General features: G+C 43.1%; 1 protein-coding gene across 2 annotated transcripts; it reads right to left on the bottom strand.

Annotated features, from left to right (window-relative positions):
• Nucleotides 1-31,853: 31,853 nt before the first annotated feature.
• On the bottom strand, nt 31,854-46,385 carry Akap4 (A-kinase anchoring protein 4). 2 transcript variants are annotated; one of them, XM_087902841.1, is made up of 6 exons: nt 46,259-46,385; nt 43,097-43,192; nt 37,768-37,818; nt 37,072-37,173; nt 32,701-34,809; nt 31,854-32,200 (listed from the first exon to the last, which is right to left on the bottom strand). In XM_087902841.1, exons 2-6 carry the CDS (start codon nt 43,190-43,192, stop codon nt 32,045-32,047), a joined length of 2,514 nt encoding a protein of 837 aa, XP_087758967.1. In that variant the 5' UTR covers nt 46,259-46,385; the 3' UTR covers nt 31,854-32,044. The 2 variants fall into 2 exon arrangements, with proteins under 2 accessions (XP_087758967.1, XP_087758966.1); XM_087902840.1 differs by lacking the exon at nt 46,259-46,385 and adding an exon at nt 45,566-45,731.
• Nucleotides 46,386-72,089: the final 25,704 nt, after the last annotated feature.

Below are 72,089 nucleotides of genomic sequence, written 5' to 3'. Positions count from 1 at the left end.
CTAGAAACAAGCCAAGCTAAGATCAGGCAATCATAAGTAAGAATAAGTCTCTATGTATTTATTTGAGAGCTAGGTAGCAGGCCCCCAAAGAGCAAAGAGTAAAAATACAAACCAACTACAATCACCCTATCACTTCTTGGCCTTTTGTCCAAGTTCTAGTGTATGAAAAGGATCTGACAGAACTCTCTTAATCTCTTTCTGCCACTTGAAGACATAATGAAGAATTATATATCAACACTCTAGAATAGGTTCATGACAGAACTTGAAAATGCCTAATTTCAGGCTCCTGGACTGTGAGTAGTACTTTCCTACTGTGTATCTTACGTCCACACTGTGATAATTCATTGTAGAAGCCTGAACGGAATGACACACTGTATAGTTAAGTAGAGTTTTTACTATGGAAACTGAAATCCTAAGTGGGTGGTTTTTCATGACTTTGTGCTAACATGTGCCATAACAGAAAACCAATACAGCTTAGAACTCAGGACTTATGATAGCAGGTCTTAATTCTCTTTTCCCAGTTTCTATCTTTTTGCATTCAATATATTCTGATCATGGTTTGCCTATCCCCACCTACTCCCAGACCCTTCTCACTATACTTAGCAGCAAAGTTCAGAAACTGTTCATTTGCTACAAACAATTGTGGTTCAATTTTGTTTAGCTCAGAAAGTATTCCAAGGCATTTTTTATTAACTGCTAACACTTAAACATCAGCAAACTTCCCATTCATTCATAAGATACTATGCAGGCTTCTCGGAGAGCAAAGTAATCAGCAGCCTTAATTGTGAACCCTGTGAGCTACAATAACAACATGGCACACCTTTAATCCCAGCACTCAGGAGGTAGTAGGCAGATCTCTGTGAGTTTGAGGCCAGCCTGTTCTACAAGAGCAAGTTCCAGGACAGATAGGGCTGTTACACACAGAAACCCTGTCTTTAAAAGCCAAAAAAAGGTCATGCACCCCTGGGGAGAACCCACTGTTATTATTTTTGTTAAATGAACATAACTTTGAACTGTTTTCTAAATACTTGCTTTAATACTCATGGATTGGTATGACTGTCACCCTCATCAGACTGGTGGTGGTTAACACAGAGACAACTAATCAAAGTATAGAAAATAACTGGCTGTGGAATGCTCAGCCCCAAATGGAACATCTATATCAAGCTCTTCCTCTAAAGGATCAGGAAACACTGGAAAAGCCAGAAGCCTTGAAAGAGACAGAGATCCGGGAGGACTCTCGTGAAATGGTGTCTTCTAGACACAGAAGGGCTAGCATCCTCATGAGCTCACAGCAGCTGGGGCTGCCCACACAAGACCTGAATAAGTTCAAAACAGTTAACATGCCAGTATGAATGGGGAAGACCCAGTGAGGTCTCAGCCCTACCTGATGATTGACAGTTGGTGGTTGTTGGACATAGGAGAGTCAGTTTTCTTCAGGGAATTGGCACCTATTAGAGTGCCTATGCTCCAGTGGATGACCCTATCTCTACCTATGGGCATACTGGCAACACTAACAGGATTTGGTGGGTTATAAAGAAGATAAAGAATAGATGAGGAGCAGGACACGGGGATGATCTTGAAGGAGTTAAGAGGGTAGTGGTCGTTGGATATGATCAAAATACATTGTACGTATGTATGAAATTCTCCAAGAATACATACATTTTTACAAAATTAAAAATGGCTTCCCTTGACACCCAGGAGAATGAGAAGATCCACCATAGGTGTATATTCCACCTAATAGGAGCTGTCTGGAAGCTGGACATTGAGGTTTATGCCCTCAACCCCAGTTCCTGGAAGACCTTGATTACGTTGACAGGACTGACTGGTGGTAAAGAGCTCTATAGTTGGCCTGGATCAGCTCTATTCGGTGGAGGCTCCCATGCGGCTACAGTGAAATATCTGAGTGCAAATTCTAAGTTCGTCGCTGATTGTCTAGGTTCTCCACGTGCCTTCAGGAAAGCATTTGAGGGCAACTTCTAGGTTTATCACTGATTGTCTTGATTTTGTTTCTGGTGTAGTCCCTGTCTGAAGAAACTCTCAAGAGTGTAAATTTTACCATGGGACCAAATCTGAGCCAGGTTTGGGGTGGGTGGGACATGTACTTTTGTAAAAAGTGTTTTACAATGCACCTGGGTTAGCCTTCTGGCTGATACTAGGACTTCAGAATGCTTTCATTTTGCTAATTCATTGTTTGTAGACTTTTTGGCCCAACATACCGTTGTGGGATCTGGAGAGATGCAAGCAAGAGGACCTGCGTTAGATGCCAAGTACCCACAGAAAAAGCAGGGTAGAGTTGTGCACTTGTAGTCACAGCTCTGGGGAAGTGGAGGCAAAACAGATCCCAGGGCCTCCCTGGGCAGCCATCTTAGACTAATTGGTGGGGCCCGTGCCAATGAAAGGCCCTGTTTATAAAACCAAGGTGAATGGTTTCTGGGAAATGATACTTATGACACTTGAGGTTGATCTCTGGCCTACACACACACACACACACTCACACACACACACACACACACACACACCCCAAAACAATACTATCAGGAAGCCTCTTGGAATGGCTTGGGTTTCCTGAGAAGTGTGTGAAGACATAATTAGAAAATATTTTATTTGTGTATAACTTGTAAACCCTACAAGAATAGAAGACTATTCCTGCTAAGAACTCACGAGGAGAACAAAGATGCAAGCTTTTGATGTCACAGGACCAGCACAGATACTTTAAGTGCCCAAATGTCTTGGTGTGGGATTGTGCGGCTGGAGAGATGGCTCAGTGATTACGAGTAATTGTTGCTCTTGCAGAGGACCCAGGTTCAGACAACACACACACAGGGTGGGGAGGAGGAGAGAAGGGGCAAAGAGAGGATGTTGAATAATTTGGGAGTAAATACCTACCCAGATCAAAAGTTGATACTGTTTTGTCATGAAAGAAGAAAAATGAGTTCAACTTTCAAACAGACCAAAAAGTAAATAAATCCTTTGAAAAGTTTTTCTGAGATTTCCTTTGCTATTAAAATTCTTCTGGGTTTTGCAGTGACGAGTGATGTTTGAAAACTGAGGTAGAGGAAGCCATCTGTGCCAACCCCCTAGCTCCCTCGGAGGAGAAAAGATTAGGATGATAGTGTCAAAAGAATGAAAACAGCAGCAATACAAGGGTTTTATAGATTAAGTTTGGTGGAGACGAGAGTGGCCATTATTTCATTAAGTTTCTTATTAGTGAGCGCTTTCACTAATAAGTGAAAATAGTCTGTGGTCTTTCGAGGGGAACAAAGCAAAGGGAGAAGCATGTTTCATTTTCTCTTCTTTGCTACTGTGAGATGTGGTGGGGGGCAAAGCAAGCTGGGGGGCAGTAGGAAGGAAGACTCTGCTGAGAGAGAGCAGCACGAAACATGAATGATCAGTAAGTTTTTGAAATTGGTAGGAATTGAATTTAAAGCACCTTTAGGAAGGAAGCATACATAGTGCCGACTCTGACAGCCCCTGCTTTTATTTGTACTTTTAAAAGATTTATGTTCAGCTTTCATTTAAATGACTCACATGGATTCAACTTAGCACATGAATTTGGAGCGTAGCTGTAAGGAAGTCATTTAGGAAATCAAAATGAAAATATATTGAATACTGCATACATGTACACATGTGGCTTCAAATGGAACTGCGTGGGGTGTGCATTCACTTTCAGAACTTCTGAGTTCTAGCATTTTTGGAGCCAGGTGGTGGTGGCGCACGCCTTTAATCCCAGCACTCAGGAGGCAGAGGCAGGCGGATCTCTGAGTTCGAGCCCAGCCTGGTCTACAAGAGCTAGTTCCAGGACAGGCTCCAAAGCTACAAAGAAACCCTGTCTTGAAAGACAAAAACAATAACAACAGATGAATTTGTTGGAATACTTCATGACCCATGTTAAGTATCTTAGTATGCTAAGAAGAACACATACAAACTGGGCCTGGTCTGGTAGTGCAGATTTGTAATTCTAGCAACTTTGGAGGCTGGGACCTCTCAAAACTGAGAAGCTTCTATAAAACAAAGGACTTGGCCACCAAGACAAAATGGCAGTCTACGGAATGGGAAAAGATCTTCACCAACCCAACATCGGACAGAGGACTGATCTTCAAAATATATAAAGAACTCAAGAAATTGGTCGTCAAAAAAGCAAATAATCCAATAAAAAATGGGGTACAGACCTAAACAGAGAACTCTCAACAGAGGAATCTAAAAGGGCTGAAAGACACTTAAGGAAATGCTCAACATCCTTAGTCATCAGAGAAATGCAAATCAAAAACAATTCTGAGATTCCATCTTTCACCTGTAAGAATGGTCAAGATCAAAAACACTGATGACAACTTATGCTGGAGAGGTTGTGGGGAAAAGGGAACACTCCTGCATTGCTGGTGGGAGTGCAAGCTGGTATAACCCCTTTGGATGTCAGTGTGGAAATTTCTGAGAAAATTAGGAAACAACCTTCCTCAAGACCCAGTAATACCACTTTTGGGTACATACCCAAAGGATGCTCAATCACACCACAAGGACATGTGCTAAACTATGTTCATAGCAGCTTTGTTTGTCATAGCCAGAACCTGGAAACAACCTAAATGTCCCTCGTCTGAAGAACAGATAAAGAAAATGTGGTACATTTTACATAATGGAGTACTACACACAGAAAAAAATAATGACATCTTGAAACTTGTTGGCAAATGGATGAATCTAGAAGACATCATATTGAGTGAGGTAACCCAGACCCAGAAACACAAATAGCATATGTACTCATTCATAAATGGCTTTTAGGCATAAAGCAAAGAAAAACCAGTTTATAATTCACAATCCCAGAGAACCTAGACAACAATGAGGACCCTAAGAGAGACGTACGTGGATCTAATCTACATGGGAAGTAGAAAAAGACAAGGTCTCCTGAGTAAACGGGAAGCATGGGGATCATGGAGAACGTAGAAGGGAAGGCGGGAGAAAGGGAGCGGAGCGGAGCAGAGAAAAATATACAGCTCAATTTAAAAATGTTTCTATTTTATTTAAATCAATTTGAGTTTTTTGTTCTTTCCAGTTCGAAATAGTTTTTGTTCTCCCAACAATTTGTCTATGTAGCCCACGCTGCTTCAAATTTGTGATCCCCCTGCCCCAGCTTCCTGAGTGTTGGCATTGTGGGTATATGCTAATTACCATGTCTGGCTAATTGTAAGCATCTTGACAACACCCTTTTACTAATATTAATGATCAGGTCCTGTGGCAGATCCTCTGGATTGACTTATTCAATATGGACTTTAACCTTTATTGTGTACCTTCCTACATTTTAGAGAGAAAAGAAGTCATCCTCTATTTTTCACTTTTTTTGCAGCATGGGTGCTAACTGTGACTTACGTTGGAACCAGCGCTAGCTTGTGGTTTGGTTTTGGATGTGAAGTAACTGGGCTAGAAGAAAGTCTTAAGTCTGTTCGGGTAGTGCAGGTCATAGTGGGGATGGTGCAGTCTGTGAATAGGCTACTAGGGTGGTGGTTGCTGCATTTGGCAGGGGTAGCAGCTGTTGAGTGGCATCTTCCAATGGTGTGGATTTGGGAGCATTCCTAAAAGTAGTATCTAGACCACTTTTCTCTGTTTCTACTGATGACTTCAGAAACCATTTAAACACCACAAATTGGGTTTTGTGCTGAAATTAACTAGAGAGGATTTTGTTCTTGAAGTAAACTCTGATCATAGAAAAGTCTCCAAGACTCTGACACTGTGCTCAGGGTCATGAGAGTCAGATTATGTGGCAGAAATAAAGAAGAGGGTTAAAAGTGTGTTTATTTCTAGGTGGTCATAGTTATTTCTATCCCCACCATCTAAAACTAAGACTGCTTTTATCTGACCTGTCTAGACAAGTCCTAATCTAGTCTGGTGGCCAATGAATAGTCTTTGTACAGTTTAATGTCATTATTCTCCTGCTGACATTTCCCTTCAACTCTATCCCCAGTAATAGGCTTCTTGATTGAGGCACATCCATTATTGTTACCAGCAAAGAGAATTATGGAGGTCAGAGGAGTCAGTATGCTGCCTCGGAAATTTGAACATTTCCAAGCATTGATCAGAATCACAAATTTCAGCTCTGTTTGACTAGAAAGATGATACCAAACAGCAATTTCCAGAAAGCATCAATGCAGAAACTCAGTAAATGAGTCACGCAGACCAATTTTTCCCTGCCAGAGATCCAGCATTGGATTATACTTTCAATTTAGCTTCTGCTTCTTGGTACTCCAGGCACAGGTCAGGACATGCAGTGGACAGTCAATAAATATAGCCTAAAGAAATGAATTTTGTACCAGCTGTGCATAGCAGGATGACAGTTATGTTCAGAAAACAAATGTATGAGCTAGACAGAGCCAAGCCCAGGAATTAGTCAACACATCCAGGCTCTAAATGCAGTTGCAAGAAAGAGGCTATGAGAAATGAGCAATTTTGATAGATAGTCCCAATAAAAGCTCATTATTCATTTAGCAAACACTTACCAAATGACAGCCACGAAGTGCTGATGATGCAGAAATGAACAAGGCAATAATCCTTCTTACAAGCTTAGTTCAGTGTTGGCGCACACATACTGCGCATTGAATTCTAATTTATTGTAATCAGCAACTGGAATCACAAAATGCAGAGGGGAGGAAATGACAGATTCGTTGCTTAAGTCAGACATAATGGTTCACGCCTGCAATCCTAGCACTCAGGAGGCTGGAATAGGGAAATGGCCTGTAAGTTTGAGGCCATCCTTGGCTGCATAGAGAGTTCCAGGCTATCCTGAGCCACAAAGTGAGATGCTGTTTTACTATCTGCATCCCTCAAAATAGTTAATTAATTAGCCGATCCTCATTTAACCTCTGAATCTTCCAGTAGGCCCACTTATAATATTTCCTTGTGAAAGTCAGTTTTGGGAAAGAATCCTGCTAAGTCAACTCAGCAGAAATTCTCATCTTCACTTCCCGATTCTCTATCTGTGGGGGTTTGTCATCCTCCACCAACCCCAGACATCCTCTCCTCTACAATTACTCAGATTCTCTTCATACCTCTAATGTCTCTTAGTAATCTTTTTTCCCACTTATTGGTGTGTGTGTGTGTGTGTGTGTGTGTGTGTGTGTGTGTACAGGTGTGTATGTGTGTTCTCTTCTCATAGCTGCCTGTATGAAGGCCATAGAACAACTTGTGGGAGTGAGTTATTTCTCTTCGTGGGGGTTTGTCATCCTCCACCAACCCCAGACATCCTCTCCTCTACAATTACTCAGATTCTCTTCATACCTCTAATGTCTCTTAGTAATCTTTTTTCCCACTTATTGGTGTGTGTGTGTGTGTGTGTGTGTGTGTGTGTACAGGTGTGTATGTGTGTTCTCTTCTCATAGCTGCCTGTATGAAGGCCATAGAACAACTTGTGGGAGTGAGTTATTTCTCTTCTGCCACGTGGATCCTGGGGATCAAATTCAAGTCATCAGGCTTGGCAGTAGCCACCTTTACCCACTGAACAACCTCACCAGCCCCCGTCTTACTAATTTTGTATGCTCTGACACTACATTATTCCTGAGTATGTAGTCTTGTTCATGCTGTATTCACAATTGAACATGGTTTAATTTCTATCAGTGCAAAATTTCAGTTGGTCGTCCCTATCCTTCTAGGGATGGATAAAGTCTACCTTACTCTATCTTACAAGTACATTAAACTTTCTTTAACAAAACTCATAATTCTACCTACAAGAACCAAAGCAGTAGAACATACGGAGTTGAGGTTAAAAAAAATCAGACAATGTAATGTCTGGTAATGGGATGCCAGTCACCTAGGCAATATTGTATTACCTGCATAAATGTCTAAAGCATTAGAAAGATGGGGACACCATGAAAACTAAAATAACTTAAAATTATTCATTTATTCGTTGAGAATTTCATAAATGTATACAATGTATTTTATTACATCCCACCCTCATTCCTCCTTGAACTCTTCCTAGATGCCCCTATAATGCCCCTTCCAATCTTTCTGCCCTATTTCTTAATCAACTGAGCCCAATTAGCACTGCCCACTTGCTTATGGATGTAAGGGTCAACCACTGAAGCACAGGCATCCTAACACGGACCAGAGCCCTGAATAAAAGTGACTTTCCATTCCCTAGCAGCTATCAACTGCCAATAGCTCTTCAGCTGAGGGTGGGACCCCGTGAACACCATCCTTGTCTCTGTGGAATGTTGACTGGCTTAGTTTTATGCAACTCTTGCACAGGTAGTCATATAAACACTTTAAACATATTTTTAGGAAGCTTATAATAATATTAGGTTTCCCTATGGCCTTACCAAACACCCTTAATGTTAACTCTCCTCCACTACCTTCTCTAACCTCTCCATTACTCAAAAGGGAAATCAACTTTATTTGTAAAATACTAGAAAATCTGAAGTTGGTTAGATTTCTTTTTACCATTTATTTTGTAGCTTAGAGTAATTTTTATCTTGAATTACATAGGGAGTATAAATTAGAGGACACATTTTATCTAAAATACATGTACTTTGAAAACTAATATACTTAGATAAGTATGCACAGAATATATGAACAACTAATAGTCATTATAAAGTAAACATCATGAACTACCTCTTTTTTTGCTAAGAATCCTAGGAACAACCTCTTGGATGGTCAAATGTTTTGGTTTGCCTTGGTCTGCTACAAGCATAAAAGGTTTTAACTTCAGGAAATCTGTTTCAGTTTTCTGTGATGGGCGCATAGGATTGAGGAAGGGGAAACCAAACCCACATGGTAACCCTAAACAAAGACTGAAAATTACACAGCTCTTTGTGTGAAGCAAACATGATCTGGATTATATACCTTCTCTATTTCTTTGACTGCCTTTTTCCCTCCTGACTGATGATCTTGGCAAGCATGGCTTCTGGTTTACAAATTGTGAGAATTAGCAGTTCATTTTAAATTACTCAAATAGTTACTAGGAGAACACTTTTTATACTACTCTACTTATAATGTTTCTAACAGTTTAAAGAAATGGTGCAGGAGAATTGTCTGAATTCTGTCAATCATGTTTCAAATAAATGCTGATTGGCCAGGGAGGAAGTATAGGTGGGTCAACCAGACAGGAAGTAGAGGTGGGACAATGAGAACAGGAGTATTTGGGGAAGAAGGAAGCTCTCTCACCAGTCCTGCTCAGATCACCGAAGAAGCAGGATGTAACCTGCCCTGCTGAAAAGGTACTGAGCCATGTGGCTAACATAGATAAGAATAATGGGTTAATATGTTATAAGAGCTAATAAGAAGCCTGAGCTAATGGGCCAATCAGTTTATATCTAATGTAGACTTCTGTGTGAATCTTTGGGGCCTAATGACTGTGGGAACCGGGCAGGACAAAAACCCCAACAAGCAGGACCTCATGTTACACAATTGTGTTATCTTGATGACAGACTACATTTACAAATGGATCAGATAGACAAATAACCCAAACAGAACATAGTACCCAATATAAGGGAACACACTGGGTATTAGGCATGGGAGAGAAGGCTATGTGAAAGCCTCTGTGAAGCCTGAACCTCGCAAGCCCAGGGCGAGATCTGCAGACATTCAGCATCAACCTAAAGCTCCCCTTCCTCAAGATGACAATGCTAGATCAGCATGAGCATACCACACACACCAGCATCACTGAGTTGGTCCCTTGACAGCTCTATGAAATGGATTAAAACCTAAAACTGTATTTCCCAAGTTAGAGGTTATCACTAAGATGTCCTGTAGGGGGAAATCTTGACAACGTTTATGTTGGTTCCTTACAGTGCACAGTGGATTCTGTCAGATTTAACTAGCAATCATACGTTCACATTTTATCAATGGATAGAGTACATTGCAGCAAGAAAAATGTTACTTCTAGCTATTAGGTACTTTGATCTTTAGGAAATAGAGTTTGATATTATATTTTTTAAAAATTCCTACAAAGATATTAAGAAAGTCACAGAAAACATGAAATAATGCAAAGTAGGCTCTCCTTATCTTGTACTCAGCAAACAGTATGATCTAATTTCTGGGTGGTTCTCTTCAGTCTATAAGCTTATTTATTGTTGGGAATATGCATTTTATTCATTTTAGAAGATGAAATAGAATCTGTTAAATGCTACACGTGTATGTTTGTGCACAAATGTATTTGCACACACACACTTATGTTACACACGTACACACACAGTGTACAACTCTGCTAAAAAGTGCTGCTTTATCTGTAAAAATCAAAGCTTTCAAAATGAGAGTTTGAGATTCTTTTTACAGTTTTTTGAAAACATGCAGAAACCTATAAGATTTTAAAATGTCTATCAACATCACCAGTAAAAACAATGTGAATATATTATCCAGTCACTAAAGCATAATTGTAATGTGTTGAAAAAGAAGTATGCCTTTATCTAACTTGGAAAGACATTGAGGATGAAAGAATCATAGTAAGACAAAAATTTATCAGCTGCTCCTAAAATGGAAGACCTTCAAAGAGGCCATGCGCAGCTGGAAAGAGTGGACCTGACTATTTCTGTACTGTTCCATATTATACGCAAGTCACACACAAAAAAACATCATTTGGCAAAGCATGACTCACTATTTGGGAAATAAGACTGCTTTAGAACTAAAGGTCAACCAGTAAAATTCAGCAACATCAGACAGGACTTTCTAAATTTCCACAAAGACTAATGTGTTTGGAATTCAACGTCATATGTATATGTTCAAATCTCCTCTGTTTTTTAGAATTAAACTTGTGGTAATATCCAATTTTCCTAATAGTATTTAAAAATCATCTAAAGATACTGATAATATATATGATAAATTCATAAATGTAATAGGCCTGATTAAAAACATCTGGTATATTAAAACAATTCAGTAAACGCAAAGTGTCTGAACATCCTTAAAAATTTAAAAATCTGCTGTTGCTAGTAAGTAAAGTCCTGTGAATTCAACATTTGTGTTGTTGAGAAGTTAGCTTAATGTCATTCTATCCGACTAGCAGTCATACTAAGTAAAATATGGTCTTATTGAGAGCAGATCTGTAGGACAAAGTGAATTTTACTGTACATGTTTTTGGAGGTAGGGGCCCATGATGAAACTCAAGGTGCACTGTAACTTACTAATCAGGCCAGAGTGCCCTCAAACTTACTGTCCTCTTTCAGCCTTCTAAATGTTGGGATTACAGGTGTGAGCTCCTAGATTGGATTTTTACATTCTATTGCATGAAATTTTACCATTGTGGAAAAAAAACTGCACACAGGTCAATGCATTATCAGAAAAAAAGTGCCAGGTGTAGTGGTGCATTCCTGTAAATCCAGCCTGCTGGAGGCTGAGGCAGGAGAATAACTGTGAATTTGAGGCTTTCCAGTGCTACTTAGTAAGACACTGTCTCAGGAAATAATTAAAGAAAAAAGGAAAGAAAGAAAGAAAGGAAGAAAAAAAGAAAGAAAGAAAGAAAGAAAGAAAGAAAGAAAGAAAGAAAGAAAGAGGGGATGGAGGGAAAGAAAGGAAGGAAGAAAGGAAGGGATGGAGGGAGGAAGGAAGGAAGGAAAGGAAAGGAAAGAAAAGAAGAAAGGAAGAAAAAAGTTCCCGGAATATTGTACTATACCATGGAACAAAAAATAACATTTCATCCTATTTTTAAAAATCAAGTATGAGTAATATCTATTTAATTAGTACTATAATGCTTACATTTGCCATTTAAAGTTTTTATTTGTGCACCAAAAGGACACAGAATAAAAACCTAGTGTCAAGTGGAGGGTATCTTCCCTCAAACTGTTGATGGGCGAGTCACAGAGGCCCCCAAAACAATACAGGCTATTGTCATTGCTTTGGTTGCCTGCCAGAACGTGCTACTAAGAGTTTATTGCTGAAGACGCCACACACTTTGCTCATAGGGAGTGGAGAAAGTAAGATAGTATTAACATGGAAACTCCCTCTCTTCTCGCTAGTTCTCATAGTAGTGGGAGGTGCTATGGAGGGTGTAGGGGGAGAAAAGGCATCAACAGTTTTACCAAGAAGAGAACCTTGTTAGTTACAGTAATAACTGTCCTGGCAAGACATGCCCAGGGGTGCAATCATGTCATGAGTATTATGGGGATCATCAACTGATTGGATTTCAGGCCCACTTCACAGGAGTGCTACTAAGTACTCTTGCCTGATACCACAAACCAGACCAAAGCCTGGGGGCAGGAACATCATATAACTGAGGGGAGACCTTTCTACCATTAGTATGCTTAAGACACAGAGTATCAAGCTGTCTTCTAGATACTTGTCTTTACCCACAGACTAGCGTGATTTCCACCTCATCAGAGAAGCTTTTTTATACAGCAAATGACAGTTAATACAGACATCCACTACTGGTCAAAGTGCAGAGAATAGGTATCTAAGTGAGATGCCTATATCATACCTCCTGCCCCAAGGCTCAGGGAACATTGCAGAAGGAAGGCAGAAAGATTGTAAGAGTCAGAAGCTGGGGAGGATTAGGGTGAAACAGTGTTTTCTGGACATGACAGGACTATTGAACTTGAACCTACAGTGATTGTAGTTGCCTGCACAAGATCAAGCCAGACAGCATTCCAGTACGGATCCAGAAGGAACACACAACCCCTGACCCTTAGCGGAAGAGCTATTGACAGTTGATGGCTACCAGGCGGGGGAAGGGCATTTTTCTTTAAGGTTGTATATCCTTGAAGGTTGGTTGTGTTCTAGTGGATGACTCACATCCACCCATGTCTGCGTGGACACCATGAACTAGATGCAGTGGTTACAGAAAAAAAAGAAATACATTTTGAAGAGGACATGAAGATGGGATCAGGGCATGAGGGAGATCTGAAAGGAATTGGATGGGAGAGGGGGGTGGGTATGATCAAACTATTTCATATACCCGTTATATACCCTATGAAATTCTCAAAGAATTAAGTACAAATATCTTATTTAAAAATAAAACATCCCAAACTAATGTATTGAAAAAAAAATCACAGAACTATATAATTTGCAAATTTAAATATACAGCAATGATCTTTAAAATATTACAATGCGTAGCTTCATCAAAAGGACAGAAAGAGGTGTACTACATTCTAAATCATATCCTATGCCCACAGATAAGTGCAGCTACCATTTCTCAACAAAGCAGCCTCCCTTTCCAGCAAGTGGAGACCAGTACAGAAAACCACAACTGGACACGATGGAGAGACCAATAGACCACAGGGAGCCCAGCCCCAACAGATAGGCCTCGACACAGCTCCTGCGTCTGTGGCTCTCTGAACCTGAAGGAAGCCGGGGTAGAAAGACGGGAAGAAGCAGAACTACCAGCAATGGCTACAACAACAAGACCGGAATAATGGAAGCTATGGTTTCATTTAAATAAAACTATATAGAAAAATGAAAATAACTTTTGTATTTTGTGATATTTTTATTAATTCTTTGGGGGAATTGATATAAAATATTTTCTTCATATTTATCCCATGTTCCTCCCCTTTTCTCCTTTAAAATCTACCCCAACTCTCTATATTCTAATTTTTGTGTCTTCTTTTTTTAAAAATAACTCATCGAGTTCAATTTGTGCTATCCATATATTCCCAGATGCGGGGCTTTCCACTGGAGTATGTTGACCTACCAGGACCATCCCTTAAATAAAACTGACTCTCTTTAATAACAAACATTTCTTCTATGTTAAGATAATAAATACCACGTGTATGATTATTATTGCATGCTATATAACAATGGAGATATTTTGGTTTAGTATGACTATGTTCAGGTTATCTCTGTAAAACATTGGTTGTTCAAGCAACTACTACCACTGCCTTTGCAATACAATCTTAACTTTTTAGATTTACTTGTGTGTATATGTGGATGCTTGTGTAACACAGCACATGTATGTAGGTCAGAGAAGAGCTTGTGGGAGTCAGTTCTCTCCCACTTTGTGGATCCTGTGGCTGAAATTCAGGCTGTCAGGACTTTACTTCAAGAGTCTTTATTCACTACACTATCTCACCAACTGCCCCTGAAATAACCTTAATACACGAATTTAGTTCCACTCGATTCAGGGTGTGAGAGTGGATGGTGACGAGCACACTGACACTTGTCCAGTCAGTAATCTCGAGAAGCTAGTACTGCTATTGTCTTGGAAAGGTCCCATTTGTGAGGACGGAAAATTCAGGAGCTGGGGGTACACACAGTTTTAGATTTTTCTGCTTTCCATTTGAGATAAATTTTTCAACTTTTTTTTGGAATGAATTTCTATAAGTTTCAACTTCCCTCTGAGAGAAACACGCAGAACTGTAGGCAATATGGGAATGGGGCCGTTTTCTCTTACTCGAGATCCTTTCTTAAGGGATTACTTCTTCTGCCTTGGGATAACGAGATTTTTGATTTAACAAGTCTGGCGCGGGATAAGACAGTTTTACTCCTGAGAAATCAAAGTTCTCATTGTTTATGGTTGTGTAGTATTGCCTGCAGGAGTGGGAGGGACAAGGTGGCTGAGGTTAGTAATTAATGAAGATCTAGTTCTTTTCTGCCAAGAGGACTCAGGTGACGAAAACAAGAGCTTAGTTTCCTGGGTTCTGAATAAAGGAGGAAAACACATTTCAACTTCAGAGAAAGCCTACAATGCTTTAGAACGAGGAGCCAGCAATGGCCTTGGGGCCAACCAGCAAGTCTTTCCCAGCCAGCGCCTTGTCCCTCCAAGCTGCACATTTCCACGCTGTAGAAAGGGGCTTTTTGTGGATGACCTGATCCTGAGAGTTTGTTCTTTCTTCAGCTCTCTGTGGCAGACTGAAATGCAGAGGGCACTGGTAGGAAGAAAGCCAGATGCCCAATGCCTATTGACTATATGGGAACCATCAGACACTAGGCCCTAACCTAACTCTGAAATTTTTGTCTTCCTTTGTACTCATAAGTGCAGCAGTTAGCACTTATACCTTTCCACATCTTAACAGATTTTAGTCCCCTCAACAGTTTTCTGAGTTATTAAGCACTGTGACATTTACAGGGGCATTTAATGTGAGACACAGACAGGAGAAAATAAACCTCTTGGGGCCACATAACTTGGATTGCTGTTCAAGCTCCAGCAGTCTGGTTGGAGAGTTTATTCTCTGAACTCAGTGCTTTGCCATTCATTCCTTCTGTGTACAGAGCTAATTCCTAGGAATGACAGTGTGTCATAGCCTACTCCAGGGGAGGGGACACACAGACTACCTGAAGGCTCCGCTATATTGCTCCTTTCTGGGCTTATGAAATAAGATTAATTTCACCTCTTCTGCCCATCTCCCAAACAATTAAGTTGGAGGCCCATCACCTCTCATAAGAGGGGAAATCAGAAACCAGGGTCCATGTGGATAAAAGTATAGACGGAATGAATAGTGACTGAGATTAACCAACTCCAAGAATGAGAAGATTAACTCTTTGGAGTGTCCCTCCTTAGATACTCAGAACTGAATTCAGATAGCCTATATCTGAAAAGACATATTTATTTACATATGTATGTGTTTACATGTATGCATGGTTTGGTTGTGAAAGCAAGCATGTGGCTAGAGGGCAGAGGACAGTCAGGCTTTTACATGGGTTCTGCAGATTGGAACTCAAGTCATCAGAATTTGCTGCAAGTTATTTTACCTGCTGAGCCATCTCCCTGGCCTGGGCAGTCCACATTTTAAACAAACCCATCATAAGGAATTCTACATTTCCTGGCGACAATCTTTCAAAAGTTTTGGAAGGTTATGGATTTTAAGAGGGAAGTAACAACACAGTCCTGTACAGTCCACGCTGTATAAATGATTAAACAAATTAAAAATGAGTGAGAATTTGCAAATCTCCCTTGCAAAATGATTCACAATATGTGTACGCATTACTTTCCTCCAGGAGCATCACTTCCTGTTTGATTGCTTCAAGCCAATATATGTATGGAATAAAAAGGTGTGTGGAAGTATAAACAATAATTTTATGGTAGAGAAACAGACAAACAATACTTCACTTGGGCGATGAAAGCTAATATCATTAATGACACCTGCTAGGGTGGCTATAATTAAAGCGGATGTAGAAAAATGATGGGAATATAAAATTGTCCAGTGTCTTTAATCATATGTGTAGCATGTATTCCTTCAAGACATTCAATTAGATGTGCATTTCATCTCTGTGGTATACTTCTCCAAAACCAATACCATTAAGGAAGATATCAGATAAACCCAAACTGGTGGGTTCTAAAAAGGAAATGACCAGGATCTTCAAACTGTGAAGGTCCTAAGAATGAAAGGAAACTGAGAAATCAATAAGCCAGAGGAAACACAGGAGGAATGGTAGCGAAAGGTAGAGTAGTATTCTCGAATGACTCCTGGAGCAGAAAAGAACATTAGTAACAGACAAACAACAAACCAGACAAAATAGGAATGGTCTCTAGTTCAATAGTAATGTGGAATCCCTAATTTTGATAAAAAAAATCATGGTTATGTAGCAGGTTAACATCTGGTGAAACAGGGAATTCTCAGCAATATCTCTGCAACTTCCACATTATTATAAAAATATTTCAAAATAAGTAGTTTATTCAAAAAATGAATATTCTCAAGATTCATTTAAAAGGATTTAAGCGACCATAATTTAACTATTCATTGATGGTTGTTGGTGAGAAGAGAGAAAAATAAGACAGGAGAATGGAACAAATGAAGCTGTGTTTGACTTTAGCAGTGATGTTCTTTTATATATAATTTAATTATCTGGATAAAAAGAAAAATTTCTCAGAGGATACAGTGTGGAGGCAAAGGTGAGGGTTGGGGTTACTCTGATGGACAGGAAGGGACTTAAGAGAGGGAGAAGAGAGAAGGGAAGGGGGTAGGGAAAGAGAAGAGAGAGAGAGAGAAGAAAAAAAGAAAGGAGGGATGTGTGTGTGTCATCAGAAGGAATAATGCATATAATAGTGTGTAAGTAATGTGGAGAGGTCAAAGGACAACTTTGTGGAGTTTATTCTCTCCTTTCACCTTTCTGTAGGCTCAGGGATTGAATTCAGGTCACCAGACTTGCATGACAAATGCTTTTACCCAGTGAGCCATTTCTTCGGCCCTGTACTTACAATTACTTTTCTGTGTGTGAATGAAGGATGAATTGCTAGGTTACTTGTGGAACTGAGTAAAAGACAGCTACAAATTGAATGCTACTGCTCTTGCTGCTTTTCCACTGAAGCTCGACATTGACTGTCATCTAATAAAGGGACCGAGCGCTGAGTGAGGTGCTAGTAATTGGTGACACAAGGAGCCCAATTCACAGCATTAGCTATTCTATGTGTCACAGTCTGGGATCACACAGATATCCAGTGAGAGTGCGGCTAAATATAATTTCAGATTTGGTAACTGCTAGGAAGAAAACAGAAAGCATTTTTAGAGGTTAAAGCTTTACTTCACACTTGGCCTTGGTACATGAGTGTGACTTCTCTAAGAAGGGGATATTTAAGTCGCTATGAAAAGACTGAATTGTTTGTTAAGAGTGCAAGGACTTGTGGTGGGTGCTGGAGACAGTGTTTCATGTGATGAGAGAAGTGCCATAAAGAGAGGAAACTGGTGGGAGGAGCTATTAGGACCATTGAATTGCAGGTTAAATGTCCTGCTCTAGATTACATACATGGTTGTTGACAAATGAGAGGATAATGAGCTCTATCCAGAGACAGAAACTTGAACAGAAGGTTTGTGAAGGTTTGCTAAGTGGCCTTTAGCCATCTGACAGGTTCTTCTTTCTACCAAATCACATCTTTAACCAGACTTTTCAGTACTGTAACAAGTACCTGCGGAAACATTTCAACAGAAAGATCTCTTTTGCTTTATGGTTTTTGAGGTTTCAATCTCTGGTCCCTTGTCCCCATCACTGTCAGCTTTTGATGAGGCATAGCATGATGGGAGAGAAGACACTTCAGAACGACACCACCTTCTCAAAAGAGTGCCACCTGCTGGAGACCAAGCAGTCCATGCATGAGTCTGTGGGGGACATTTTCTGTTCAGTTCATAACTGTCATCCAAAATGATTTTCTACACAAATCTTTGATGCTATTCTCTTGTTTGTAGAATAATTTTATTGGCATATAACTTTTGTACACAGTTTTGAGTTTCATGAGTACATTTTCACACACACACTCACACGTGCACACACACACACACACACAGGATCATGCTCAATTACAGGCCTCTCTATCCTCCCTATTTTTCTTTGCCTATTATTCCCCTGAATTCTCCTAGACAGTTTCACTTCTATTTTCCTGTCAAATACATAATTTCATTTTTGTATATGTGGGCATTCAGTTTTCCCAGGATCTTTGTTGGAGATATAAACTTTTCTCCAGTGTGTATTTTATTTGTATTTTTGGTAACGTTGTCAAATATCAGATGGCTCTAATTACATGGTTTCTGTTTTGCTCCATTTACCTACGTGTCTCTTTTTGTGCCACTGCAACACTGCTTTTATTACTACATCTCTGTAATAAATCTTAAGGTCTGGAATAGCAATCACTCCAACATTATTGTATACACACACACACACACAACAACAACAACAACAACAATAATGAGAAAAGAGGTCTTGAATTTTTAAAAGAACAAGTAGGATTTGGAGGGAAATACATGTGTGTATGTATATGTATAGTTCTATGTATTTATATAAAATTTAGGATCCACAAATGAGAGAAAACATGAGATATTTGTCATTCTATGTATACTGGATAGTTTTATATCAACTTTACACAAATTAGAGTCTTTGGAGAAGAATGAAACTTAACTGAGAAAATATTCTCACTGAATTGCCCTGTAGTTCTTGATTGATGAATGGTGTGCGTGGGGGGGCACAGTGGGCAGTGACACCCCTGGGTTGGTGGTCCTGAATGGTAGAAGAAAGCAGGATGAGCAAGCCATGAAGAGTGAGCTAGTAAAAAGCACATGTCCAAGGCCTCTGCATCAGTTCATACGTCAAGGTTTCTGCCTAGAGTGTGTGCCCTGACTTCCCTGGATGATGTAAGATGTCATAAACCCATCTCCTCCCCAAATTACTACTTTCTGTTACTGTGTTTTATCACAGCAATAGAAAAGTAACTAAGATACCGACTCTTTCCTTAATTTGCTTAATATGACAATCTTCATTCACACACGTGTGCATGTATGTATGTTTGGGCATATAAGTGCTGGTGCCCACGGAGGCCAGAGTCATTGGATTACCCTGGGGCTGGGGTTTACAGGGAACTGTATGCTTCTTGATGTGGGTGCTAGGAACTGAACTTAGGTCTTCTGAAAGAGCAGTGCCAACTGTTCGGTCATCTCTCCAACCCCAAGACCAATGCATTTCCTGGTAGTTATGCAACCAAACTCCAAACACAGGGAAATATCTAGCTTGAATGATATTGAGAATCCCTTCTGGTTAAATCTTTTGGACACTGGAAACTGCTGAGTAAGGTGGGGAGGTAACATCCAAAGGTATTTTTTACAGGTATTTTACAGGTAGTGTGGGCTACGCCTCTATGATTGAGCTTTTATGAGAAAGGAGACTTTGAAGGTCAGATGATGATACTGGGAGAGAAACTTGTCTTCCAGTGTCAGAGAAAGACCAGGCAGTGGATGTTGAAAAGACAAAGGGCAGAACAGTCCGGGTAGTTTTGACACCTTTTCCTTAATCCTCCTTTTACTGTGGGGTTGGCTTCCTTCAGTAGAAAGGGCTATAATTCTGAGACTTTTGGACATGGCGTAATGGTAAGGAAATGAGTTGTGAGGTTTTGATAGCCTTACCAAATTACCTTACATCTTTGAGCCTGCATTTTCCCACCTGGAATACAAGAACCGTGATTTTTCCCGGCGTCATAGGAGTTCTGATGAGATTATGTAATGTGAAGAGCAAGAGGAACCAAGCTTGGCACACACTAGGCCGACAGAGCACATTCTCTATCCTTATTTTCTCCCATCGACTGAAAATACAAATGGAGTTTGGATTGTCCAGCCCCCTGCGTATTTCTGAGAGGCTAAATTATAGAACCACTCAACTGGAAGAACTGTTAGTGATCTGTTGCCCTTCCTTAATCTGATGCATGAAGAAATTAGGACCCAAGGGATACAAGTACTTTTGGAGGAAAAGAAAAAGCTTTCATAAAAGTCAACAGTGTGATAGGTGGTCCATAAGGGGTTCAGAGCATCTGCAATGCCATCTGAGTACATTGGAAGTCTGAGAAGGAGGAGGAAGATGAGAGGAGTGGCAAGGCTACAAAAAGGCAAATATCAGGATATAATGTGCTTTAAATGTTAAAGTCAGGAGTTTGGGGTTTACCGAGACTATCATTGTTCATTAAGATGATAGTATAAGCCATATATGGAATTTAAAATTTCGTGAAAGTTATACCACTAAAAAAAAAGGAGGAGGCTGGATCAGGAGTGGAGCCCGTGTTTAGTGCCTGAGAGATCCTGAGTTCCATTCCCAGGACCAAATCAATCATTAAAAGAAGAAAGTTATATCTAAAATATTTTAATTTTAACATGCAGTAAGTATCAACAATTATCACTGACATGTAAATGTTTTTCTGGACCTTAGGTCATTATGTCTTTACAGTGAGAACATATTTGAATTTGAAATAGTCACATTTACAATGGCTCAGAACCACTTGGTGCTGAGGGTAGGTTTAATGCATTTGTATCACTGCAGAACAGGTATGATATAGGCTTCAAACAAAAAGTTTATGACAACAAAGGTACTTTGAGACAAGAGCCAGTCACTGAGGACTGCTACATGTAACTGTTTGGGTTGTGTGTGGCACGAGGACTGTAACTCAGTCCCCAATTCCACCCTGACACAGCACTGACAGCACAGAGGGGAAAGAAGGTTGGTCCAGAGTTTTTTCTTTTTCACTAGATTGTGTTCTGGCAGCACTCCCTAAGAATACCAGACCAATGTCTGAGAAACATCACATCTCTTGAGAACTTGAGAACAAATTCCACTTTTCATAATTCCTTCAGTCCTGGGGGGAAATTACCCTCAGTTAGTCTTGTGACTCCCCACTCAGAGCTATGTGCTCAAGTTTTGAGGCTGTATATGCACCAAAGTATTGTCCTGTAAATATCTGTGTGTGTAATCCACTCAAACCATCCGTTCCCACTGGCAGCTGCTGAGATCTTCCCAGGGCCCTGAGCAAGAGCTGCAGGGCCGGCAGCTCAATGGTTTTTATCTTGTTTGTTTGTTCATTTTTTGTTTTTAACTTTTGCCCATTGTTCCAGCTTCCTAGAGTTCCCTTCCTCACCATCCTGAGTTTTTGCTGACTGCAAACTTGCCAGGACCAGGATAGCCAGGACCTGTCCCTCTGGGACTTTCTCTCTCCCCCTGTTGTCGAGGAAGTACGTCCTTGAGTCTGAGAATATTCTTTTCCTTGCATGTTTCTTTGCAGAATTTCCTTCCTTTACTTGCCAACTTTGCCTTCATTTCTCTGGGGCTCGAGAGGGCTGTTAGCAAAACTCATTAAGCGTTGTTGGAAATGTCAGTTCTCCAATGTGTTAGAATACTGTGGGAGTCAAGAGGGCAGAAGTAGCTACCTGCTTGAGAGATGTAACGGAGAACACACAAAGAGAAAAAGGACATAAATGTGTCATCGCTTACTACTTGTGCCAACACTTTGATAGAGTTCTGCAATGCTGATTAATGTTGAACATGTATATATTAGACCTATTTTTAGATAGATATCCAGTATAAATAAGTATTTATGAGCCGTAAAAGACGTGTAGAGGAGTCCAATCGAGAAACAACTCAAACGTCTAAGATGGATGATATGAAATACACTGAAATGTTGTATTATAAAACAGTATGCAACAGCATGATTGAGTTTAACAAACATTATGTTGAGCTAAGGAAAGTAGACACTCAAAATCACATATGATTCTCTCTATATATAAATTTTTTTTAATGGTAAAATCCAGCTGTGGTGTTGGGACTCGGTTCCTTCCATCTCTCTCACATGGCTCAGAAAACCAAATATGGGAAGCCAGAAAAGTGAAATGTATAAGGAAAACAAGAAAAAAAATAGGCGTGAATGGGCCATATGGAAAAGGGAAAGGGGAAGTGGGTGTCGAACTCGAAGCCACAGGCATGGTAGTCAAGTACTTTGCCCGGACGCCACACACTCAGCTGGCAATAGAAGCATGCCTAAACGGTCTAATAAAGATGCTGTGACGTATGTCACAGGTTCTCGCGAAGTCAGAACTTAGAACGTAGCTAGATCCACTTCCACAGACCCAAGATTCAGAACCGTTTTAAACCGCCCTCCTCGCCTGAACCCATAGTTCTCAGAACAACAATAAACTGCCCGTTAACGGACCCAAACACTTTGAGAACCCCGCTAAAGAAATTCTCCTCGTGACCCAACTGAGTTGTGTTGATCACGTGAGGAAAGTCAATTGTCTCTGCAAATTCACGTAACTTTATTTTTGGTTGACACATTTGCATATATCTGCGATGAGGGGTGTATTTTAATTCATTGGGTCCTGGGAACAGAAAAGCTCAAAAAAAAAAAAAAAAACTTAATAGAGAAGCAAGAAATGAACTGGGAATCGAACCTAGGGTCTTCTACAGAGGCGCCGAGGAGGCTTCCCCTAGGCTAAACCCCCAGCTGGTAGCTTAGGCTGTCAAATGCCATAAAGAATGCTAAACCCATGCTAAAGAATACTAGTGACGTCAAGACTGACAGCTTAGCTAAACCCATTTCTAACAGGGTACAAATACTTAGCAATGGGCTGTTTATCTAAAAATAGAAGAAAGGTTTGAATGGGCTGATCTTACAGGTTCAAGACATACAATCTACTCAGCCGTCCATCCTTTCTCACTTCAGGTCTCCCCTTCACGGTTTCTAGGTCTCCATTCTGACTTCCAGGTAATTCATTTGATATTCATGACCTCTCCAAACCACTGCTGTTTTTTTTTAAAGCGATCTTGACTGTAGCTCAGAATCTCTCTGTCTCCAGATTTCTTTTTAAAAGTGCCAGTATCGTGACTGGAAGTGGTGGGGCATGCCTTTGGTCTTGGGAGGATCTCTGTGAGCTCCAGGCCAGCCTGGTCGACAAAGCGAGTTCCAGGACGGCTAGGACTGCACAGAGAAACCCCATCTTGAAAACAAACAAACAAAAAATGCTCTAGATTAAAGGGACACGAATAATAAATGCAATGCATGGATTTTGGATGGCCTAGAGGATAACAGCTATGAAATCTATTATTGAAGTATTTAAGAGGATAGCATATAAATTGTATGTCCCTATTCCTAGAAAATACACATCACATTGGTGACCATCATGATTTCTGCTGAAATCTTAAAATAGGCCAGCAAAATTGTTTTTTATATAATAATTTTTATTGATTCACAGTATGTCATTTGTGTGCTAAATAAAGCAAGATACAAAATATTAGAAGTTGAAGCTGGATGAAGGGTTTGGGTATTCATTTTACAAGCCTTAAATTTTCTGTAGGATTTAGTTTCTTAAAAATAAAAAGGGGTAATGAAACATGACTTGCAAAGAGCTTTCAAAATCCATGCGTACATGTTGCAGCCTGAATAGAGAGTTTTCTTGGAGTGGGGATGGCTGAGAGGATGCAATTATCTGTTCCAGGACCACAGGGAAGAAGCCTAGCTAGGACATTTTGTCTTCCATGCTCCCTTGTCTCCTCTAGTTCTTGCTCTCTTTTAGGACCCAAACTCTGCCACTGGTTCTCTCTGGCATTGTCCTTATTGGGCCTACTCAGCTAGGGAGTAGGAGCATCGAGAAGAGCATTGATGAAACCAGATGGACAGAGAAAGATAGTTGTTTAAAAGAGACTGAGAAGAAAGGAAAAACCAGAGGAGTAGGAATTAATCCTCAAGGTAATACTTAGAGGAGGATAGAGAGATAACACAATAAATCTCTCCAGGTTAGAGGATGTGCAAGGAGGACTGGAACCAAGTTGCTTTGTTAGTTCAGACGTGGACCATTTATCTGTAGAGCAGTGGTTCTCAACCTTCCTAACACTGCAGCCATTTTATACAGTTCCTCATGTTGTGGTGACCCCCAATAATAAAATTACTTTCGTTGCTATTTCGTGTCATTTTGCTACTGTTATGATTTGTACTGTAAATATCTTATATGCAGGATTTCTGACATGCAACCCCCTAAAGGGGTCATAATCCATAGGTTGAGAGCCGCTGCTCTAGATTTTTTCTCTGGGCATCTTCCCTCTGGCAGATGGTTTATGCCACAGGACTGGATAACAAAGACACCTGCAATCTCTGAAAGAAAAGTGTCCTTTTCCAAAGGCAAGGTAGCTCTAGGTACTCTCAGACCTCTAGTAGGTCAAGGGGATTGCTTTTGTTTTATTCTTGTTGAGTTCAGGTGCAAGATTTATATTTTCAAGAAAGTGCTGTGGGAAACCACCCTAGGATCAGGGAAAATATATCCACTTCTCATCTGGACTTGGGGGAGAGAATGGAATCTGGACTGTTCCTGCCATCTAGTAGCAGTGAGAATGGCAAATACACCCTAGAAGGCAAAGTGCAGCAACAGGGAAGGAAGAGAAAACCCTGCTATCCCCTTGACCAATGTGCCTGTCACATCTGACACTTTCCTAGAAGACATCTCTGAGATGAGATAATGATAGTACCCACTTTATAGGGTTGCTGGAGAAATTAAACGATGCCACACTAGACTTAAAGAATGCCTGGCCCATAGTAAAAATCTATAAATATTATTATTATTATCATTTTTGTATTGAAGCTTTAATGGGCCATTTAGACAGTATTTTCAAACTTTTTCACGATGACTGCCTCTGTTGATCTTTATAACACTTCCAGAGAGGTGTATATGAAGTATTTTGATTAGCATCTCACTTTTTGAAGTAGAGACCCGAACACCCAGCTATATAAGTGAGGTAGCTTAGGTTAATGGCAACTTTTCTGATTCACAACCCAGTGCTGATTTTCCCCACAACATTTCCAGGAAATGTTAAAATAGGTGGATCCTTTGTTACTCAGTTAACATGTACTGAATTAAAACGATATGCTAGGCACTGTACAGGGTCTTCCGAGTACAGCAGTGGGCAAGACATATGGGTTCATTTGCTCCCAAAGTCATCATACTAGTGTGAAGAGACAGTTAATAAATAACTAAATAATGATAATCAGACCTTACTTCATGTGATTAAAAATAAAGCAGGGTGCTGTGGGTGGGATGATGCTGTAGTGAAGGAAGACTTTCGTGAGGCGAGAATTTTCATGACAAGGAGGAGCTGATCTGGAGACCTTCTCACCTCGGGTATCTACTAAGATAAGGGAGGGAAGGTTCCATAATGAGGAGCAGTCCTGATCCTCTTCTGGTCCGCCACAGACAAAAAGGGAAAACAAGGCAGAGGTCTGCACATTAAAGGTGGCTCAGAGCCCAATCCGAGAGATGTGAAAGTAAAGCTTTCTGAAAAAGTTTCTCCCTTTCAGCTGAACAAAAAGGACTGGGAACAAGGAAGGCAATTGTTTTCCCCATAAGTGTTTATTAAGTTTAAATATGTTTGTATATGTGCTGGGATTGAACCTAAACATTGTGCATCCTAAGCCACTGAGCTAAGCTCCTAGCTCCTAACACACTTTAAATCAACCTTTTAGAGATGTTAGACTAAAATTCTATCATTTAATCTATCTATCTATCTATCTATCTATCTATCTATCTATCTATCTATCTATCTATCATCTATTTATCTATCTATTATCTAGCTATCTATCATCTATTTATCCATCATCTATCTATCTATCTATCTATCTATCTATCTATCTATCTATCTATCTATCTATCTATCTATCATCTATTTATCTATCTATTATCTAGCTATCTATCATCTATCTATCCATCATCTATCTATCTATCTTTTATTTATCTACATATCTACCATCTATCTACTACCTATCTACTATTTATCTATCTATCTATCTACTATCTATCTACCATTTATCTATCTATCCACCATCTATCTACCATCTATCTGTCTGTCTGTCTATCTATCTATTTATATCTATCTATCTATTATCTATCTATCATCTATAAATCTACTATCTATTATCTATCTACACCTCTATTGGGCATTTACCCTATAAAAGTAACTAGGATATTTCTATCACCCTACAATATTGCCTTGTGCCTTTTGAAGTCACTTCTGGTACAGAATATGACTCAATTTGTGTCTGTCTGATGATATTTCATACTTAGATTATGGGTGTGGTGTTTAGGCCAGAAGGACATACAGGAGATATATGTGATAGCACCTTATCTTCCCTGAAGCCTGGTGTAGTGGCACATAACCTATAATCCTATCAGCCAGAGTCTGAAACCAGGAGGGTGGCGATTTCAAGACCTGCGTTGGCTACCTAAAGACCCTGTTTCAACAAGCAAGGGACTAAAGAGCTTCCCCAGCATGGAGTTACTATTAATAAATACCTTGGGATATATAAGATTATCCTATAAATTGAAATTGGAATCACATAAAGTCTAGAAATTTGAATTAGAGAGCATTAAGTTAGCATTATATAAAGTCTGTGTTAAGTTAGAAGCGTGTGTCAAATTGACAATCCCTAGGATAACTGTTGATAACTGTTGTGTTAAAGTGTGTTTCTTGACCAACTCAGGAGCATGGTTTATTTTTACTCATTCGTTCTTACTTTAGTTTTGATTTTTTCCTGTGCATGTTTTATAACAGTGGGTCTCGACTCAGGGGTCTCGAACCCCTTGGCCAACCTCTATCTCCAAAAATATGTGCATTCTGATTCATATCAGTAGCAAAACTACAGTTATGAAGTAGCAGCAGAAATAATTTTATATTTGGAGGTCACCACAACACTGTATTTAAGGGTCCCAGCATTAGGTACAGAATCACTGATCTACAGGTTTTTGTTCTTTAATAAGCAGAGACTAATAGGAAGTCAGTGTATTTTAAGAACATAGAATTTGACCTGAGGGAAATGTGTATTTCTCATCTCACTCGCACTTACTGGCAGACCTTGAGAAAGACGATTGAATCCACACCTATGATTCCTCATCCATAAAAATGCAGTAAAGCACCGATGCCTGGAACACCTCTAAAAACCAAGAGTCTATTTTAACTATTGAAAAGGCCTTTGATTTTTTTTTCTCTAGCTGGGTGACTAGATTATTTTAGATTTATTTGGTGCTCTGACACCTCAGCATACTGCAGCAGAGCTGCTATGTTTAGTTGGTGGTCAACTCTTGCAGGTTGCCAATGTCTTCTCTCATGTCCATTTGCAAACCTCTTTGGGGTTTTGCTTTCATGGATATACCAAAATGTCATTTGCAATAATGGCGGTTTAACTGAACTTTTTTTCCCTCTCATTTTTTTTTTCTTCTGGCATTACTATAACTACGTTAAGGGAGAATTGTAACAACAACAATGGATTTCTTTTTAGCATGTGTGTGTGTGTGTGTGTGTGTGTGTGTGTGTTATGCGTGCTGTGTGTGGACAATTTATAGGGGTCAATTCTCCCTTTCTACCATGTGAGTTCTGGGGACTGGTAATAAACAACCTCACCTGCTGAGCCATCTCACTGGCCCAGATTTCTGTTTTTAGCAAGAAATTATCTAAGAGCTTTTGTTGGGGAAGATGTCTGCCTATCAAGCCAGAAAAAAAAGTGCTGCCTCACCCACCACCCCTTGCTTTTTAAGGTTTAAGTGAAATAAGTTTCACTTTCTTTTTCTTTTTTTAAGTTTCACAAGTTTTCTGCCTTGTTTCAAATTTTATTTCCTCTTATTAAACTTGTCTAATGTGGATTTTGTTTCCTTCCTAAGTTCTTTAGGCAGGTGCTTTATTGTCTTGTGTGTGTGTGTGTGTGTGTGTGTGTGTATGTGTGTGTGTGCTGATACAGGCTTTTATGGCAACTCAGTTTCTAATATATTGTCTTGGTCAACTCCTGTAATGCATTATTCTCACAAATGAATTTTTACCAGTGTTTCCTCACTGTTATGGTGTGGCTGCTCTTTTGTATTACAACGTTGTAGCTTCTTGTTCACTGTGTGGGTTTTGGCATTATTTTAAAATGCCATTAAATTTTATTTCTCTTTGTCCTGCAACTGGAGATAACTACCTTGAAGTGATCAGTACGCTCTCTCCTTGCTGCTTAGCTTTCTTGGTGCTGGACATTGCTATGCAGGGCTGCTGGGGTAGAAAGACATCAATGGTCTTACCCAGTGATGGATTTTGCATACTACAGTACTGACCTGCAAAGCAAGATATGTCCACTGGTACAATAGTAGCAAGAATGTTTATTGGGAATATTAACCACTATCTTGGTTAGATTTAAGGTCTGCTTCTGTAAACATACTCAGAAATGGTGAATAAGGAAGACATAGATGCTAGAAAAGAATGTATTTGTATTGTTTTTCTAAATGCTCATGCTGTTATACTGCTTTTTGAATATTTATGTTTATATCTGCTATAGATATAGTAGATTTGTGCTACTATCAGCCTTGGTCATAGAAACTTATTGCCGTGGGTAGTGGTTAATAGAGACTCCTAACCACTGAAGTACTGAGAATAAGCAACTCCGAGTGCTCAGAAGTGGAATAGCTGTTCCAACCCTCCCACCAAAGACAACACAGAGGGAATAGCATGGGAGAAGGAACGGAAGGGGAGGTAGAAGAATGGAAGAGCTGGAGGATGGGGAGAGGTGCTGAGGGACACTGCAGGTATAACATGACTGTTGCACACATGAGTTCAGAGGAGCTGAGGTTACCTATGTACGACCTGCATGCCCTACTTCTGAGGAACTATTGGCAGTTGGTAGCTGCTGAGGAAGAGAGCGTCACTTTTTCTTCGGGGAGATGATCATTGTGTGGTTGCTTATGCCCCTGGTGGATGACCCCACATCTACATGTGAGCAGTATGAACTGGACTCGGTGGGTTATGAAAAAATGGCTATGAAGTTGGGAAGGAGATGTGTTGCAGGGAGTGCCTGGGGGTGGATGGAGGGCTGGGGGTGGATATGACCAAGATATGTTGCGTTCGTGTATGGAATGTATCTTGCTAGTTCAGTTTTTTTTATTTTATTATTTTTTTATTTGTTTGTTTATAAAAATTTCCACTTCCTCCCCTCCTCCCCATACCCTACCATTCCCCCCACTCTCTCTCCCCCACCCTCCCTCTCCTCCTCCCTCTCCAGTCCAAAGAGCAGTCAGGGTTTTCTGCCCTGTGGGAAGTTCAAGTTCCTTCACCCTCCCTCCAGGCCTAGGAAGGTGAGCATCCAAACAGACTAGGATCCCAAACAGCCAGGACATGCAGACGAAACAAGACCTGGTGCCATTGTCAATGGCTTCTCAGTCTTGCTAGCTCAGTTTTTGACACAGACAAGCACCTACCTCTTTTGCCTCAGCACCGTGCAAACTATGGTCCTGTCATAACCTCCTAGAGAAGTTTCACTCATGACTTCCTTTTGAAATGGAAGTCTTATTTTAGAGAGGCTGAAACTGTTAGGGGCCGTCAAGAAGATTGTACTTCCTGCCAAGAGAGGATCCTGTTTCCCTGCCTTGCTTCCTTTACCCGCTCACCTCAGCTCAGCATAAGCCTTGAGCCTTTCCAGTTGCTGCTATGGAGCGTGGCCACGTTGCTATTGGGAAGCTTAGGACCACTTCTCATTTACAGAGGTGGTCAAAGGTCAGGGCCTCACTCTCCAGGAATAAGCCCTGAGGACTATTGAGATCCTCCAGACTGCTGTCAGGGCTCTTGTAGCCCAAAGCATTCCTTTCTCTGCTGGGATCTGTCAGTTGGGTCTGGAAGAGATCAAATTTCCTCACCCCAAATTTACCTATTAACCACATACAGTTCCTGGAGAAAGTCTGGAGAGAAGACTTAGAGAGCATCTTGCCCGACCCTCCTCATTTAACAGACTATGTAACTTCCTTTGCTCCGTTTCCACATTTCAAGAAATCCCCAAGGCTGCCTTATAATACAAATCAGGAGCAAGGTAAGAGCCAAGTTAATCAGGAAAGCAAGCTATCTTGGGACCCAGCTGTGCTTGCAAAGGCCTGAGTCATTATAAATGCAGCCTTGGTCTCAGGAGTTGTTTATCAAGGATTTTCTTCAAGGGCAAAAAGTGATCTGTGCTGACTCAACTACAGAGCTTTACACAGGGCTGGGTAAGCCTGGGAAATGTTCATTCAGTTTCATCCTGACAGGTCTGGACCTTAGAAAGGAGCTGATTGAAGGAGTCTGCCTGTCTTTCCTTCTGGCTGGCCCCAGGTAGTGTGGAGGGAAGGCAGTCTTGGCCCCTGTCCCTTGCCCCTTACCTGCTTCTTACCTGATTCCTATGCTGATGGTTCTTGTGTTCAGTTCTGAAACTAAGAAAACACCCCGAATTTTCTTAGGGCAGGCTTTGGGAACTGTGGATTTCTTCACGCTTTTACAAATTTATAACAAAATCTACCAGGTGCAACACATTGTCACACCCGTTCCTCCAGATTAGCCCCCAGAGTGTGCTTATGGTTTGCGCCTACATTTTACAGACAAAGGCTCCAAGACCACATCCTATGCCACACCCAGCACCTCCAGAGGGACAGAGCATGCCCTGAGTGTATAGTAATCGAATTGGCGGAGGCCACAGAGTTGAGACTACTGCCTTGCTTTGACCTGCAATCAATTCCAGTCTGATTGATTCCCGGGAAGTGTAGAATTTGTAGGACCTTAGTGCCTGGGCCCTATGGAGACGTTAAAACACGATAATAGTGTGGTAGAAGGGCAATTTCCCATCTTTTAACTTCATATTCTTGGAATATTTTCCTTTCAGATTAGTGAACGATGAGGAAGTTTGATCAACTGAAAGGGCAGAGAATCAGATCTCAGCATTTAGCCATGTGTAGGGAACTCATGTGTGCATTTGTGCATGTCTGCATGTGTCTCTGTGTGTGCCTATGTATGTGTCTGTGTCTTTGTGGGTGTCATGTATGTCTCTATGTCTGTGTGTGTACCCATGTACCCGTGTGCGTGTGTGTGACATGTGTGCGTTTGTGCATGTCTGCATGTGTCTCTGTGTGTGCCTATGTATGTGTCTGTGTCTTTGTGGGTGTCATGTATGTCTCTATGTCTGTGTGTGTACCCATGTACCCGTGTGCGTGTGTGTGTTTATTTATTTTTTATTGATTTTTATTGAGCCCTACATTTTTTTCTGCTCCCTTCCCTTCCTCTCCCCTCCCGTTCAACCCTCTTCCAAGGTCCCCATGCTCCAAATTTACTCAGGAGATCTTGTCTTTTTCTACTTTCCATGTAGATTAGATCTATGTAAGTCTCTCTTAGTGTCTTCATTGTTGTCTAAGTTCTCTGGGATTATGATTTGTGAGCTGGTTTTCTTTGCCTTATGTGTAAAAACCACTTATGAGTGAGTACATGTGATAACTGTCTCTGTGTCTGGGTTACCTCACTCAAAATGATGTTTTCTAGGTCCATCCATTTGCCTGCAAAATTCAAGATACTGTTATTTTTTTCTGTGTAGTACTCCACTGTGTAAATATAATATTTTCCTTATCCATTCTTCGGTCGAAGGGCATTTAGGTTGTTCCCAGGCTATGACAAACAAGTGCATTTATTTTAAACAAGTGTGTCTTTACACTCTTACCAAAGTCTAAGAAAGGCGTATACCCGGGATTAGAAAGGGCAATATCTAGCTGAGCTTGCTATTCTAACAGAAACAAGGTCATAGATGATAGAATTCTCAATAGACTGTAAATGGAGGTTTTGGTAAAACAGACCACATAGGGACTTTGTGTCTTGGGTGCTCAGAAAATAGGCCAGACTGGTATCTGGACCCAAATCCAACACTCTCACCAGCCACGGGAAAGGAATCCATTTTCCCTCCCTTCCCTCCAATAGATCAGATCAAAAAAATGGCCTTTTTGATTTTTTTTATTCATGTTGCCCAGGGAGGGCACCCTGTATTTTCACAGTGCAACTGCTCAGATGTATTGGTAAAAGTGATCACAGTTGTACAGTCATCAGCCTGATGGTGAGGGTGGCTCCAGCTGGGGTGGAATTGCTGCCGGGGAGAGGACGACGGAGGGGAGTTGAAGGAGTTCTCAGCTTACAGGTTAGCGAGAAGCCAGTCCAGCAGTTGCTTCCTGGCCATGTTGCCCACGGCTTCATCCAGTTGTCGTTCCTTGGCAAACTTCATGACCTCCTGAAGAAGGTCTCCAACACTGTACCCTTTCTCTGCTGCCTTGGCTGAAACTTCAGGGAGCTGTGGAGAAAGCAGTGTTAGCTTGAGTAATCTGATCCTTTTCAGAGAGAGGAGCTGCTAGGCAAAGTGAGCTGCCATCTCCATGTGCCTGTCTATTGGCTTAAAGTCAGGACTGGAGGCTGCTAACATGCCTATTCCTTTTCCTTAAGCCTTCTGAAAATGTGCTGTTTTTACTGAGTACTTCTCACCAGGTCACAGACCCTCAAGTTAGTCTGTACAGATTTCTAGGTCTAAGTCTGGGGTTGCCACTGCTCTCCATCCCTTTAAAACAAACTATGCCATGGGTGCAAGGAGAATTTCATGTTTTTGTTTCAGCTCCTATACTGAAAATGATTTAACTATGTGATTTCGCTGCAATTTATCTAATGTGGGAACTGCAAGTGTCTCTGTGTGTGTGTGTCTGTGTGTGTGTGATAGAGAATGTGGTTATGTATTAATGCTATCCTGCTCACATCCACCCATTCTACCTTTAATTTGTTGGGCCTTGATGCATTGCTTACCTTCTCTAGTTGTCCATCATCGTCCCCCATGAAGTAGAGCATGGGCACATTAAACTGGGAGGCTGCAATCCACTGCAGGACAGCCTGCAGCTGCTTCTGCAAGTTACTTGTGGAGCATTGATTGTTGACGATAACTTCAGGGCCAGGAGCATCTTGGTACTGGGACATGGCGACTTCACGGCCACATCTGGAGTTGCTAGCCGCCAGGGCTGCTTGTTCTTCCAGCTCAGCCAGGGCTGCTCCATTGTTGCTGTACTTTGCCATGATCAGGCACAGTTTCATCACGGATTCTACCAGTTGGTCTATAAACTGGCGGTTCATTTGCTTCATCCCACTGATGAAGTCCATTTCTGAATTGTCTGGGCATGGTTCTTCAGGTCTCTTGGCCACGGGAGCTGCTTTGCTTGATCTGGGCTCAGAGCAACGCTTATTCTCACCTTCAGGTAGCTCGTCACAGTTGAAAGGGCTCTCGCTGAGAAGTTTCTGAATCAGTGACAGAACCATGTTTGACATATCCAGCTTCTGCGAATCCAGTTGACTTTCCTTCCCACATACGGATGGTCCAGCAGCTCCACGGCTTTCAAAATGCTTCATTGAGAGTGATTTAGCGCTCTGGCCACTTCCACACTTCTCATACTGTGTACTTTGTTGGGACATATATCCCATGGAGGAGCCAGGGCAGTCTTCCTCACAGGTATCTTTGCCCTTTGCTTGTTGGGTCAGATGGTATTGAATCAGCATAAGGGCAGAGACAATCAGATCTTTGGCCAGTGAGTCTGTGGAAGGACTGATCTTTTCTCTCTTCTCATCTTTATTGGCACACACTTTGTTAGCCACCCTGCCTTGGTTGCCTTGCTTCTGGTTCCACATATTGAGGCTCTCTTTGAGGATATGTTCGCTGACCTTCTCAGCGCTTGTCAGTGACTTGCATGGATCTGTTTTCCCTTTGCATTTTTCCTTTCCTTTCATCTCCGCTTTCATAGCTGAGAATTCAAGGCTCTGATTCTTGCATTTCGGATCATGAGTTCCAGCTTTCAGGGTTGCATATGCCAGACTCTGAGATTTAGTCTCCTTCTTCTCACCAAGAAGAGCGCTGACCAGACGCTTTAGCATGGCTTCCATGATGTCTGCTGCATTTTGTTTCCCATGATTGAAAAGGTTCCTTTTGACAGCAGAAACAAAGTCTGAGTCTGTCATCAGGACTCCTGTGATGTTATGCAAGTTCTTCATGCATGAGTCAATCAGATCAGACACAATTTCCTTGGTGTGCTTTAAGAGAACCCTCTTCAGGACCACACAAGCTGGAATCGGCTTCCCGCAGCTGTGCACTTTCAAAGTTTTCATAACGGAGACCATCATGTCAGATGCCACCTGATTTGCATAAACCATGAGCCCCTTGCTGATGGAATCTGCAAATTCTTTGCTATCTTTTGGGCACATCTGCTTCTCTCCACACTTGTTCTTGTTCGACAATTCACTATACAGAAAGGTTTTCCGGCCATCCTTGCATTCCTCGCCAGTGCCGCGCATTTCTGCTGAGGTCAGCTCTACAGCTTCATGGGCCATCTCAGAAGCAATCTTGCTAACAGCACTTCGGGGGCTGGTTTTCCCCTTTTCTCCTGCAGGTGCATAAATTGAATGATGGAGGCACTTGCTTCCACCTTCCAATTTGTCCTTGATTTCCTTTCGGGCCATTTGAATCACCAGAGAAGACAATCGGTTGACATAGAAGGAAAGATCGTCCATAGAGCATTCTCCATCTGGGGTGACAACTGACCTCTGATTGCTAGGAGATTTGGCTGCAGGATTTGAGGGACTTTGGTTATTGTTGGTGTTTTTGGATGCCGCCATTTCTAGGCGTAGGTTTTGAGATCCTTGGTTCAAAAAATCCATGCTTAGTTGATCAGCATACACACTGTAGCAGTTCTCAGAGGGTATTTTTTGATATTCGCCCTCTAGGTCTCCTACTTTATGTTTACAGCTAGAGGCTGAGGGGCTTAATGCATGTTGGAAACCCAAGGCATACTTCTGGAGATCATTGAGGAGCCAATTGAGGACACTTATGGGATCGGAGGGAGCTTGTTTGAAAAGACACACAGATCCCTCCGTCTAGAAAAAGAAGAACATCTTTCCATAAGTGTTTGAAGAGTTTGGGTAGGCTACTTCTGCCTTTTTATTTTCTTATTAGAAGAGATAGCTTCTAAGTAATAGATTAGAGATTTGACTTACTTTATTAGCATCTAATATCCATTAATGAACATTCAATCACATAGCAACAGAGGCTCAGAGTTGGTATATATGCTTGCAGACTTAATTATTTGCAAGTGTTGCCAATGTGTTTGCCAGTTTCATGTGCATATGTATGTATTATGCATGTCTACTGTGTAAGCCAACACAAGCATGCATTTTGTACATACTAGGGAATGGAAAAATACACTTGTGTATATCAGTATGTCTGAATATGTTAAGATGTTCCTGTCAATTTTAATAATATACCCACTACTATTAATTGTTTAATCGTAAATTCGTGTTTTAAGTAATAACAATTTTATTGTTTAAAATAACAACTCCATGTCATTACATTGATTATTATTTTATTCTACAATTATTAGTTTATTCTACATTTATAAGATGTTTGAATGTATTGTGAATAACATAAATAGGTATATAATTGCAATTGTGTCAATGTATCAAACAAGTGTGTTAATGAATGTTACTTTATGTATGTATGTCTGTATGCATGTCAGTCATGATTGTGTATGCACATAGGTCTTTCTATATGCATTTATAAATGTATATGTCAATATCTAAATTTGTTAGGGCTACTGTGTTCTGATCAAGGTTTATAAGTGTTGAGATGTGCTTATCCATTGTGTGCATTAATGTAAATGTGGGTGTTTATGCTTCCCACATGTGGATACATCAGTACATCTGACCACATGTCTTTGTATATGTTAAGTCTATGTAAAGGTCAGTCAGTATATTTATCAATGCATGTATGTGTTTATGTGACTTGTAGCTATGTGTGTGTCTGCTTGTATAAATTAATTTAAATACATTAACTCGATAGATATGAATGCTTTGATGTTATATATGTTTATACTATTAAATATATAATTTGTGATTGTTTATGTTTATATAAATGTATATGTACAACCTTAATTTATTAATTAAGAAATACTTTGTTCTTTGCCTTTGTTTTGCCTCCTCTCATTTTACTGAATCCATGGAAATTGGTCATAAGGCCATATTTTTCGAAAATAGGTTTAAGTTACGATCAAGGTGACCTGTATTGTGTGCAGGAAGCCTGGGCTGCTCTTTTAAAAAGAAACCCTAGGTATAAGTTGCACCATTATTTTTTCTTTTTAAATTATTTTTTGTTTTATTTCATGTGTATGTGTATTTTGTCTGCATGTAAATCTGTACCACTTACATATGTAGTGCCTGTGGAGGCCAGGCAAGTGTGTCAGATGCCCTGAAACTGAAGCTGCAGCACCACATGGGTGCTGGGAACCAAATCTGGGTTCTCTAGAAGAGCTGTCAGCGTTCTTCACCTCTGAGGCATCTCACCATCCCCAAATTGTGCCTTTTAAAGAGTATATGATGGAATTGGCCACCCCTGAATAACTCCCAGAACTTTGAAGAGTGTTCTGTAAACTTTTTTACTTCTTTCAGGGCCCCTGGCCTCATTTCAAATTTGTCTGAAATCATAAATGATGTTTAGCACATGACATATGAATCTAGAGACAGGAAACAGAAAACCTTTGACTTCCTCAAATTAAAGTCAAATATTCTTTCCATTACCGGTCACCCAGGCTTGTAGGAATGTGTTTCGGTACCCTCTCAGAACCACGAGCCTGACATGTAATTCGAAATACACAAAAACAAATTAATTTGGGGTGTGAACATAGTCTTCAAGTCTCATCGCTTCTAATTTGAACCTTTTCAGCAGCTGTGTATGTTAACTCCTAGGTACTCGAATTCTTGGTTGTGTGTTTTCTCTGTTTCTTATATTTAATCCTTGCTGAATGGTGGGCAATATGAGACATATGAGCATAGTACAAGTCAGCAAGGTTGAGACTATGTGTACATCTTTCTTAGAACAAGGAGAGCAAGGTTATTCTTGGAGTAGATACCTTCAAGTTAAAGGGGGTATTCTGAACCTTTGTGATTAATGAACAGCTGTTAAAAATACCTGCATGTGGAACTTACCATGGCCCTGACCTTAGTCCTGTGTTTTCTAGAATGTCATGTGTTCCAGGGTGGTGGACCTATTGGACAACCATTCCTTACCATCTGTGACCCAGAGTCTTCAGACTTAGTATTGAGCGCTAGAAATTAGGAGTGATAGAACCTTAGAGGCTAAGTCACCTTAGACTGGTCTTGCTTTTCGGTGTCCTTGATCACAATAATCTCTTTTTCTTCCAGATTCTCCAGATCTAATTCGCCTTCAGACCTGGAACCAGCAGCACCCTGGAATTAAAAGGTGAGATTTTTACTAAAAATTTGATTTTTGAGATTTCTCCAAGCTGCTCCACCCCTTAGGCTACAAGTTCATAACATGAAGGTCATGTCTCTCATCATCTGTTTGTTTCTCCAGAAGAGGCAGGGTTTCAATGCTACAAATTTTGAAGAATTAGACAAGGTTATGTTCCCAAAATGATTTGTCCTCTGATGACACTCAAGACTATCAGTCTCAAGAGCCATCTGCTACTTACCCATAACCTTTTGAACAGATTATGTGTGCCCATGCTTTTATTTAGCCCAACCACTGCTGTAAGTGACTTCTAAAATGAAATTCATTATCAAGAGTGACAATAAATTCAGAAGCAGATACCCTGGACCTTCCACCTGAATTGCTTCCCCCTGAATTGCTTCCCCCTGAATTGCTTCCCCCGAATCCCTTCCCTCTGAATCCCTTCCCCTGAATCCCTTCCCCCTGAATCACTTCCCCCTGAATCGCTTCCACCTTTCTTCTCTGCCTCTCCTTTCCCCTTCATCATACTTCACAGAAAAGCCTTCTCACTCAGTTTTCACCCTCTTCGACTTTGAACGGGAAATACCCACCTTGGAATCTTTATCTTCAACGTTCAGGGTGGACACATCCACAAAGCATATCTGCACAACATTAGGAGGGCAAATTTAGACAAGTTCTAGAAGAAGGGTCACAATTTCTGTTTTGGAGATGATACTAGCACTTACCTCATGAAATTCTTGTGAAAATTAACTGATAGTATATGTACATTTTAAGAGTGGTCCAAAAGAAAATATCCATGAATATTGGTTGAGAAAACCTGAGATGGCATGGCCCAACTGGCACAAGTGAAAAGGCCGATTTTGTACCAAAATTTGAATTCTCCTAACTTCAAATTTAGGTCATTTTCTATTACATCAGTCTTTCTCAAGATGTGCTATTTTACTGTCAATGACAGCAAATGTTTTAGTAGTGTGTGGATAAGCATTTCTGTGTTTAATAGCTACAGTGTAGTAGCATGTGCAGCTTGTGGTGTTACAAATAATTGCTTAGTGTGATAATCATGCTTAAAGATGAATCATTTGTAATACTACAAAGTTACACATCAAGAAACAAATAAAAAGGATGGTACTTGACCAAGATAAACCATAAAATACTATTCAAATAGTTTAAAATACGGGAAACAGTACGAAATAGTTGAAGTAATTTGCCCTCCTGATTGGACCCAGTGCACTGATAGCTAAATATTATGGCTTAAGTAGTTTTAGGTAAAATAAGAAAAAGTATTAGGTAATAGAAGCTGGTTACTAGGCAACCACCACTCCTCCCCTCCTCTTAGGCCCCTCTTTTCTCTTAGGCTTCTCTCCTCTTAGGCTCCACTCTCCTCTTAGGCCCCTTCCCGCCCAGGCCCCTCCCCTTGGGTGCCTCCATTTTAGATCCCTCCCTCTCTTCAGTCCCTCCCTATTAGGCTCCTCCCCTTGGGCCCCTCCAATCTGAGGTTCCACCTCTTGGGCTCTTCCCTCTTAGGCACCTCCCTCCTCCTACTAGACCCCTTCCCTCATAGGTCATCCCTTCCTCCATACTTCTCCCCTCTTAGGCCCCTCCCTATGGGTGCCTCCATTTTAGGCCCCTCCCTCTCTTCATCCACTCTCAGGCTCTTCCCCTTAGGCCCTTCCCCTCTGAGGCTCTCCCCTCTTGGGCTCCTCCCTATTAGGCCTCCTCCCTTTCTAAGGCCCCTCCCCTCTTAGACTCCTTCCCTTATATCCGTCCCCTCTAGGCTCCTCCCCTTTGGCTCCTTCCATTAGGGCCCCCTCCTCACAGGCCCCTCCCTCCACCTAGGCTCCACCCACTTAGGCTCTGCCCCATAGGCCCCTCACCTTTTGGACTCCTTCCTCTTAGGTCCCTCCCTCCTCTCAGGCCCTGCCCTCCTCTGAGGTCCCCACACTTAGGCTCTGCCCCTTAGACGCCTCTCTTGGACCCTTCCTTGGACCCCTCTCCTCTTGGGCTCCTCCATCTGAGGCCCCTCCCACTTAGGCTCCGTCCCTTAGACTCCTCCTCTTCTGGACTTCCCCCTCTTGGGCCTCTCCCCTTTTGAACTTCTCCCTCATAGGCCCCTCCCTCGTCTCAAGCCCCGCCCTCCACTGAGGTCCCCACACTTAGGCTCTGCCTCTTGGTCCCTCCCCTCTTGGACTCCTCCCTCTTAGGTCCCTCTCTCCTCTCAGGTCTCTCTCATGTAGGATCTGCCCCTTAGGTGCCTCTCTTGGACCCTTCCTTTTTAGGCTGCCTCCCTTCTCTCAGGCCCCTCCCACGTAGGCTCCTCCCCTTAGGCCCCTCCCCTTTGGATGCCTCTCTCTTAGGCCCATCCTTCCTCTCAGGCCCCTCCCACTTAGGTTCCACCCTTTAGAACCCTCCCACTTAGGCCCGCCCCTTTGGCCCTGCCCCCTTTGGGCTCCCCCTCTTAGGCCCCTCCCTCCTCTCAGGCCCCTCCCACTTGGTTCCAGCCTTTAGACCCCTCCCATGTAGGCTCCTCCCCTTAGGCCCTGCCCCTTTGGACGCCTCCCTCTTAGGCCCCTCCCTCCTCTCAGGCCCCTCCCACCTAGGTTCCAGCCTTTAGACCCCTCCCACATAGGCTCCTCCCCTTAGGCCCCGCCCCTTTGGACGCCTGCCTCTTAGGCCCCTCCCTCCTCTCAGGCCCCTCCCACTTAGGTTCCACCCTTTAGAACCCTCCCACTTAGGCCCGCCCCTTTGGCCCTGCCCCCTTTGGGACTCCCCCTCTTAGGCCCCTCCCTCCTCTCAGGCCCCTCCCACTTGGTTCCAGCCTTTAGACCCCTCCCATGTAGGCTCCTCCCCTTAGGCCCCGCCCCTTTGGACGCCTCCCTCTTAGGCCCCTCCCTCCTCTCAGGCCCCTCCCACCTAGGTTCCTGCCTTTAGACCCCTCCCACGTAGGCTCCTCCCCTTAGGCCCCTCCCCTTTGGACACTTCTCTCTTAGGCCCCTCCCTCCTCTCAGGCCCCTCCCACATAGGTTCCACCCTTTAGAACCCTCCCATTTAGGCCCACCCCTTTGGGCCTGCCCCCTTTGTACTCCATCTCTTAGGCCCCCCCTCCTCTCAGGCCCCTCCCACTTAGGTTCCAGCCTTTAGACCCCTCCCACATAGGCTCTGCCCCTTAGGGCCCTCTCCTTTGGACACCTCCCTCTTAGGCCCCTCCCTCCTCTCAGGCCCTTTCACTTAGGTTCCACTCTTTAGAACCCTCCCACTTAGGTTCTGCACCTTTGACCCCTCCCCTTGGATGTCTCCCTCTTAGGCCCCTCCCTCCTTTCAGGCCCCTCCCACCTAGGTTCCAGCCTTTAGACCTCTCCCACATAGGCTCCTCCCCTTAGGCCCCTCCCCTTTGGATGCCTCCCTCTTAGTCCCGTCTCTCCTCTCCTCCCACTTAGGTTCCACCCTTAGAACCCTCCCACTTAGGCCCAACCCTTTGGCCCTGCCCCCTTTGGACTGCCCCTCTTAGGGCCCCTCTCTCCTCTCAGGTCTCTCTCATGTAGGATCTGCCCCTTAGGCGCCTCTCTTGGACCCTTCCTTCTTAGGCTGCCTCCGTTCTCTCAGGCCCCTCCCACTTAGGCTTCTGCCCCTTAGACCTTGCCCCTTTGGATGCCTCCCCCTTTGGAGCCTCCCTCTTCGACCCCTCCCTCCTCTCAGACCCATCCCTCTTAGGTTCAAACCTTAAGGCCCCTCCCACTTAGGCTCTGCCCCCTTAGGCCTCTCCCCTTTGGATGCCTCCCTCTCAGGCCCCTCCCACTTAGGTTCCAGCCTTTAGACCCCTCCCACGTAGGCTCCTTCCTTTAGGCCCTCCCCTTTGGATGTCTCCCTCTTAGGCCCCTCCCTCCTCTCAGGCCCCTCCCACTTAGGTTTCACCCTTTAAGACCCTCCCACTTAGGCTCCACCCCTTGGACCCCCTTTCCTCTTGGGCTCCTCCATTTTAGGCCCCTCCCACTTAGGCTCTGCCCCTTTGGCCCCTCCCCCTTTGGACTCTCCCTCTCAGGCCCCTCCCTCCTCTCAGGCCTCTCCCACTTAGGTTCCACTCCTTGATCCCCCTCTCCTCTTGGGTTCCTCTTCTTAGGCCCCTCCCACTTTTGGCTCCTCCCACTTAGGCTTCCCTTCTTTGGCTCCTCCCCTTTGGGGCTCCTTCCTTTAAGGCCTCCTCTCCTCTTAGGCACCTCCCTCTTAGGCTCTGCCCCTTAGGCCTCCTCTCCCCTTGGTCTCCCTCTCTCAGGTCCCTCACTCCTCTTAGATGTTCCCACTTAGGCTCTGTCCCTTTGGCTTCTCCCCTCTTGGGCTCCTCCCTCTTAGGCCCCCCTCCCTCCTGGGCCCCTCCCACTTAGGCTCCACCCATTAGGCCCCCCTCTCCTTTTGGGCTCTTCCCTTTTAGGCCCCTCCCTCCTCTTAGACTCCTCCCACTTAGGCTCACCCCTTAGGTCCCCCTCCCCTTGGTCTCCCTCTCTCAGGCCTCTCACTCCTCTCAGACCCCTCTCTCCTCTTAGGTCTCGGTATTTAGATTCTGCCCCTTTGGCCCCTCCCCTCTTGGGCTCCTTCTCAATAGGCCCCCTCACTACTCTTAGGTCCCTCCCTCATCTCAGGCCCCTCCCACTCTTGTGCCCCTCCCACCCAGGCCCTACCCCCTAGGCCCCTCCCCTCTTGGGCTCCTCCCTCTTAGACCCCTCCCACCCAGGCCCTACCCCCTAGGCCCCTCCCCCCTTGGGCTCCTCCCTCTTATGCCCCTCCCACTTTGGCTCCTCCCCTTTGGACTCCTCCCTCTTCAGCTCCTCCACTTAGGTTCCACCCCTTTGGTCTTTCCCCTCTTGGGCTCCTCCCTCTTGGGCTCCTCCCTCTTAAGCCCCTCCCCTCTTAGGCCCTCCCACTTAGGCTCTGCCCCTTTGCCTCCCTCTCCTCTTGGGCTTCTCCCTCTTAGGCCCCCTCCCTCCTCTCAGGCCCCTCCCTCCTCTTAGGCCCCTCCCACTTAGACTCCACCCTTTAGGACCCTGTCCCTCTTGGGCTCCTCCCTTTTAGGCCCCTCCCTCCTCTCAGGCCCCTCCCACTTAGGTTCCACCCTTTAGAACCCTCCCACTTAGGCCCGCCCCTTTGGCCCTGCCCCCTTTGGACTCCCCCTCTTAGGCCCCTCCCTCCTCTCAGGCCCCTCCCACTTAGTTCCAGCCTTTAGACCCCTCCCATGTAGGCTCCTCCCCTTAGGCCCCGCCCCTTTGGACGCCTCCCTCTTAGGCCCCTCCCTCCTCTCAGGCCCCTCCCACCTAGGTTCCAGCCTTTAGACCCCTCCCACGTAGGCTCCTCCCCTTAGGCCCCTCCCCTTTGGACACTTCTCTCTTAGGCCCCTCCCTCCTCTCAGGCCCCTCCCACTTAGGTTCCACCCTTTAGAACCCTCCCACTTAGGCCCGCCCCTTTGGCCCTGTCCCCTTTGGACTCCTCCTCTTAGGTCCCTCCCTCCTCTCAGGCCCTTCCCACTTAGGTTCCACCCTTTAGACCCCTCCCATGTAGGCTCCTCCCACTTAGACTCCACCCTTTAGGACCCTGTCCATCTTGGGCTCCTCCCTTTTAGGCCCCTCCCTCCTCTTAGGTTCCTCCCCACAGGCCCCTCCCTATTAGGCCCCTCCCCTAAGGCTCCTCCCTTGTAGGCTCCTCCCCTCTCAGGCCCCCCTCCCTTCCCACTCCTCCCTCCTGTCTCCAGTTGACTTACATCACTCCCCACTCTGCCCCTCCTCTGATTCACCCCTGTGTGATGTAAACTTGTTCTGAACCCTGCAAGCCCTTACTGTGCTCAGATGCTTAGAGAAGCCACATATCAGCTTCCATGAGTTTATCTTGGGCTCCAGTATAAACCCATATACTCCTTGTAGTCAGTTTGTATCTTACCACTTTTCGGTCCTGATCTTGTTGTCCTTTTGGGCTGTAAAGATCTACCTTGCACACGCCCCTGCGGCTGTGTAACCAGTCAATATCGTCAGACATCTTCAGGAAGAAGCAAAAGAAATGTGAAATTCTTATATGTGGTTTATAAAATAAAGTCAATTTAAACAAAACTCCTGGGGGTGGGGGAACGATCCCATCTACTTCATAGAGATTTGAGCTAAGAATCACAGAGAAGAAAGGATGTGAAAGTGGGGAACGGTGCTGAAATTTTTAAGGCACAGGATCAGTAACTTTTGTCAAAATATGTGGTCTACTTTCATTTAGACTTACCGTACTAAATATCTTGATCCATGCTAATATCACGTTGACATAAGACTCCAGCAGGAAAAGTGGTGCATGAGTAAGCAAATTTAAGTTTAGAGGCTAGGGGTTATATTTTGTAATCTATGTCTACCCAATTGAATGAGAGTTTTGGTGTCTGGGACTTGAATTGTATTTTGTCCAGAATTTAGTGAGACAAATTTCTTCTCCTGGGTATTAGAGGACTGTGGAATTCATTTTTACACATATAAAAATTTATTTTCTTCTCCTTCAGTTTTACTAGATTATTAGATCTTCCCTCTTCCCTCTAGCTCTTCAAACTAGTCTCATATTCTGTTCTTTCCCTGTCTCCTCTTTCTTTCCCTCCTCTTGACTCTCCTCTCCCTTCCTCCTCCCTTCTTCCTCTGGTCTCCCTTCATGCTCCTGCCTCCCTCCTCTTCTCCCCTCCCCTTATCCCTCCTCCTTCTTTTCTTTCTTCCCCCATCCCCGCTCCTGCCTCCTTTCCTCATCCATCCACCCTCCCTCCTCCTGCCTCTCTTGTCCTTCATTCCCTCCCTCCCTCCACCACTTGATCTTTCCATCCTAACTCCATTCCCTGTCCCTTGTTCCTCCCCTTTATCCCTCCTTTGAAATTCTCTCTCCCTCCCTCCTATCCTCACTCCTCCCCTTCCATTACTCACTCATTATCCCTAGTCTCTCTCCTCCTCTCCACTTCCTCCCTCTCCCTCCTTCATCTCTTGCTTTTCTTCCCTCCAACTCCCTCTTTCCTGCCCCTATTTTTCCTCTCCCCCTCTCTTCTCCATTCTCCCTCCCCTTCTTTCCCTCCTTCACCCTCCATCTCTCTCCCTTCCTCCTTCTTCCCATCCTTCCCTCCCTCTTTTCTTCCTTTGAACATTCTCTGTACTTCCTCCCTCCTCCTTCCTTTCATTCTTCCACCTCCCTCTCCATCCCTCCTCCCTCTCCATCCCTCCTCCCTCTCCATCCCTCCTCCCTCTCCATCCCTCCTCCCTCTCCATCCCTCCTCCCTCTCCATCCCTCCTCCCTCTCCATCCCTCCTCCCTCTCCATCCCTCCTCCCTCCACTCCCTCCTCCACTCCCTCCTCCACTCCCTCCACCACCCCCTCCTCCCTCCCTTTATTCTCCATCCTCCCTCCCTCTCTTCAGCCCTCCTCCCTCCTTGCTATCTTCTCCCTCCTCCACTCCCTCCTCCCTCCCTTTATTCTCCATCCTCCCCCCTCTCTTCAGCCCTCCTCCCTCCCATCCCTCCTCCTCTCCCTCTTCCCTCTTTGTTCTCCCTCCTCCCTCTCTTCATCCCTCCTCTCTCCTCTCTATCTTTCCCTTCCTCCTCCCCTCCCTCCCTTTATTCTCTGTCCTTCCTCCCTCTCCTCCGCTTCATCCCTTCTCCCTCTCCTCCCTCCCCCTTTACCCCTCTTTCCCCATCCTCTTCCCCTCCCACCTCCCTTCCTTTACTCTCTATCCTCCGTGTTTCCCCCTCTCTTCAACCTCCCTCTCTACCCTTCCACCCGTTCCCTCTCTTTATCTCTCTTCCCTCCCTTTCCCATCGTCTGTGCCTTTCCACTCCTTTCTCCATCTAACCTACTTCCTCTAACTCTCTCCCTCCCCTTCCCTCCTCTATTTTCCTTCTTCTCTCAGACCTCTTTCCCCTTCTCTCTTTTCTGCCCTCTTGCCTCCCTCCTTCCTTCTCCCCCATTTACAGCTCTCCCTCTTCCATCTCCCTTCCTTTCCTCCCTCTTCTTTCTCCCTCCCTCACTCTTTTCCTCTCCTCTTTCCTCCTCCTCTTCTTTCTCCATCTTTCCTTCCTCCCTCTTTCTTCCTGTGTCCCTTGACCTCTTTTTTTGGTAAAAGTTATCTAGTGACAATCTTCTTATCCAATACTTGGATTGTTTCCCTAGAGATTTGGGGATGTTTCCAGTTAAGAAACTCTACAAAACTTTGAAAAGCTCGCAGAAAAGGGCTTCCTGTACCCTCAGATGAGAGGGTTTCTTTTTTGAAGAGCTAGTGAACAAGTACTAGCTTCATTGAAGAGCTAGTGAACAAGTACTAGCTTCAAAAAAGCCAGAGACTAAGAGATCACTTGTGAGATCTGGATCTTACAAAATTTGTAAAGGATAGAAGGTATAAACTCATTACCTTGATGATGGAGTTCTTTTGGACCTTTGGCTGAATGTGTGCCACCCAGAAGGGAGATGTGCCCCTTTAGATGGAAGTGGGCAGTGCCAAGTTCTTAGGCACTTGCAGCGGCCTGCCACCCCGGTCAGCTGTTGGACCAGACTGATGGCTCTGGCTGGCTCTGGCTCTGGGGTGTGCTGAGGGGCTTTGTTGGGTCACAATACCCAGTGCTGTAGCAACCTGAGCAAAGGCATGACACACCCAGAAAGCTCAGTAACCATTTCGTATCCAAAGTATGCTAAGCTGCCTGCTGTAGGCCACATTTTCACTATGTCTTGTTGGGCACATGTGTTTCATAACATTTAACACAGTTCACAACCTCTCAGTATCAAGCATCCCATTCCTTTCCCTACTAGACTTTGAGAATAATCCAATCACATTCACTGTCAGTGTGGTGGTGGGTTGTAATTTACACATACAGAACTGCTCCCAGGCTTTGTAAACAAAAGTTTTCCCTGTTCAGTTTACCTCTCTTTGAATTTCTCACTACAGCACCAGATTTGTGTAGCAAGAGATCTTTAGATTTGTGTTGAAAGAGAGAAATTTTGACCAAAGGCATTCTTAGTTATCCCAAATAAAATGAAGAGTAAAAACTCAAGGCTGTTTTAGATACTAACAAGACACCTCCTATTCTAGCCAAAAGGAAGCTTCTACCTTTGAGACCGTTGGGTGGTTCTTTTCTGGAGTATTAGGATGCTGCGATGACTCTTCCAGTCTGCCTCAAGATGGTCTGTCTGTCCTCAACCCTCCGTACTCCCCGAAAGCCTTACTTGCCAGCTGGTACTAGAACTTCAATTTCATGACATCACTGTTTCTATAGAGAACAGTGGCAGTATAAAATGATAGCCTTTATTCTTAGGATTCTACTTGCTCTAAGAGGTCCATGAAGCTTTGATATTCACATTTATATCTTCAAACCATGAAAAACACTTAAGCACCACTTACTGTTCTCCATTCTGGCCAGGGTTTCATTGCTGGCTACAGCATGTTTTAGAGAATTAACCATTATCCATTAAGATACCTCCTGTTTAAACCAGTTGAAAAATATTAGCACCCACCAAAGGGTTCTCTTTTGTGTTCAAATCATACTTTATATTAATTTGTCCTTTCTCCATGTGTCCCTCATTTCACCAATTGAGTGTGAATGTGCTTAACTCAATATCATTTGAGATGCTTCCCTAGATAGTAAAGTTGCATACTGCAGCTGTGTCTTCACTTTTTTCTTATTGCGTGATTTTTTTCCCTGAAAAAAATCAAGCAAATGTCTATTCAGTGCAGAGAGGGCACCCATGACAGATCAGGGAAATGATCTCACCAAAGTCTAGTTCAGTGAACCAATGAGTTTATTGGGGTTGCATTTAGGAGCATAGATGAGAGGTTGCGTGCACGTGCGTAGATGGCTGCTTAGTGGGGGTTGTGTCACCAGGAAGCTTACCACAGCACGGATCGTGACTAATGGGCACTGTGTTCCTGGAGCACCCTGAACAATTTGCAGATGTTTTGGTCAGTTGGAGAGTATCCTCAGAAATTGTGTCCAGGGTTTTCAATCTTGGTGGTGGGGTGGGTGTCCTTATAAATCCTGGAACTTTCATGGAATTTCCTGAGGCTTCTAAATTTTGTTAGCATCCTGAGTCATAAGAGCTGCTTTCCTCCCTCCAAGAAGGTGTGTTTCAATGTGGTAAAAAGAGATGCACACTGATCAGTTCCCTTCTCTGACTTTTACGTTGTTTACACCCTCTCCTGTGATGTTTTCTGAGCCTTGGAGAGGGTGATGTAGATGTCTGAAGACATTTTTTTTTCATTTTTGTCTGAGCACTGGGCACTATTTCACAGCAGCGGTCACTGCATCTTGGGAACCTAAGTGGTTATGAGTGTCTGTAAGACACAGCCTATTTCAAAACAAATGAGTTTCTTTCTATGACAGACTAAACCTGACAGTAATAGTCATATTATAGTACCTAGAAGTAGCTTTTTAAAAACCTATATGTAGCTGGGTGGTGGTGGTACACAAGCCTTTAATCCCAGCACTCAGGAGGCAGAGGCAGGCAGATCTCTGTGAGTTCAAGGCCAGCCTGGTCTACAAGAGCTAGTTCCAGGATAGGATCCAAAGCTACAGAGAAACTCTGTCTCTCAAACAAAACAAAACAAAACAAAACAAAAACCTATATGATATCTTTGTTTAACATCCTTAACTGATGTTTTCATTGTCCTTCCAAATGTTTCTATAGATATACAAGACACTCAAGAGTTACTAGTATTTAAGGAAACATTTTTACAAAGGGTAATTAGGATAGCTAAAGGCCCAAAATGATGGGCCACTAAAAGTGCTCACCAATCAGAACTGGGAAGCTAAGAACGTACAAAAAGGATCTGTTTAAAATGTCAGATGCAGCAGAAAATGTTTCCATACTGGTTAGGTTTGAACAGTTTGAAACAAACCTAGACATATCTGGGAAAAAGAAGGCTTGATCAAGGTACTGCCTCCATCAGATCGACCTAGAGGCCTGTGTCTTAGTTCTTGTTCAATGCTGTGAAGAGGCACCATGGCCAAGGCAGCTTTGAAAGGAAAACATTTTATTGGGAGCTTGCTTTCAGTTCTTTTTTTTTTTAGGTTGCTCTGCATTTTTTTGCTTTTATTTTTTTTATTACTTAAAAAATACCAATCCAAATTCTCACTCCCTCCCCTCCTCCACTTCCATCCCTCTCCCTCCACAGACCCTTCCACCCACCTGCTCCAATCCTAAGAGAGGGCCATGCACCCTGCCCTGTGGAAAGTCTAAGGCCCTCCCTACTACATCTAGGTTGAGCAAGGTTTACACCCAAAGGGAATAGGATCCCAAAAAGTCAGTACATGCAGTAGAGACAAATCCCAGTGTCACTGTCAGTGGCCCTTCAGTCTGCCCCAACTGTCAACCACATCCAAAGGAGCTTGGTTGTTCCCATGCTCGTTTACTCTCAGTTCAATTGGAGTTGGTGAGCTCCCATTAGCTCAAGCAAACTGTCTCAGGGGGTGAACCCCTCATGGTCTTGACTTCTTTGCTCATACTCTCCCTCCTTCCACTCTTTAACTGGATCTTGGGAGCTCAGTCCAGTGCTCTGATTTTCAGTTTTACAGGGTTATTTTTTGTCCATCATGGTGGGGAGTATGGCAGCAGACATGGTGCCTGAGTGGCAGCTGTAAGTTTACATTTTATCAGCAAGTTGGAGGTGGGGTGGTCAGGGTACAGCAAAGGAAGAAAAGAGAGAGGGGGAGGGAGGAAGGAGAGAGAAACTGGGCCTGGCATTGGCGTTTGAAACCTCAAGCCCAGCCCTAGTGACACACCACCTCCAACAAAGCCACACCTCCTAATCCTTCCCAACAGTCCACCAACTGTCAACCAAACATTCAAATATGAGCCTATGTGGGCCATATTCATTCAAACCACCACAATAAGTCCATAATTTTAATGATTTTCTTGGTTAATAATTGATGTGGGAGGAGGTCTTGGGAAAAGTAAAAAAAGTAGCTGAACATGAGCCCAGAAAGAAAGCCAATAATCAGTATTCTTTCATGGGTTCTGCTTCAGTTCATGCCTCCAAGTTCCTGACTTGGCTTTTTTTGATGATGGGCTATGTTTGGGATGTATAAGCCAAATTAACCCCTTCCTCCTCAAGTTGCTTTTGCTCATCATCTATCACAAAATGGAAAACAAGCTAGGACACATCCCACCACTTTTATCAATTATTTTGTCAAAATTCCTGTTTTGTGCAGTATCATGGCTAGGAAACACTATTCCAAATAGCTGTCTATAATACACAGTCATTTCCTATGCACTGTCCAGTCTCCTCATTCTGGGGTGCTACTGCTGCTCTAGGTTTCCTATACGTTTGCCTACCCTGACAGTTGCTATTGAGCTAGCATTTGCTATTCAACCCAACTCAGGCTCAAGGGGAAGCAGAGACACACTCTAGTCTGCCATGCTTGCTTCTGGGACTAGCGTTTTGGTTTTGACAGGCTTTGAGCCAGTACCATGGCCCTTCCCTTTTCAACAGTCCTAACTGGCTATTGAGAAGGTCTCAGACTGAGTCGACAGTGTTCACTCCAAGTATACTTTCTCTCAGGGGTGAAAATGTATACATAGCATTCTAGGGAGAATAGCAACCCAGTCCTAGGACAAGTTTAATATTACTTACAGTGTTCTGTCGTTTATGTCCTCTGTGAACTGTCGCTCAGCTTCTACGCCTTTCAGAAACGCACCGGTGCAGCATTTAGCTTTCTATCAGTTTTGTTCCCCAGAAATTCTACCTCAACACAAATCCTACCACATTTGTCTGTGAGTGGCATAGAAAACTGATTGCTTTATAGCTTTAGGAATCCAATTTACATGTGATTTAAACCATGTAGATGTGTCTATAGCCATTCGTCCTTGTGAAGATCTCATCCCACTGTGGGGCTCAGCAATACCACGCAGCCAAACCTCATGCCAGATTCATGGGATCTGCTCCATCAACACTAGTCTTTCAAAATCATTCATTTTTAACGATGTCTACATATGTGTGTCTATGTGTAGGCATGTGCACATATGAGTGCAGTGTCTCCAGAGCTCAGATGAAGTGCACTGTTCCCTGCAGCTAGATTCGCAGGTGGGTGTAAGCTACCCGGTTCAGGTCCTCTGGAAGGGAAGCAAGCTTTCTTAGTCATGAAGCCGTCTCAGCCGTCTCTCCAGTTCTTACCCCTTTTCTTAACTCTTCTGGGAAGACAGTTCTATCAGGCCCGGTGACGTAGGCACTGTCTCTATTGTACCCAGGTCTCTTAGTAATGCCGTTTCCCCCTTTATTGTCTTTTAATTCCTGATGAGGACCTCAACCCAAGAAAACCAAGTAGTACCCCTAAACAGTTTGTATAAGCCAGTCTGTCAGAAATATCAGGGAGTATGATTTCTCTCCTATTTGCCTCAAATTATGCAGCCTTTGTCTCAAGGGAAGATGGTTAGTTACATTACTCCATTTCCATGGCATCCGAACTGGACCCACCCATTCCCCCGCCACACAACCTCCTAAGCTAAGCTAAACTGTAAAGGGCTTTTGGCTTAAAAATTGTACCCAGTTCAAGCAGTTCGGATGCTGACTATTTCTCCTGTTAACACAGTTCCCTGTGCTGAGCCAGTAAGCCCTCTATCTACATGCCAAACCATGGATTTTATTAAAAGTTTGGCCTGAGGAATATCTACTAACACTTCTACTTCACTTTCTCCTTCCTTGCTGCCCAATTCTTCTCACAGATTTCAGAGTTTTGGATCTGAAATTTGGAGCAGGAGGGCTTTAACAACTATTTAACATATCCCCTCTTTCTCTTGTATCCCTCCAGTGGTAAGAAATGGCATGTCATTGCCTCCATCTTATGTCCTGGTCCCCTCAACTGTTTCAAAATTAAAGACTAACAACGTGGGAGATACCATACATCTTTTGTTTGCTGTAATTTTCCTCTTATGTGAGCAAGTTCTTTCTGGACAACACACCCGCTTCAGTTGCATGTCTTACCACTTACAACAGAGACCACACAACAGCGGCCACAGCCTGTTTATATGAACCCACTTTGTGTATGAAATTTTAAGGTTGGAATGTATTACTGAACCCATCAGTTATTTGGGAGCATCATTGTGCTCACAAGGTGGACCTCACTCATCAAGGAGGCTTGCCTTTCCACCTTCCTTCCATAGAGGACGGTCACTCTGTGATTCCCACCGAAGGATGCTCCACTCTGCGATGGATTGGCTTTGGTTGTTGCAAGTGTGCAGTGAAGCAACTAAACTGAGCTACTCCATAGGCAGAAACAAATGTTTCTCGGGGGCCAAAATGCCAAAGTTATCTCTCAGGAAGGAAGAGAGAAGCAATATGTTGGAAAAGCAAGCAGAGTTTGTATGACAGTCAGTAAGGTGGAAGTCTTTGAACTGTTTGGATTTATTAGGAACTAGATGTCCTTGCCTGAGGAAGTTGAAATTTGGCGGTTGATTAAGGGAAGTCCTTGTAAACAGAAACCTGTCTTAGCAGATCTGCTTTCATGGTAAGCAGAAACCCATCTTTCATAAGATCACTGAGGGTGCTGAATTTAGGCTTCTGTTTATCCAATACCAACCTTATGTTTACCTGGTCAAAGAACTGCCATTTTAGGGGCCCACTTTGGACCTAACATCCCAGTCTTTTGTTGATGATACAAAGTGATGATAGTCCTCTGGCTACTTCCTGCTGATTGGGGCCTTAAAAGGGGGTCTGGAATGTTGGTTCAAGGGTTTTAAGCTGGCGGATGATGGTAGGAGACCCAGTGAAATACCATTAGAAGCATCTGGTTTACTGATTGTTGAATTATTTCATTAATTCTCTCCTAAAGGAACCAGAAGAGACAAGGGGCAATCATTATGAGAAGATAAAGAAAAATGGGCTGAGTAGGGGTAGAAGCCAAGGCCCCAGAGAGAACTATGGCAGTTGGTCCGGGGAGGCTGTAGTCTGTAAGCCAACCGGTTTGTGTAAGCTTTTAATCCTTTATTCCACTTGGCAGACTGATCCACATAGTAGCAACATCATTGGCAGGTGCAGGGCCAGAGGTTGATTTCTGGATGGTACCTGCCAGCGGGGTGAAAACCTGTTGAGACAGATATAGGCGATGGAAAGAAGATAAAGTTAAGGAGCTTAGGAGGATCTTTGTCTTGAAATGGTTTGGGTGATAGGATCAGTAGAGGGTTGAGGGAGGACAAGATCAGCACGCTCCCAGAGAAGATGCCTAGAAGGAGTGAGAGAAGGTACACAGTCACGGAGTGGGGCTGACACCAGAGAAGGTCACTTTCCCCAAAGAAAAAAAATGGCTAAACAGTAACTCCGGTGGACTTGGATGTTCAATGTATGGTCTGAATGCAAATTAGGGCTAGAGGTGGGCTGTGAAGTCCAAGGAAGCTAAGGTTTAGAAGACAATTTAGATAGACATATCTTAATAAATCCACTAGCTCTTTCTACCTTTCCTGAAGAGGAACAGAGATGAATGGGAGGCCATTATCCAACTGTATTGCTTTAGGAAGTCCAGACCTGATAAAAAAATATCATTCATGAGATGGAAATGTTGCGGGGTATCTCCCAGAGAAGATTCAGACATGGGTTTAAGTCAATAGAAAGTCTTTATTAGCTGGCCAGCAGCTACACTGCGTGTTCAGGATCCCAATGTAACCCCAAGCCTTCTTCAGGGTGAATTTTCAAGCATAAAAACCATGTTCTGGCTTGACATACTTCAGTTAACAAGAACAGCTAGCTAGAAGCCAAAATGCAAGTTAGTACATTTAGGGACTTTCCTAGAACTATGGACTTTGATGGATTAGTTTTTATTTTAGTTTTGGCAGATGGTTCTGTCTACATGATGTGTTTTATGGCCTGAACGACATGTCCATCATGGAGTCAGTTATGCTGAAGTGTGGGGGCCTTCTAAAGTCTGAGGCCCTGCTACATTCTACTCCGGTCTTAGTGAATAAGTCAAATCATGAACTTACCCTGTTCTAAAAGGTGTATTTGGTTCTAAGGACCACCAATTTTACTGAATTTATACATAATTGTACATGTAGTTCAGGGGCCCTCTGTTGAACCAATAAGAATGAGAATTAAAGGCACAGTCAGTGCTGACAGTAGAGCCAGGGGGACCAAGGGAACAGAGACTGGCATCTGATTTCTGGCTGGGAGTGATAAACTCTATCCCCAGGGTCCCTTCCTGTGGCATGGAGTCTGTTTCCCCAGGTTTTTCCTGTTTCCCAAAGACCAGAATCTTTTTAAAGTAATTTTCAGGAAGCCTCAGTTTTACAAGCCCAGTTTTTACAATGGAAACTGCCTTGTTTCTAGGGAACCCAGCCACAGGGCATGCAGAGATCTGCAAACTCTGTATTCTTATCCTCAAAAGATAAACTCTAACATCATCTCTTTCTCCAATACAACCGAACAGTTAAAATGAGCATCAGTAAGTAAAGATCAAGATGGAATATGGGTTTCTTGTCTGTATTCACATGAGCTAAAACCTTCCCTGTATCTCTCTTCCTCAGTTTCCAGTCCAGGCCCGAGGATGGACCATTCCCCTGTATTCATACCCATAGTGCAAAGCACAAGACTCAGGAAGGGATAGAGGGGCAGGGAGTAGAAGGGCCTAGGCCCAGTGAAACCTTAATTTCAATGGGTCCATAGACCAGAGACAATCCATTTGGCATAGTGGTCCATGACTTCTGCTCTCTTGACCTGAGTGTGTTAGAACCATGGTGTAATACCAATTACCTTCACAGCCATAGGAGTGGAAAGAGTCTCTGTGTAGAATCCTTTTCAATTTGTAGTTTAACTGCCTTTTTGACCCAGAAGGATTATTAGACTCAAACAAAAGGAAACTGGCAGTGGACTCTGAGGTTTGCTAGGTCTCTCAAATAGTCCAGTGAATAGTTTTTGTGGAGGACTGGAGGTCCTTTAGTGACTTGAGAAAGGAATGATTAAGAAAGTTCTACCAACTGTTGGTCTCTGAGCCTGGGAAGCCGTTGGGGTGGTCTTCCAAACATCTCATAGGAGATAGATCCCTCACAAAATGGGGTGCAGCAGGTTAAGCAAAGCAAAGGAAGGAGGCCTATCCATCCTTTGCTAGACTCTAATAAGAGTTTTGTTCAAGTTTGTTTTAATGTCCTGTTTACTTTTTGTACCTACCCAGAACCATGAGGTCTAGATACACAATGTTTTTAATCTATGTCTAAAGCTTTAGCCATCAAGAGGTTTTAGCTATGAAAGCTGGGCTGTTGTTGAACCTCATTGCTAGGGGGAGGCCAAATTGGGGGACCAGTTTCTGGAGGAGCTTTTAAGCTACTATTTGAGCAGTTTCACTCCAGGTGGGTGACAGTTATAACTACCCAGGGAGACTCTAAAAACTCGCAAGTACTTTTATCCTCCCCAGCAGGCCGGATCTAGGTGAAGTCAGTTTTCCCAGGGTTTGCCGGGGTATTGATCTCTCATTTGGGCCTTTCCTTGGTAAGGGCTCTCTGTTTTCAGTTAACATGAGCACAGACCTGGCATCTGCCTGAGACATCCACACTAGGCTGTCCAGTCTAGGAGTAACATACCTTGGTCTGAGCAACTCGGAAAGTTTTGTGGACCCCAGTTGAGTAGTCTGGTTAAGGTCAGTTACCAGAATCCTGACACTTGTTTTGGGGAGAATCATCTTTCCCTCTGGTGTTCTCCATCACCCTGTGGGTTTGAGCTGTTTATTTCTTCTTTACCATGGAATCTCAGGCAGCACTGAGTTAGGGAATATCATCAAAATATCAATAGGTCTCACTGGTCTTAGGGCTGTTATTGGGCAACCAGATCAGTGGCCTGGCAGTGGAGGACAGCAATTTGTAGGGGAAGCCAAATAAATAAATAAGCTCTTAGAGGACCAAGATTTTTTTCTTTGTTTTTAATGTCCTTTCTACAGTGGGTGAGAAACCCTCTTTCTCTAGTGGTCATACCATGGACATGCGCAGTAGTAAAAGCATAGTGATTGTCTGTGTATGTGGTGGTGGACTTTCCTTTTCCCTATATAAGAGCATGGGTCAGGTTGATAAGTTCTGTTCTCCGGGCTGGAATACCTGGTTTGGGCCCAAATTTCTTTAGTTAAAGTAGACACTGTAGCTTTCACATGGCTGGTTTCACCTTTCATCTTGTGACAGTCATGGATGAGCACCTGTGGGTTGTTATCAGGCAGAAGAGTTGAAGGATTGATGGAGGTGGGTTTCTCAAACTGGCCTCGAGGGTGGGCCAGGAGTATGGCCTGGTACTGGGTCACATGGTCATTAGACAGCCGGTGTTGGGGTGCTCCTCAGATGATAACGACCTCAACTGTGTCATGGGGTGCTGTGATTATGAGATCCTGACCCAGAGTTGACTTGTTAGTTTCTTTCATTAGATTAGCATAGCTACCTCAGCTCTTAGACAGGTGGCCACCCTGTGGCTACAGCACCCAATCGTTCGGACAGGTCTGTCACAGGGCATTTCCATCATCCCAGAGTCTGGGCTAAAGCCCCCTTGTCTTTTGTTTTGTGGACAAATAGAGGAAAAGGGTTTGAGACATCTGGAAGAGCTAGGGCTGGGCTGAAGTCAGAGCTGTTTTTTAAAGCCTCAAATAAATGTCTTCTGTGTAGTCTCAGTCCAGGTTAGGGGCTTGGTGCCCCTCTTTGTGTTGGTGTGTAGGGGCCTTGCTATTTGCAGAAACTCTGGTATCCAGAGGCAGCAATATCCAGCTGCACCTAGGAACGCTGGACCCTGTCCCTTAGTCTTTGAAGTTGGGATCTGAAGGATGGCAGCAATCCTACTCTGAGACAGGCTCCTTTTGCCTCCCCTTGTTGGGTCCACAGAGGTTGTGCAAAGATGGGAACAGACCACCAAAGTCTAATAAACCAGAAGCAAGCTTCATTCCAGGAAAAAAATAAGAATTAAAAAAATAAATCTCCATGGCGCACAAAAAGCTTATCGGCTAACAGACCACAGCCAGAGATGTATCTGTAAGGCTGTGGCCAAGGCCGGTTTTTGAACTCCTTTTATAGCAAGCATTAGGCAATAACAAAAGAATTTTTACAATCTCAAGGTAAAACTCAGATACAAACTGTCCTTCTTTGCAATTTCAATTAACAGAGCTTTTCAGTTAAACTAGTGTTTGTATTTAGTCCATTGTTTTCCCCTGGCCTTCCCTGTGTTTACCAAGGCTCTGCACATCCCCTGACACTGCCAGTTTCACACAGCAGGGAAGGGTAGGGGACAATACAAAACCAAAAGGTCAAAAGTCACGTACAACCCATCATTGAAAAGTTAACTCAGCTCACATCAATTTCTGGTCATGAGTGGCTGGGGGTGGGGGGTATCTAAGAGCTGATCCTCAGTTTGCAGAGCCACCCTGAGTATGCAGAGGGCCGCTCCAGCCTCACAAATAGAACTATGGTTGTAAAGTGGAGTAACCCACTGTTAACAGTTAATCCTTAAGCTGCTGAGAAAGCTGCTGACAGTCTGCTCTCATTCTCCTAGGTTTACAACAATCCCTCAGTGGACCTTCTGCCCACCCCTGAAAAACTTCTGACAGAAGACCAGGAGGTCAGAATTTAGTGTCTCATTAGATGGTGTTAGAGAACTTATAAATCCTTGTGGCAACCTGGTCCATGTAAATTGCCCACTGTAACCTCCTACTGGGTCTGTACATTTAAAAGCAGAAATGGGCTGACTCACTCTGCCAATGGGAGAATGAAGAATGTGTTTTCTAGGCCCAAGACAACGTACATCCTTTTCTCTGGAAGAATCAGACTCGTGAGAAGCAGAGGTTCCAGATTTCTTCACAGGCAGAAGAGGAACTGGCAGGGCACCCAGGATGCCTGTTTCTTCAAGCCAGGCAGTTTAAAATCAGTTTCCCTTTTTGAGTTCAGGGTCAATGGGTATTGTTTAATATGGACAGGGATAGCTGAACTGGTTAGATGAACAATTATAAGAAGTTGGTGTTGGGTCAGTCCTGGGGCTTGATTTCTGTCCATACCCTCAGGAATCTTTGTTGTCAGTCTGACAGTCCAGTTGAATCATATGATTGTAGGCAGAACTTTCAGCTAGGAGATATTCCTCTGACAGAGGGTAAGGAACCAAAATTTTGCTGGGTGTCTGTAGGCCTAACTGTGTCTCATCAACAGAGAAGGTGACGGTGGCTTTCACTTTAGGTAAAAGGTCTCATTCCAATCAGTTCTCTGCTGTTAAACACCCTTTGAGCTACCTCTAATAGTATCTTTTAAATTTTTTTAAAAATGTTTTTCTGGATCCTGAGGTAGGTTAATTTTCTGAGAAACTGCCACACTGATTTCCAGAGTGGTTGTACAAGTTTGCATTCCCACCAGCAATGGAGGAGTGTTCCCCTTACTCTGCATCCTCTCCATCATAAACTATCATTGGTATTTTTGATCTTAGCCATTCTGACAGGTATAAGATGGTATCTCAGAGTTGTTTTGATTTGCATTTCCCAGATGGCTAAGGATGTTGAACATTCCCTTAAGTATCTTTTTGCCATTTGAGATTCTTCTGTTGAGAATTCTCTGTTTAGTTCAGTACCCCATTTTTCAATTGGGTTATTTAGGATTTTAATGTCTAATTTCTTGAGTATATATATATATTGGAGATCAGCCTTTGTCTGATGTGGGGTTGGTAAAGATCTTTTCCTATTCAGTAGGCTGCCTTTTTGTCTTATTGACTATGTCCTTTGCTTTACAGAAGATTCTCAGTTTCAGCAGGTCCCATTTATTTATTGTTTCTCTCAGTGTCTGTGCTTCTAGGGTTATATTTAAGAAGTGGTCTTCTGTACCCATGTGTTGCCAATTACTTTCCACTTTCTTTTCTATCAGATTCAGTGTGGTCAGATTTATATTGAGGTCTTTAATCCATTTGGACTTGAGTTTTGTGCATGGAGATAGATATGGATCTATTTTCATTCTTGTATATGTTGACATCCAGTTATTCCAGCACCATTTGTTGAAGATACTTCCTTTTTTCCATTGTATAATTTTAGCTTCTTTGTCAAAATCAGGTGTTCATAGGTGTGTGAATTAATATCCGGATCTTTGATTCAATTCCATTGGTTAACCTCTCTGTTTTTATGCCAGTAGAAAGTTATTTTCATTACTGTAGCTCTGTAATAGAGCTTGATGTCAGGGATGGTGATGCCTCCAGAAGTTCCTTTATTATACAGGATTATTTTGTCTATCCTGGTTTTTTTGTTTTTCCATATGAAGTTGATTATTGTTTTTTTCAAGGTCTGTGAAGAATTGTGTTGGGATTTTGATGGTGACTGCATTGAATCTATAGATTGCTTTTGGTAGGATTGCCATTTTTACTATGTTGATCCTATCTATCCAAGAGCATGGGAGAGCTTTCCATTTTCTGGTATCTTCATCAATTTCTTTCTTCAAAGACTTAAAGTTCTTGTCAAATAGGTCTTTCACTTCTTTGCTTAGTGTTACCCCAAGATATTTTATCTTATTTATGGGAGAGTTGTATTTTGATCCCCAACAGGAGAGAGCACAGGTCTTAAGCCAGGGACTTCTCGCCAAAGAAAACCACTGATCAACACATGAAAACAGAACTGACAGGGACACATAGAAAGACACATAGAAACATACATACGCACACAGACACATAGGAAAGAAAACCAGGTGTGGCCACCACCACACATTCATACACCTGAACATGCAGAAGGAATCTGGTGACACTCACACAGGTTTCAGATACTGAATCAGTGGCTATGTCTGACCTCTCCTATGTGTCCAAACAGAAGGTGCCTTAACCAGCCTCCAGAGGTGACAGACCAGGTGACTTTCTAATATGTTTCCTTTTGGGGTGGAGGTGTTAGATTTCTCTGAAATATTAGCTAGCAATTGATCAAAGGGAGTCTTGGGGACCTGGAACATCTCAGGTTATGAACCCCTGTAGGAGATCCTTGTCAATCACACTCTTCTCTGCTCTGAGAGGCACTGAGACCCCTGATATCTTGAGGTCTTGTCTCTAGGGATCTTGCCAGGGCCTTCAGAAATGTTGTGGGGTAACCACCAGAGAAGGGACTCAGACACAGACGTAAGCCAATATCAAGTTGTTAACCAGCTAGCAACTACACTGGGTGTTTGGGATCCTAGTGTAGCCCTGAGCCTTTTTTATGGTGTATTTTTAAACAGACTGGGTTGCCATACTTCAGTTAGCAAAAGCAGTTAGCCACAAGCAAAACTACGGGAGCCAAAAAGCAAGACTGGGACATTTAGACACTTTCCCAGAACTATGGGCTTTGATGAATTAGGCCTTTGTTTTAGTTTTGTCAGGTGGTGGTGTCAATCTGCTGAGTTTTACAGCCTGAATGGCACTTCCATCATGGAGTCAGTTGTGCTAAGGTCTGGGATAGAGTAAGGTCTGGGACCCTATTACTGAATCAGATCACTTCTGAAGTCTCAGCAATAGTAGGAAAAGTTTCTCCACTTCCTGAGAATGTGTCTACCATATTAAGAAGATATTTATGTTTCTTGTTCGGAGGCAAATGTGAAAATCTCTCTGTCAGTCTTCCCTCAGAAGATAATCCTGAAATTGGTATTGGTTGAAGGAAGGAAGGAGTCACGAGTCCTGGTGTGGGGAGGTTTCTGTACAGGTGGAAAGATTCTGGGTGATAGCCTTAGGAAAGGCAGAAAGGGTGGGGTAGAAGAATAGATATTGGACAAAGTGGGAAAGAGGTTGTAACTCTTTAAGAGTATGAAAGGACGTGTGAATAACTGTCAGGAAGAGCTTTGCTTTAGCTCCTGTCCTGTAATCCAACCCTGACAGCTCATAAGGACTCCCATAGCCTAGAGGGCCTGTCCCTGGGACTCAGAGTTAAGTTTGGAGGAGTTGCTCCAAAAGAAGAATAGCAGGACGATGGTAGGGTTTTTGGCTGGCCGCTTAAGCAGTCTTGACAGTAAAAGTATTTTCTAAGGCTATATCATTTGTTCAGGCCTGGTGACCTGACAGTGAATAACTGCCATCTGCTTGGGAAGATAAGAGGCTTCTAGCAGCTTTAATATTAGAGGCCCACTGGTAATCTGCGTGCCTTTGGTGCTAAGGAAACCCCTTTTTCTGTCAAATGGAGGCGTAGCAGCGTAAGATGTGGAATACATGTTTAGTGTCTGTGTATATGTTGGTAGGTTCATACTGTGCTAAGGGGAGGGCTCTAGAGAAAGCTATGAGCTCTGCCTTCTGAGGAGAAGCCTGGTGGTAAAGGGGCAGACTCTATGACATATTCAGGGGACAGCTAGAGCAGGAGCCAGCAGACCTGGTGATGAGCTTCCATCCACAAACTAAGTATCATCAGGCTGTGCCAGATGGGAAATGGAAAGCTTCAGATTTTTGTAGGAAAGGGTTTCAAGCGGCCGTAGGCAGAAATGGGTGAGGGTTGTGGCTTTGGCGAGGCGTCAGTATAGCTGGGTTGAGAAGAGGAAGGGAATCAAGCGAGATAGCAAGGATGTCCTAAGAAGGTGATGTGAAAAAAGTTGCAACTTAGAAGAGGACAAAGTCGAGAGGCTCTCGCATGATAGGAGATCCTTGAGTCAGTGCGAAGAAAGGGCACCAGGAGAAGCAAAGGCGGACTCAGGACTCCTCAGCCAGCAGGGAGGCTGCCACTGGCACTATAGGCAAGGTTGCCATATCCTAACTGTTCTAACTGTCTGGAAAGATCGGCAGCAGGGGCAACGGTGGCTCCTCTCATTTGTCTCCAAACCCCATTTTTAATAGTATTCAGGATAAAGGGTTGGTCAAAGTCTCAGAGAGCAAGAACAGGGGTCTGTAGGAATGCCTCTCAGAGGTGAGAGAAAGCAGGTATGAACAGTGGTCTCAAACCTGTGGGTCATGACCCCTTTGGAGGACAAACAATCCTTTCCCAGGGGTCATATATCAGATAGCCTGTATATCAGATATTTACATTACAATTTGTAACAGTAGCAAAATGACAGTTATGAAGTAGCAATAAAAATAATTTTACGGTTGAGGTCCCCACAACATGAGGAACTGTATTAAAGGGTCGCAGCATTAGGAAGGTTGAGAACCATTGGTCTATAGGTACAGTTACTGGGCCTTTGGCTGCTTCATAGATGGAATGAGCATGAAGAGCCAAGTTCCTTGGTGGTTGGGGGTGTGTGTGGGGGCACAGTTACCATCTGGAGTTAAGAGTCAGTTCATAACTACTAGGGGACAGCAGAAAACCTAGGTACTTGACCAGAAAGGCAGAATGTTGAGCTTGGAGTGGGGGGCTCTCTATCATTTGCTTCCCCGGAAAGTTTAGAGGCTGAGTAGTATATTGTGAGAGCGAGAGTGAGGGCTGCATAGCAGAACACCATTTACATATTAGATTAAGCAGATGGGAGACAGGTCAAAAGAAAGGTCAGTGGCCAGGAATGAGGGCTATCTCAGAACCCCTGGGCAGGGGAGGGGGGACAATCCAAATAAGTCAAGACATTGTTCTGGTGTCTGTGTCCTCCCAGGTAAAGGCAAAGAGGTCATGTGGATTTGGACGTAAAGGAATGATGGACCAATTGTCCTTGAGTCTGTAGCAGTAAAGTGAGAAACAGAGAAGGGGTGAGAATACAGGGCCTAAGGGTTGGGTACTATCAGGAATATAGGAAGGAAAGCCATATTAATAATCCTGAGGGACCAAACTAGGTGTTAGGAGTCGGTACATTTGAGGACAGGTAACATAGGGGTGTTTTAGAATAAGGGAGTGGCCTTGAGAATACACTTATTAAGCAGGCGTTGTTTAATAGTTTTTAGGTTGTGTCTATGTTCTAGGAGATGTGGTATTGAGAATGACAGGAATGGGAGGTGGAGAACCAGTGTAGGACATTAATGGGACATGATGAGAAGCCATCAAAGGAGAGGTGTCCCATATTTTCGGGTCAACAAGGGGGTCTGGAAGAGAATATGGTAAAACATTAGTGTCAGCTGTTGGATAAGAAGGCTCTTGAGAGGCTAGAAGGCGAGAGAACATTCTGAAAGGAGTTAGGTGAAAAGATAAAAAGGAAAGTGTCATGTAGCCATGATGCCCCTGCCAATAACAGTGTTGGGCAATTAGACATAATGAGGAAGGAGTGAGCAGTCAGGTGACCCCAGAGGGACCAGAGGAGTGGACCTGTAGCCCTGGGCTTCTGAGGCAGGGTGACAGCACCCATCACAGTGATCTGAGTATGATAAGTTTTACCAGAGTAAGCAGGAACTACAAACAGTGTAACTTGTAAGTCTATTCAAAATGACAGAGACTTGCCCCTTACTCGGACAGTCATCCTAGGCTCCTCTGAGGTTGTTGGGGCAACATCAGTCTTTGGCCACCATGCCAGGAAATTTAAAAAGTTTTTCCGTGGAGGAGGATCTTGAGGGCCTGGCCTATCTTGATCTAAAGCAGAAAGGGACAGTTGCTTCTCCAGGGTCTTGCCTGTCCACAGTTTGTGCAGGGTCCTGGTGGCAGGTAAGTTGTGGGGCAGTTCTTTGCCCATGGTTGTCACACTCAAAGCAAGCTCCAGACGGAGTCTGTTGATGCCTGTCTTTGTAGGTGGCCTCACAGTTGCTGCCAGTAGCTAGTGTCTGTATCTATTATAGGAACCCCTTCCATCTTTTTCTGCTCCTCCCTTCCATGAAATTTCTTAAATGCTATATTCAACAGATCTCGCTACGGAATTTGTGACCTATCATCTAGTCTCTTAAGTTTTTTTTTAATACACCTGATTTTGAAAATTCTTTTACATTAAATGAGCTTTAAGTTTACTATAAACTTGTTTTCAGTTACTTGCATTGAGCTTAACCTTGTCAGCATATACAGCAGACAATATGATGCAAGATACAAATTAGACTCTTCCTCCAGCCTTGCTTCTGTAAATGAATTTCATTTGTACTTAGCATGACTACAGACATAGTTCTGAGCACTTTAAATAATCTGATCATTTATAAGGTGACTTACCATTAACTTTTATGTCTTCAAAATAAACTTTAAACCATAAATACAATTCATAGAGAGACAGGAAACCTCATTTTTTCTGATCCTTTTATACTGTACTTTTATAAAATATTACAGCTTTTTAAAAAATGCCCTACTTTTCCCAAAGAACTAAAACTTAACAAAGTTAGAAAAGACATGCATGGTTAGACATGTATCTTTAAGTAAACTCAGTTTTTATTAGCCTGAATATGACATTATAGACTTAGGAATTCATCAGTTTTAATCAAACTTATGTTGTCGGTTAGTGAACCTTACCTTGTTCATGGTTTGGTCCTTTTCTGTTGTTTTCACTCTTAGGACAAAAATCATCCTTATCTGAAATATTTTAGAGTTCTGATGGTGCCTAATTAGTCTAGGGAAAGAAAACAAAACCATCTTATAAACAAAGTTGAATCCAAGTTATATAAACACATGGTATGCCACAGCATTAAGATTACTATACAGAGATTTTAAACTACCAACCCTTCATTGCAAGTTTTAAGTTACCTTCTTCTCTGCTTGAGATTTTACAATTTTTTTAACCACCCTCTCATAGCCTTACAAATCCTGAGATAAGAAAGTTTATGTTTTAACAAAAGCTTCAGAGGTATCTATGACCTTTAATGGACAGACTTTAGTAGACAAAACCAAGAAAGGGGACCCTCAGATAAGCAGTTCTGTTGGAAAGCACTTCCCAGCTGCTCCCAAGTGCAAAGTGTCTTTTTTTCTGGGATGTTTTGTTTTGTTTTCCTCCCTTTTTACAGAATCCGGTGGCCATCATGACGCAAAACAGAAGCTTTGGAGGAAACCTTTCAACAAGCATGCTACGTTCTAGGGTAGGCCAAAAGCCCATCTCCAGAGCTGGTTGTTTAGTAGAGTAAAGCAACATGAGACAAATTTTCAATCTTATCCATACCCAAAACACATTTGTATAGTTTGTGTAAGACTGAATCCAGGGATCAGAGCGAGGGATGGGAGTGGAAAGTGAAGAAGTCTTAGAGGGAATGGAATTTCAGAAGCAAAAAAATGAAACAAAGAAACAAAAAGCTTAGAAATAATGGGATTTTAGATTATTTACTTATACACTGGAAGTTTTCACAATATGTGAGAATTTGGAAACTGGGTGTGCCATGTTTGGTCATGAAGGTATTATCAAATTTGTACTGAGGCTAAGTCATACTGCTGCAAAATTTAAGGTGGCAAGACTTGGTGAAATTCCTAAGTCTGAGAAGGGAGAGAGACTTAAGAAGACAGGGTGAGGGGGATTGAAGAGTTCAGTTTTCAGTGGGAAAAGTCCGTGGTTAGTCTGAGGAAGGAATGGAGACACCCTTAAGAGGATCGCAATCAAGAATGTCCAGGAACAGAACCAGAAGAAGGAGGGAGAAACTTAGCAAAGGGAGTCAGAAATAGGAATCTCACCAGAGGGAGGATTGCAAAGCATAGGAGTAGAGATACAGGAAGGGAAACATTTGGTGTCATGGACACAGACTCTTAATCCAAGGGCAACCCCAAAGGCAAATAAACTTGTCAGAGAGGTGCCCAGGATCTACTTTTTGTTGAAGCTCCACCAAGCAGGAGGGACAGAGAAGGTAACTCCAAGAGGCAAGGAGAGAAGAATGGGTACAACAGGTGGAGGAGAAAAATGGCTGAAGAGACGAACCCTAAAATTTTTATTATCCAATATGGTATGTGGAAATGTTGTGGGGTATCCACCAAAGAAGACTGCTTGGATATGGGTTTAAGCCAATAGAAAGTCTTTATTAGCTGGCTAACAGCTACATTGGGTATTCAGGAGCCCAGCGTAACTCTGGGCCATTCTCAGGGTGAGCTTTAAAGCACAAAAGTCATGTCCTGGGTTAACTACTTCAGTTAACAAGAACAGTTAGCCAGAAACAGAACTACAGAAGCTAAAAGCAAGGTTAGTACATTTAGAGACTTTTCCAGCACTATGGGCTTTGATAGATTAAGTCTTTGTTCTTCATTTTGCAACTGGTGTTGCCGTTGTGCTGAGTTTTACAGCCTGAATGGCACTTCCATCATGGAGTCAGTTGTGCTAAGGTCTGGGGCTCTGATACCATTCCCCATTAGTCTTAGAGAATGAGTAAAATCATGGACTCATCCTGCTCTAAAGAGCTGGAGTTGGTTCTAAGGACCATTAATTTTACTGATCTCATACATAATAATTGGACATATAGTTTGCAATTCAGGGGCCCAATCAGAACGAGAATTAAAGACATAGTAAGTGCTGACAGAGGAGCCAGGGGGACCAAGGGAACAGAGACTGGTATCAACTATTTGATTTATGTCTTTGGTTTTTGTTTTTTTGAGATTTTCCTTAACTATGATAAGCTTTTTAAAATTACTTCTGATCAAGGGGAAGTGTTTGGATTAAAGATTTTGGATATTAGACAAGTTTCAGCCCCTTGTAAGTCCTCAAACTTTAATTTGGGCTGAACCCAGTCACAGTGAGTTTTGTCAGTCAAAGGGTTGAAAATAAAGGGGCCAGGTGTCTAAGCATAACCGACAGTCCTGCCCGATTTTTGGCTATGAGTGATTAACTCTATTCTAAGGGTGCCTTCCTGTACATGGAGTCTGATTTACCAGGTTTTTCCTGTTTCCCAAAGGCCAGAATATTTTCTAAGGAATTTTCAGGAAGCCTCAGTTTTACAACCCCAGTTTTTACAGTGGAAACTCATTTGTTTCTGGAAATTAGGGGGCATGCATAGAATCGTAAACTCTGTATTCCTATCTCAGAAGATAATCTCCAACATCATTCATTTCTCCAACACAACCAGACACTTTAAGTGGTCATCAGTAAGTAAAGGCCAAGATGGAATATGGGTTGTTGGTTGGTAGTCACACTAACTAATACCTTCCCTGTATCTGTCTTCTTCACTTTCCAGTTCAGGCCTGAGGGCAGTGGGGGGCTGGACCATTATCCTGTATTCATATCCATAGTATAGAACATAAGACTCCAAAGAGGTAGAGGGGCAGAGATTGGGAGGACTTGGGGCCCAATGAAACCTTCATTTCAACGGGTGTAGAGTCCAGAGACAGTCCATTTGACGGCAGCATCTGTGACTTCTCCTCTCTTGACCTGGGTGTGGTGGGTCCGTGGTGTGAGGCCAGCTCCCTTTACTGCCATGGAGCGGGGGGGGGCGGGGAGTCACAGTGTAGGGTCCTTTTCAGATTAGTTTCTGTGCCCCTTTGGCTACTCGCTTGACCTAAACAGTCAGATGGCTGGATCTCTCAGGTAGCCTGTGTGGAGGTCTGGAGGGCCTGTAGTGACTTGAGAAAAGAATGATTAAGAAAGTTCTACCAACTTCTGCTCTCTGAGCCCGGGAAGCAGTGGGGAGGTCTTCCAAACATCTCATGGGAGGTAAATCCCTCCCTATACAGGGTACAACAGGTTAAGCAAAGCAAAGGAAGGAGGCCTATCCATCCTTTGCTGGACTCTGATGAGAGTTTTATTAGTGTTTCCTTTAATGCCCTGTTTATTTTTTGTTAACCTGCCCAGAACTATGAGGTCTATATATGCAATGTTTTGAATCTATGCCTAAAGCTTTAACCATTAAGTGAGAGGTTTTGGCTATGAAAGCTGGGGCATTGTTGCTAGGAGGAGGCCAAATTAGGGACCAGTTCCTGGAGGAGTTGTTAAGCTTCTATTTGAGCAGTTTCGGTCTGCATGGGGAATGCTTTCACCTACCCTGAAAACTTGTTTTTATAAACTAGTAAGTACTTTTATCCTCTCCCAGTAGGCTGGATCTTGGTGACGTCAGTTTTCCCAGTGTTTGCTGGGGTGTTGGACTCTTACTTGGGCCTTTCCTGGGTAAGGGCTCTCTGCTTTGGCTTCACTTGAGCACAAACCTGGCATGTGACTGAGACATCTGCACTAGGCTGTCTAGTCTAAGTATGACACACCTTAGTCTGAGCACCAAAGAAAGTATTGTGGGCCCCAGATGGTGAAGGTCAGTTACCAGAGTCCTGCCAGTTGTTTCTGGAGAATGATCTTTCTCTCTGGTGTCCTCCATTCAGCTGTGGGTTTGAGCTGTCCATTTCTTCTTTACCATGGAGTCTCAGGCAGTGCTGAGTCAGGGGTATGTCATCAGAATAGCAATAGGCCCCACAGAGCTTAGGGCCCTTTGTTGGGCATCCAAGACAGAAGCCCTATAGTGGAGGACATCGGTTTGCAGGCCAAGCCAAACAGCATCTAGGAGGGCCAGTATTTTTAAAGTTCCTTTTCCCTGCAATGAGAAGCCATCTTTTTCTACAGACATGCCCAATAGTAAAAGCATACTGACTAAAAGTCCAGGTATATGGTGGTGGACTTTTCCCCATCTGAGACCCTGTGTCAGATCAATCCGTTTTTCTCTGAGCTACCTGACTCGGGCCCAAATCATTTCAGTTGAAGTAGCTACTGTAGTTCCCACATACCTGTTTTCATCTTTCAACTCCTGACAGTCGTGGATGACCTGTGTCATCAGGTGGGGGAGGGGTAGCCACACTGATGGCGGTGGCAGTTGGTTTCTCAAATCAGACTCAAGAATGTGCTGGGAGTAGGGCCTAGTAGTGGGTTATGCAGTCAGTGAAACAGCCATTAAACAGTCAGTGTTCTGGTGCTCCTCGGAGGAGGGCCTCGGCCATGTCATGGGGTGCTGTGACTATAAGATCCTGACCCAGAGCTAACTTGCTTTCTTTTATTAAACTAGTAGTAGCCACCACAGCTCTTAGGTGGGCCATCCTGTGGCAACAGGGTCCAGTCATTTGGATAGATATGTCCCACAGTGTTTCTATGGCCCCAAAGTTGGAGTTAAAACCCCATTTATCTTTTGTTTCATGGACAAACAGATGAAAAAACTTTTAAGATATTTGGAAGTGTTAGGGCTAGAGCCAAAGTCACCTGTTTTAAAATCTTAAATGCCTTTGTTTAGTCTCAGTCCAGATTAGGAGCTTAGTACCCCGCTTTGTGCTAGTGTATAAAAGTCATGCTATTTCCACACAAACTCTGGTATCCAGAGGCAGCAATATCCAGCTAGGAACGCTTGACCCTGTCCCTTAGTCTTTGGAGTTGGGATCTGAAGGATGGCAGCAATCCTACTCTGAGACAGGCTCCTTTTGTCTCCCCGCAGCTGGTAGCCAAGACCCCCAGTGGCCCTTTTATAATCTAGTTTTTCTAAGAAACATCTGATAGAAGGACAGGAAGCCTGCATTTAGTGTCTTTAAATCCAGGGACAACCTGGTCCAGGTATATTACCTGCTGTAACTTACCTCTGTGTCTGTCCATTTAAAAGTGAAGATGGATTGACTCACATCTGCCAATGGGAGACTGAAAAAAATGCATCTTTAAGGTCCAAGACAGTGTACACCTGTTTCTCTGGGAGAGTCAGACTCATGAGAATCGGAGGTCCCAGGTGTCTTCAGAGGCATGAGAGCTGTAGTCCAGGGTGACTGGCAGGGCACCAGGATGTCTGTCTCTTCAAGCCAGGCAATATAGATTGTCATTTCCCCTTTTGCGTTGATGGTCATTGCGTATTATTTAATCTGGACAGGGATAGTTTAACTGGTTAGTTGAACAATTATAGGAGCTTGGTGTTTGGCAAGTCCTGGGGGTCTTGGTTTCTGCCCATACCCATGGAAATTTTTGTTGTCAATTTAGGAAATAGCTTAACTGTATCTTTTGAATGGAGGCAGAACTATCAGCTAGGAGATATTCTTCTGATAGAGGGTAGGACACCAACGTTTTCCTGGGTATTTGTAAGTCTGTGTCTCATCAGAGAAGGTGATGATGACTTTCAATTTATGCAAAATATCTTGTCCTAATCAGTTCTCTATTGTTAAACACCCTTTTAGGTACCTCTACCAACTGGGACCTAATTATTCCTTTAAAATTTTTAAATTTTTATAATTTGTTTTCTAATATCTGTGACTGAGTGAGTGTCAAAAGAGATATTTTTGGCAGTTGCTTTTTAATTTCTTAAAAAGGATCTAGAAAAAGTTCCTTTAAGTTTCCTTGGTCAGTGTTCAACAGAAGGGAAATCTATCCTGTCTGGGCTGCATTGCCTGGCAGTGATTGCCCTGTTTCACCCTGAAGGGAGCTTATTCTGAAACTTTTTTCAGAGAATGGTGGGTTGTTGCAAGGAGAGGCTGCTTGTTCATCCCGGGCGTCCAGCTAGCTTAGCCCCAAAATAACAACACAGAAACTATATTAATTAAATCACTGATTGGCCCATTAGTTCTAGTTTCTTCTTGGTTAATTCTTACATATTAATTTAACCCATTTCTATTAATCTGTGTATTGCCACGTGACAGTGGCTTACTGGATAAAATTCCCAGTGTCTGTCTCTAGTGGATCCATGGCGTCTCTCTGACTCTGCTTTCTTTGTCCCAGAGTTCAGTTCTGTCTTTCCTGCCTACCTAAGTTCTGCCCTATCAGGTCAAGGCAGTTTCTTTATTCATTAACCAATGAAAGCAACACATAAAAAGGAAGACCTGCTACACCAGTGGGTTTCATGGATCATTGTTTTAAAAGAAAAAATAACTCATGAAAGAAAAAGGAGTGGAATTTTCTTCTTTTCTTCAGGCTCAGTCAAGCAGAACTTTTTCCCTTCCTTGGGTCTGTTTAGAGCAGGCACAGAGTGAAGGGAATGCTCACCTAGGAGAACTGTTTCCCTCTTTCTGGATCTATTCCACTTAGATGAAAGTAGCCTTGGATGAGAGGCCTGGTCTCTCCCCACCAACCCTGTTCGTGAGCAGGAGCCGAACCACAAAACAACCAAGCACTCCTGCTCCCAGAGTGAGACAGGTGGAGATTTTTTTTTTTTTTTAGATTTCTCTAAGAGACCTGATATAGTCAAAAGGAAGCTGGGTCTGGGGGAGGGTTTCTTACCAAAGGAAACCACTGGCCAACACAGGAAAACAAAACTATCAGAAACACACACACACACACACACACACAACAACAACCAGTGGTGGCCACTATACATTCATACACTTGAACAGACATGGGGAACTCATGATGTCTCAAATGGATCCACGATACGGGATCAGCAGCCATGTCCAACCTCTCTCCAAACAGAGGGCACATTAGCCAGACTTACCGCCAGAGGTGACAGACCAGGTGACTTTCTAATTATTTCCTTTTGGAGTGGAGGTGTCAGACCCCTCTGAAGTGTTAGGCAACTATTGATCAAAGGGAGCCCTGGGACCTGGAACATCTCAGGCTGTTCACCCACAGGAGTCTCCTGATCATTGCACTCTTCCTCACTCCAAGGGGCTCTGAGATCTCGGTAAAATCTGCAGAAATGTTGTGAGGTATTCACCAGAGAAGACTGCTCAGACATAGGTTTAAGTCAATGAAAAGTCTTTATTAGCTGACCCCAACTACAGTGGATGTTCAGGATCCCAGTGTAGCCCTGAGCCTTTCTCAGAGTGAGCTTTAAAGCACAAAAGTCATGTCCTGGGTTGATATACTTCAGTTAGCAAGAACAGTTAGCCAGAAGCAGAACTACAAAAGCCAAAAGCAAGGTTAGTACATTTTGAGTCTTTCCCAGAACTATATGGACCTTGATGTTTTAGGTTTTTGCTTTCATTTTGGCAGGTGGTGCTGTCTATGTGCTGACTTTTATGACCTGACTGGAACTTCTATCATGGAGTCAGTTGTGCTAAGGTCTTGGGGCCTATTAAGTCTGGGACCCTGTTATAGCAGGAACCAGTGTAATTCAATGATCTGTACCTGGGAAGGCCAAATCAGAAGTTTAGCTAGGAGGGGCCCTTTGGAAGGGGTCCTAGTGTTCTGATCTGAGTTTCAGCAGCAAATGTAAGTGAGGGTATATTGAAACCACCAAACTGAAATACTAAGTAAAAAGAAAACTTTATTGGGGAACCAAACTGCCAAGGCTATCTCTTGGGGGGAAGCAAATGGTATAAAATCAAGCAGGCTTTGATGATAATTAGCAAGGTTGCAGGGTTGGGGTCTTTGAGCTGATGCAGGCTGTTTACATTGACCAGGAACTAGATGCTCTTGCCCAAGGTAGTTGGACCATGGGAGTGGATTAAAGGAAGTCCTGGTAAACAGAAACCCGAACTTTGGATTCCTCAGGAATGTATTTAGGCTTCTGTTTCCCCAGTAAAAATCTTTCCATTTTCCTGGCCAAAGTATTTCTGCTTAGGATATTGTCAGCACTGCCATTGTGCAGGCTCACTTTGGACCTTACAGTTGTATGTTTTACCATTTATTGAGGGAACAAACCACTGCCATTGTAACAAGTAAAGCTATCACCTAATTAATACTCATTAGGAGGAGAGGTAGCTGTATCAGAATGGCTTCTACAGACCCCTCACCCTTAGACATATTAGCTTCGATGGAGAGGCCATGCAACCGCTCTTTTCCTCTTAAATTCTTCTTTAGTTCTGCTAGTTTCTGTTCAAGTGCCAATCATATTGTGTGGTTTTCTAAAGAGATGTGGAACAGCTATTTATCATACCAAGATAGGGTACCAATGATAGACCAAAGAAATAATTCCATCTAAGTATAGCTTGCTGCGTGGTGGTATGTTTATTTTGGTTACAGGAACATGGATGAGTGGTTGCTTACAGAAGCATTGTTGACACAAACGAATCTGCATCACCCCTAGACACATAAGAATTTACAAAATCTTCAATCCTGGTGTGCCCTGCAGGACATGAGACAGCTTGGGTAGCCAGAGAGTCCCCGTATTCAGCAATTAATACTGCTTATGTTACCTTGTGAATCTTAAAATTCTCACCTCAGGAGCTTTTTAGTTGTAAGTTTCATTAGCTCCCTGAGCCTTGAAAGGTTTGTTGTCCTTCTCGACTCACTTCCTCTTTTAAACCTCTCTCCTCAATACTGAGGTGAATGTTTCAGTTTAGGGGAAAGAACTACATAATAGTCTGGTTACCCTCTCAGACTCCATGTCTGAACGAGTTTTTTTATCTTATTAGTTCACAGTG

The sequence above is a fragment of the Myodes glareolus genome, chromosome X (assembly GCF_982192425.1).
Source record: "Myodes glareolus chromosome X, mMyoGla1.1, whole genome shotgun sequence".
NCBI lineage: Eukaryota > Metazoa > Chordata > Mammalia > Rodentia > Cricetidae > Myodes > Myodes glareolus.
The sequence above is the reverse complement of the archived record's forward strand: the minus strand, read 5'-3'. Positions and strand labels throughout refer to the sequence as shown.

Bases quoted from the DNA above. Each gene is read 5' to 3' on its own strand.
- Akap4 (XM_087902841.1), bottom strand. From the start codon at position 43,192: ATGTCTGACGATATTGACTGGTTACACAGCCGCAGGGGCGTGTGCAAG. The intron at 37,174-37,767 runs GTGGGTATTTCC...TTTTAATTCCAG, and splicing joins TTGAAGATAAAGATTCCAAG to GGTGCTGCTGGTTCCAGGTC. The intron at 34,810-37,071 runs GTGACTTAGCCT...TTCTTTTTCTAG, and splicing joins AAAAGCAAGACCAGTCTAAG to ACGGAGGGATCTGTGTGTCT.